The sequence below is a fragment of the Chiloscyllium plagiosum genome, unplaced genomic scaffold (assembly GCF_037043375.1).
Source record: "Chiloscyllium plagiosum isolate Xiang-an unplaced genomic scaffold, Cpla_swu_hap1 HiC_scaffold_5, whole genome shotgun sequence".
NCBI lineage: Eukaryota > Metazoa > Chordata > Chondrichthyes > Orectolobiformes > Hemiscylliidae > Chiloscyllium > Chiloscyllium plagiosum.
The window spans coordinates 51,153,913-51,226,001 of NW_028270143.1; the positions used below are offsets into that span (position 1 = coordinate 51,153,913).

Below are 72,089 nucleotides of genomic sequence, written 5' to 3' on the forward strand. Positions count from 1 at the left end.
TTTATTATCTCCTGTAGCCACATATTTGGCATCAATATAAAATATTTGCACAGAAGCTTCAAATGGTGTTATAACTGATCTTGGAATATTTTTTATGATGTTGTCTGCTGTTAATATTGCTAATGCTCACTCCTTATCAATAAATCAAATCAGAATTTTTTTTCTGAACTATGACAGTGACCTTTCTCCCCATGTGGCTCTAACATTGAATTTAGATTTCAAATACATTCAGGAAGATTTGAGAAACCGAGACTTGTCTAACTTCTCTCACTTTCCCAAGATCCTATTTCCTCTTGCTCCTGTTTTCTATGCATCCCTATTTTACCCATTCTCTTTATAGAATCACAGAATCACTACAGTGTGGAAGAAGACCATTCAGCCCATCGTGCCCACAATGACACTCCGAACCAGACCCACTCCCCTACATCATCCCTGTAACTCTGCATTTCCCATGGCTAATTATCAAATCCCTACAGTACTTTCTCTACCCCTGCTCTCTCCATTCTCCACTTTAAATATACTTCACCTTTCACCATAGTGCATTCCTCCCATTCCTATTATTGTACAAGTTAATGCTACTGAAGGTGTTAACATTGAAACTGCCTTAAGCTCCACCCAATCTGATAACGTCACATAGATAAGAAGTAGTATATTCACAAGTAATTTTGATCATTGGAATTTATATTGAAGACGGCTGTCTTTGTGAAGCACCAGTAATCCCAGATAACCTTAAAAGGGGCACTCACTGGCCACAAAGCGCAAAGCTAATGCAAGATCATAGAGGTAGCATGGGGCACTGATCTACCCAGAGACCCGGGTTCAATTCCCGCCTCAGGCGACTGACTGTGTAGAGTTTGCATGTTCTCCCCGTGTCTGCGTGGGTTTCCTCCGGGTGCTCCGGTTTCCTCCCACAATCCAAAAAATGTGCAGGTTAGGCAAATTGGCCATGCTAAATTGCCCGTAGTGTTAGGTGAAGGGGTAAATGTAGGGGAATGGGTCTGGGTGGGTTACGCTTCGGCGGGTCGGTGTGGACTTGTTGGGCCGAAGGGCCTGTTTCCACACTGTAAGTAATCTGATCTAATCTAATCTAATTCCTTCTCTACGTGAACTGCAAAATGCAATATGCGTTTATCAGTAGTTATACCTGTGAGTGATGTGGGGCTGAGGGGGGAAGGGTTCTGTGCTCATACTCAGAAATGTACAATATGGAAATGGATGTTATGAAACCTGAAAGGATTCAGAAAAGATTTACAGGAATATCACCAGGATTAGAGAATTTGAGCTATAGGGAGAGGCTGAATAGGCTGGGGCTGTTTTCCCTGGAGTGTTGGAGGCTGAGGGATGACCTTACAGAGGCTTATGAAAGAAAGATCGGCACAATATCGTGGGCCAAAGGGCCTGTTCTGTGCTGTACTTTTCTATGCTCTATAAAATCATGAAGGACATGAATAGAGTAAACAGACAAGGTTTAAATGTGAGGTGCTGCATTTTGGAAAGACAAATCAGGGCAGGACTTATACACTTAATGGTAAGGTCCTAGGGAGTATTGCTGAACAAAGAGACCTTGGAGTGCAGGCTCATAGCTCCTTGAAAGTGGAGTCGCGGGTAGATAGGATAGTGAAGAAGGGATTTGGTATGCTTTCCTTTATTGGTCAGAGCATTGAGTATAGAGGTTGGAAGGTCATGTTGCAGCTGGACAGGAAACCACTTCCAATCTTTTACTGTACCTTTACAACATGACGGATCATACCTTCATTTGAGAAGATTTAGATTTATCTTTAGATTTTATTGTCATGTGTACTCGGGTCCGCGGATACAGGAGTACAGTGAAAAGTGTACAAAGTCGCCATTCTCCAACACCATCTTAGTATAAAAGACAGGATTAAAAACAGAAGCAGAAATAACAGAAACAGCCAAGTGAAAAGGACAGGTCCAGATCACTCCCCCACTTCCACCAGGAGTTCTTGCCGCGAGAAAAACGCAGGCACAAAGTCTAACCCTGAGTTAGCCCAGAGTCCCTGCTCACCGCTGCAGCCTGAACACTAGCACCCTCGCCGTCAAATACCTGAGGCTCCATGCCCAGTCAGGGCCCACCGCCACCACTGGAGCCACACCGTTACTCTTTGTCGCCATCTTGCCTCCACAGACGTTGTCACCATGAGTCCATGCCGAGCAAATCTGGGCAATGCAGCCACAGCTGAAACAGCCAGGAGCCAAACTGGGTTCACAACCGATGCTGGGGCCAATCAGGCTGAAGCAGTCAGTGCTCCCTCTGGCTTACATCGCAGCCTCTGCCCCTCACCTGGGACCACCAGTTCAGCAAAGGAACCTGCCACTGCCGGCCCCACAGGAGGCTACTGCTCCCGTCATTGCCGGGATCCCGGGAATGTGACCACTCCAGTTCCTGCTAACCCTCCAGGAATGGGAACACGACCGCTCATATCTCTGTGGCCCTCCGGCAACGTGACCGCTCCCGTCTCTGTGACCCTCCAGGAATGTGACTGCTCCCGTCTCTCCGACCTTCTGGGAATGGGACCATTCCCATCCCTGCTGACCCTCCAGGAATGGGACCGCCCCCAATCCTGTGACCCTCCAGCATGGGACTGCTCCTATCCCTGCAGACCGTCCAGGAATTGGACTGCTCACGTCCCTGCTAACATTCTGAGAATGGGATTGCTCCCATCCATGTTGACACTCCAGGAATGGGACTGCTCCCATCTTTGCAAACAGTCCAGGAATGTTTGCAAACTGATCCTGCCAAGAAAGAAATGTGGGTCATTTATCAAAATCCCCTGTTAACTTTTTCCATGACCCTCTGTCAGAGGGCTCCATGTTAAAACATATAGAATATTGGGCTTTGTAACTGAAGGAACTGCTCACAATACTCAGTGCCATTTCTGCTGAATGAGTGAAGTATAGTTTTAGTGCAGGATGAGGATGTCCTGGGACACTGCCACAAACTATGCCGGCAGCTGGAGCGGCACCTGTGGCATGAAGGAGAGGCCACGCTATCCCAATGGATGTCAAAATGACAGCTGCACTGAACCTCTATCTGATGGGTTCCATCCAAGGACCCACTGGGGGCCTTTGTGGAATCTCTCAATCATGCACCCATAAATGTATCAAGGCTGCTTGTGCCAGATCACACAGCTTCTCCTCAGGATTAGGCCATTCAGCTCCTTAAGCCTGCTTGGCCATTCAATAGCACCATGACATTCCTACATCCACTTCCCTTTTCCCATAGCTATTGGTTCCCCTACTGATCAAGAATCTATCCATCTCAGCCTTACATGTACACAAGGACCCTACACTTACAGCTCTCTGTGGCAAAGCTTTCCAAAGACTCACAATCCTCTGAGAGAAGAAATTCTTCCTCATTTCAGTTTGTTTTGGTGTCCCTTTATTCTGAAACTATGCCTCTGGTCTTACACTCCCCATGAGGGAAACATCTTTTCAGCGTTTACCCAGTCAAACCCCTTTAAGAATCCAATACATTTCATTGAGATCAGCTCACATACTTCTAAACTCTTGTGAATCAAATCCCAACCTGTTTAGCCTTTGCTCAAAAGGCAACCCCTCCAACCTGGGATCATTCTAGTAAACCTTCTCCAATGAAATTATGTCTTTCGTTAAATCAGGAGATTGTGCATAACACCAGATCTAGTCTCATCAGCAGCGTGTACAGTTACAGTAAGACTTCCCTACTCTTATACTCCAACCCCATTGAAATAAGGGCCAACATTCTATGAGCCTTCCTGATTACTTGCTGCACTTGTGTGTTAGCTTTCTGGGTTTCAAGCACTCCTGAAGGGCTTTTGCCTGAAACATCGATTTTCCTGCTCCTTGGATGCTGCCTAACTTGCTATGCTTTTCCAGCACCACACTCTCACCCCTAAGTTCCTTTGAATTGCAGCTTTCTGCAACTTTCTCCCCATTTAAATAATAATGTTCTTTTCATCCCTCTTCCAAAACTTTTCATTTTCCCATAATATACTCTATTTGATTTAACTAACCGATTTACAGAGCGACATCGATAGATTAATTAAGTTGTTTGTATCCATCTCACAACCAATTATTTTGGTGTCATTTGCAAATTTGGTGACAGTACCTTCACTTCCTTCCTCCAAGACCTTACAATATATTGTAAGCAGTTGTGGTCCCAGCATTGATCCCTATGGAACCCCACCGGTCACATTGCTGGTCTGATAAAGAACACCTTACCCTAATCATCGCCTGTGAGCCACTTCTCTATCCATGACAATATATTACCTTGGGCTCATTTTATGAGATACCTTCTCAAATGCTATCTGGAAGTTCAAATACAACAACTTTGAGTGCAAGCAGCAGCTAAGGTAAGACAGTTTGTTTTAAAATTACTTATCGGTAGCGGGCAGCGGTGTTTTTTTCTCTCTTTACAGAAAGAGCGGGAGCAGCAGGGGGAAGTGACGAAGACCAGAGGGGCAGCCGGGTAGGTTTTTTTTCCCTTTAAAAGCGCGCAGGAGAAGAACCCGAGGCACTACAGAGGTAGTGTCTCCCACCCGCCCTCCTCCTCTAACCTAAATAATAAGACCCGTTGTGGTAAGTAGGTAAGTGCTGCATTTTGCTTGTTGTATTCTTTAGACTCAGTTTTTTTTATAAAAGGTTACTTTCAGAGGGATAGCAGTGAAGGCAGTGCAATGTTCCTCTTGCAACATGTTTGAGGTGAGGGATGCCATGGACGTCCCTGCTGATTACACTTGCAGGAAGTGCACCCATCTCCAGCTCCTCCAAGACCGTGTTAGGGAACTGGAGCTGGAGTTGGATGAACTTAGGATCATTCGGGAGGCAGAGGGGGTCATAGATCGGAGCTTTAGGGAAGTAGTAACTCCAAAGATGGCAGATAGATGGGTGACAGTGAGGGGGACTAGGAGGAAGCAGCCAGTGCAGGGACCCCCTGCGGCCGTTCCCCTCAAGAACAAGTATACCGTTTTGGATACTTGTGGGGGGGGGGGACTTACCAGGGGTAAGTAACGGGGCTCAGGCCTCTGGCACGGAGCCTGTCCCCGTTACTCAGAAGGGAAGGGTGGAGAAGAGCAGAGCAATAGTAATTGGGGACTCGCTAGTTCGGGGCACAGATAGGCGGTTTTGTGGGAACGAGAGAGACTCACGTTTGGTATGTTGCCTCCCAGTTGCAAGGGTACGTGATGTCTCTGATTGTGTTTTCCGGGTCCTTAAGGGGGAGGGGGAGCAGCCCGAAGTCGTGGTCCACATTGGCACCAATGACATAGGTAGGAGGAGCACTGAGGATGTTAGGCAGGCTTTCAGGGAGCTAGGTTGGAAGCTCAAAGTTAGAACGAACAGAGTTGTTGTCTCTGGTTTGTTACCCGTGCCACGTGATAGAGAGTCGAGGAATAGGGAGAGAGAACAGTTAAATGCGTGGCTGCAGGGATGGTGCAGGAGGGAGGGATTCCGGTATTTGGATAACTGGGGTTCTTTCTGGGGAAGGTGGGACCTCTATAAACAGGATGGTCTGCACCTCAACCTGAGGGGCACCAGTATCCTTGGTGGGAGGTTTGCTAGTGCTCTTGGGGGGGGTTTAAACTAACTCTGCAGGGGCATGGGAACCCAGACTGTAGCTTTAGGGTGCAGGACCTGGAGTGTAGGGAGGTTAGGAACATGGCATCAATTTCAAAGGAGGGTGCCTGTAAACAGGAAAGTGGCTTGAAGTGTGTATACTTCAATGCAAGAAGTATACGAAATAAGGTGAACTTGCAGCGTGGGTTGGTACCTGGGACTTCGATGTTGTGGCTATTACGGAGACATGGGTAGAACAGGGACAGGATTGGCTGTTGCAGGTTCCAGGGTTTAAATGTTTTAGTAGGGTCAGAGGTGGGGGTAAAAGAGGGGGAGGTGTGGCATTGCTTGTCAAAGATAGTATTACAGCTGTGGAAAGGACGATGGATGAAGACTCGCCATCTGAGGTAGTTTGGGCTGAGGTTAGGAATAGGAAAGGTGAGCTCACCCTGTTAGGAGTTTTTTACAGGCCTCCTAATAGTCCTAGAAACGTAGAAGAAAGGATTGCGAGGATGATTCAAGAGAAGAGTGAAAGTAATAGGGTGGTTGTTATGGGGGACTTTAACTTTCCTGATATTGATTGGGAAAGCTATAGCTCAAGTTCGTTAGATGGGTCAGTGTTTGTCCAATGTGTGCAGGAGGGTTTCCTGACACAATATGTAGATAGGCCAACAAGAGGTGAGGCCATACTGGATTTGGTTCTGGGTAACGAACCAGGCCAGGTGTTAGGATTAGAGGTAGGTGAGCACTTTGGGGACAGTGACCACAATTCGGTGACTTTTACTCTAGTGATGGAGAGGGATAAGTGTGCACTACAGGGCAAGAGTTATAGCTGGGGGCAGGGAAATTATGATGCGGTGAGGCATGACCTAGGATGTGTGGCTTGGAAAAGTAAGCTTCAAGGCAAGGGCGTAGTTAATATGTGGAGCTTGTTCAAGGAGCAACTATTGAGTGTCCTTGATAAGTATGTACCCGTCAGGCAGGGAGGAAAGGGTCGTGTGAGGGAGCCGTGGTTTAATAAGGAATTGGAATCCCTTGTTAAATGGAAGAGGGCGGCCTATGTAAAGATGAGGTGTGAAGGTTCAATTGGGGCGATTGAGAGTTATAAGGTAGCCAGGAAGGACCTGAAGAGAGAGCGAAGAGCAGCAAGGAGGGGACATGAAAGGTCCTTAGTTGGTAGGATTAGGGAAAACCCTAAGGCTTTCTATAGATATGTCAAGAATAAAAGAATGACTAGGGTAGGAATAGGTCCAGTCAAGGATAGTAGTGGGAAGTTGCGTGTGGAGGCTGAAGAGATTGGGGAGACATTGAATGAATACTTTTCGACAGTATTCAATCAGGAACAGGACATTGTTGTCAATGTGAGTACTGAGTCACAATTAAGTAGAATGGATGGCTTTGAGGTATGTAGAGAAGAGGTGTTGGAAATTCTGGAAAGGTGAAAATAGATAAGTCCCCTGGGCCTGATGGCATTTATCCTAGGATTCTCTGGGAAGCAAGGGAGGAGATTGCAGAGCCATTAGCCTGGATTTTTATGTCCTCTTTGTCTACAGGAGTAGTGCCAGAAGATTGGAGGTGAGGAAATGTGGTTCCCTTGTTCAAGAAGGGGAGTAGGGATAACCCTAGTAACTATAGGCCAGTGAGTCTCACTTCTGTTGTGGGCAAAATCTTAGAGAGAATTGTAAGGGATAGGATTTATGAACATCTGGATAGGAATAATGTGATCAAGGATAGTCAGCATGGTTTTGTGAAGGGCAGGTCGTGCCTCACAAACGTTATTGAATTCTTTGAGAAGGTGACTAAGGAGGTGGACGAGGGGAAAGCGGTAGATGTGGTGTATATGGATTTTAGTAAGGCGTTTGATAAGGTTCCCCATGGTAGACTACTGCAAAAAATACGGAGGTATGGCATTGAGGGTGAGTTGGAGGTTTGGATTAGGAGTTGGCTGGCTGGAAGAAGACAGAGGGTAGTAGTTGATGGCAAAGGTTCATCTTGGAGTGCCGTCACTAGCGGTGTTGTGCAAGGATCTGTTTTGGGACCATTGCTGTTTGTCATTTTTATAAATGACCTGGAGGAGGGGTTAGAAGGTTGGGTGAGCAAGTTTGCGGATGATACGAAAGTCGGAGGAGTTGTAGACAGTGAGGAAGGATGTGGCAGGTTACAGCGGGACATAGATAAGCTGCAGAACTGGGCAGAAAGGTGGCAAATCGAGTTCAATGTAGCTAAGTGTGAGGTGATTCACTTTGGTAAGAGTAATAAAAAGATGGGGTACTGGGCTAATGGACAGATACTTGGTAGTGTGGATGAGCAGAGGGATCTTGGTGTCCATGTACACAGATCTTTGAAAGTTGCCACCCAGGTAAATAGTGCGGTGAAGAAGGCATATGGCGTACTGGCTTTTATTGGTAGAGGAATTGAGTTCCAGAGTACTGACGTCATGTTGCAGTTGTATAAGACTCTGGTGCGGCCGCATCTGGAGTATTGTGTGCAGTTTTGGTCGCCATACTATAGGAAGGATGTGGAGGCACTGGAACGGGTGCAGAGGAGGTTTACCAGGATGTTGCCTGGTATGGTAGAAAGATCGCATGAGGAAAGGCTGAGGCACTTGGGGTTGTTTTCATTGGAGAAAAGAAGGTTTAGGGGTGACTTGATAGAGGTGTACAAGATGATTAGGGGTTTAGATAGGGTCGACAGTGAGAATCTTTTTCCACGTATGGAGTCAGCTATTACAAGGGGGCATAGCTTTAAATTAAGGGGGGGTAGGTATAGGACAGATGTTAGGGGTAGGTTCTTTACTCAGCGAGTCGTGAGTTCATGGAATGCCCTGCCAGTAGCAGTGGTGGACTCTCCCTCTTTATTGGCATTTAAACAGGCATTGGATAGGCATATGGAGGATAGTGGGCTAATGTAGGTTAGGTGGGCTTGGATCGGCGCAACATCGAGGGCCGAAGGGCCTGTACTGCGCTGTATTCTTCTATGTTCTATGTTCTATGTTCTAACCTCTTTCTGTGGGAGGGACTGGGTATTTATCCAACTGTAAAAAGCAATTTACCATTTGGTTAAAATTCCCACAAAGACAAACTGACTCATTGGGCTTCACAATCAGTATGACTGGTGCCACTTATTCCACAGACTGGACTGGTTTGATGATTCCTTCACCTTCCAGCCTTCTAATTCTTGCCTCTACCTTTGCCTGTAAGAGGTTAGGGTTAGGTAAGAGTAAGGGCTAAGGTTAGGGTAAGGCAAATGGTACTGGGTGGGCTTTACGGAATCCTGGAATTGCTTCCTGGTCAACAAGGCTCCTTTGACAGTCCCTAGACTTTCCTGAAAACTTCCAAGTATTTAATTAGGCAGCCATTTTCAATTGAAAAATGTTGAACCAAACTCGGTGAATCTTTCTGAACTAATTTCACCTCATCAAGCCTAGGCCCGAGCCTTTTACTACAATCTCTAGTAACTGAAAGAGCTACTTCTCATTGAGTAAAGACATTGGGAGGTCATTTTGTGGCTGTTCAGGACATTGGTTAGGCCACTTTTGGAATATTGCTTGCAATGTTGGTCTCCTTCCTATTGGAAGGATGTTGTGAAAGTTGAAAGGGTTCAGAAAAGATTTACAAGGATGTCGCCAGGATTGGAGGATTTGAGCTATAGGGAGAGGTTGAATTGGCTGGAGCTGCTTTCCCTGGAGCGTCAAAGGCTGAGGGGTGACCTTATAGAGGTTTATAAAATCATAGGGGCATGGATAGGATAAATAGACAATGTCTTTTCCCTGGGGTGGGGTAGTCCAGAACTAGACGGCATTGGTTCTGGGTGAGAGGGGCAAGATATAAAAGGGACCCAAGGGGCAACTTTTTCATGCAGAGGGTGGTGTATGTATGGAATGAACTGCCAGAGGAAGTGGTGGAGGTTAGTACAATTGCAATATTTAAAATACATCTGGATGGGTTTATGAAAAGGAAGGGTTTGGAGGCATATGGACTGGGTGCTGCAGGTGAGACTAGATTGGATTGGGATATCTGGTTGGCATGGATGAGTTGGACCGTGCTGTACATCTCTATGACTCTAAGGGACCAGAACCGAAATTGTACCCGTTATTAAGTCTCATCAGCAGCGTGTACAGTTACAGTAAGACTTCCCTACTCTTATACTCCAACCCCATTGAAATAAGGGCCAACATTCTATGAGCCTTCCTGATTACTTGCTGCACTTGTGTGTTAGCTTTCTGGGCTTCAAGCACTCCTGAAGGGCTTTTGCCTGAAACATCAATTCTCCTGCTCCTTGGATGCTACCTAACCTACTGTGCTTTTCCACCACCACACTCTCCCCCCTAAGTTGTATACATGATTCGGAGATGCCGGTGTTGAATGGGGTGTACAAAGTTAAAAATCACACAACACCAGGTTATAGTCCAACAGGTTTAATTGGAAGCACACTAGCTTTCGGAGCGTCTCTCCTTCATAAGGTGATTGTGGAGGGCTTGATCGTAACACAGAATTTGTAGCAAAAATTTGCAGTGTGATGTAACTGAAAGTATACATTGAAGAATTGATTGTCTGTTAAGCCTTTCATCTGTTAGAATTCAGTGATAGTTTCACTTCTTTCATGTGTAAATCACAAAACCCTTTTTTTTAAGTTGCATTCTCGGGTTAGCTGTGTGTGTGTGTTTGTAGTGAGTCCTAAGTCTGTGAGGGGATGCATGTGTGGGAGTCTGTGTGTCTATAAGGGTGTGCACCCCCTCACAGACTTAAGACACTCTGCACTCACTACACACACACACTTTCTCACACTCACAACCCCCACCCCAGACAGACACATACACACAGACAGACAAAGACCCACATGCACACATATATTTTGTGTGGTGAATTTTTTTGGTACTTTCAGAGTTACATTGCACTTTGCTCAAAAACCACATACATTCATGTAGAACTCTGAGCTCAAAAACTGCATGAATTTATATAAAACTCTGTCATCTCACTTTTTAGATTGTAATCAATCTAAACATCTGGTCATAGACAGAGAACACAGGGGGCTAACACCTTCAACATATTGTCTAGCTATCACCATTGTTAACAGCTAACCCGAGAATGCAACTTAAAAAAAAGGGGTTTTCAATGTATAATTTCAGTTACATCACACTGCAAATTTTTGCTATAAATTCTGTGTTACGATCAAGCCCTCCACAATCACCTGATGAAGGAGCGTCGCTCCGAAAGCTAGTGTGCTTCCAATTAAACCTGTTGGACTATAACCTGGTGTTGTGTGATTTTTAACTAAGTTGTATAGGTTCTCAGCCTAGCCAAGGTCTTACGTCAACCTAAGGTTTGAAGTCCAGGGTGAATTTTATTAAAGACTGGTTCTGCGATCACTGAAACGGCTACACCAGTATTGACCTCTCTTAGAACCAAATGGTCACTTAACCAGGCATTTATTTTAATTGGTTCGGATTTGGATTTTGCTAAGCAATTAAACTGTTTCAAACCAGATGTAGGTGGGCTTTCCAAGGTGCACACTCTCCGAGACACCATTCTATGAGTTGTCTTACTCCAATTAGGTAATCTCTTACTTCAAATGGTATTCCCCTAGCTCAACCAGACTAGGTGAGGTGTCCATTCCCATTGGAATAACTGTAACTCAATAGTCCACTTGCCACACTTTCCAATGATAAAGCCAGTGGTAGTGCCTGTTTGAAGTTCAGTCAGGCTTCAACTAATAGGTGTTTTTGCATAGTTACATCACTAATCCCACATGCCAAACTATCTCTCAGCATCTCATCAAGGGTTAAACCAAAGTCACATGCCTCTGCCAGACATCTTAACCTCATCAAAAATCCCAATACAGATCCCCCATAACATCCCAGAGGTAGAGAGGCTTGGGATCATAACATTCTTTAATGAAATCTGTCAAGTTTTGAAAGGTCTTAGTGTCTGATACCTCAAGGAATGTTAGGCTCCAAATAATCAAAAAAGCAGCAGGTCCATAAGCTGTCAGGAGAATCACTCAGTGCTTTTCATCTGCCCTAATGTCATTTACACAGAAAAAAATATCACATTCTTTCCACAGACTGGACCCAGTCTTCGACAGCAGGATTAAACAAGTCAAGCTTCCCAAATAATGGCATGATGCCAGAAATGCTTACCTCAATGGCAGCTGCAAGCCAATATCTTCCGGAGCATGCTTTTCCCTTGTTGCACTGAAGTAACTCCAGATAGATCAGTATCTCACCACCAAGTCACCCTTTAATTACATGAGTATTGTACTTGACATTGATCCAGCTCCCTCAGAGCCAACTCTCAGAATGAATAGAACCTCTGACACTCCTGTTTACTTATTTTTTCTCTTTTTTCTTTTTTTCTTTTTTTCCTTTAACCCCCACACTACCGCCTAACTGCGGTAGTACTTATTTTTTCCCCAGCACCCATGGCGTGTGTGTGTAGGTGTGAGACACAGTAAGCGACACAAGGTGTACGAATCTTTATTTAATTTCCACCACCAGGAAGATAGAAAAACACCCGAGTGGCCAGTGACAAGCAGTGCCCTTCACATCAAAGGGCAATGCTGTGTGATCAAAACAGTGAAGGGGAGGGTAGGGATTAAATCAAAGTAGAGTTGGAGGGGGAAATAATGCACTCCACTCCCTGCGGCGCCCACCTCTCCCTGAACAACTCCAGGGTGTTGGTGGTCACTGCGTGCTCCTTCTCCAAGGACACCTGGGCCCTAACGTAACCGACACTCCATCTGTCAGACAGGGCTCCCTGATTGGATCAGATTAACAGCCCAATCAGGGAACTTGTATTCCATGAGGGCCACCTGGCTGACCTTGTTACAATCACTACAATCTCATCAACTTATTCTTCAAAAAGTTTGGATTTCAATGTTTTCAAGGCCTCTTGAAGCCTTTCTCTCAAAGCTTTATTTTGAAACTCATGCCAAAATGACAAGAGAGTTTCTTTAATTCAAGAACGTAATCTTCAACAGTCTTGCTTAACAGTTGTTGACTTTCTTCGAATGCAACTAACAGTGCAATTGCACACCTTGACATAGCCTAATGTACATCCAGAACTTCCTTAATTTCAGAATAGTCCTTCGCACTGAAATTTCAGAGGCCACATTGATTAGATAGCAACTGAAAAGCACTTGGCCCCATTATGGTGAGGAAGGCATGTTCTTTATCATCAGCTCCTATTTTTTCTTTTTCAGCCAAATATTTAAGCATTGTTCATAACTGCACAAGCCTCCTTGTTATGGTTGAATTTCCTCACTGTCCTCGAATATGTCTTTCATGCCATTAAGTACTGCACAAACTCACTGTGTACCTGACTACCAGGTGCACACAAATAGCAATGTTTGAATTCCTTCAAATCTTCTCAAAATAAACTTAGAAGTTCGAAAAAGTGTATCACAATGTTCCTGTGCCTGAAGTGTTTCAGTTGAAGTGTGAAAAAACTTCCATCCTATCATTGTCATTGTTCTACCGTATATTACACAGGGTAAGACTAACACATGCTGAACAGTGTTACAGCATGTGTTAGTCTCTGACAAACAAGGCAGCAGAAATGCCTGTATAATATACTACAATAAACTTGTTAAGTGATCCAGTCAACTTTATTAGCACCTGCCTCACTTGCATGTGTTATCAAAACCCAAAGAACTTGCATCTCTTGAGTGTGAAAATAATCCAGGTCTCCAGCTAAAGGGCCAAGCAATGTTATAGGGTACTTGTAATCACTTAAATATAAGTAGAAAAGCTCCAACTAACTCTTTAAACCATGGTGTAAAACTGAAATGTATCACATTGAAAATTGAAGATCACTTCAGCAAACTTTTCAACAAACAGGACAACCAGGTTGTATAACATCAATGAAATAACTGCATAGAGGGCAGTATCCAGTCACCAAGTCCCCCTTTACTTACATGTGGAGAGGCCTTGACACTGATTTAGCTCCCTCAGAGCCAGAAACTCTGACATTCCTGTTCCTATCTGTCAGCCAGAGCTCCCTGGTTGGGCCAGATTATCAGTCCCAATCAGGAAACTCATACTTTATGAGGTCCACTTGGTTGACCTCATTACAATCACTACAGTCAGCACAAACATTAGAATTGCAGTGCTCCCTGGAGAATGGCTAAAGAAATTAAATTGACGCACAGCAATTATCAAAGTAAGACCTCCTCGGAAAGATCATTCTATGCTGAAAATATTATTCAAATAACAACTGATCAAGTCAAGGCAATTAACAGATTAGACACATCTCCATGAACATCACATAAGTAATGTGATTTGCACAGCTAAGTGATTAAACAGTTAAATTGACTCAAACCATGGCAATATGCACTACAACAAAAACAATTTATTTTAAATTTGTCCACTTTATCATTTGCTGAACAGTCTGCATTGACAGCAATTCCCAAAGCAGTTTAAGTTAACCATTCATAGTGGTGAGCAGGTTTCTATTCCTGTCTGTTTGTCTGTGGTACTGCCATCAAAGTAGCTGACAGGCAAAAGTGACTGAGAAATGGGGAGATACCAATCTGAAGTATGTGGCATTCATCCTTTTAAAAAGGAGATTGTGTGGTCTCACATGTGAATGGGGAATATGCCCCAACAGCAGACATGCAATAGAAAATAGGTGCATGAATGCATTTTTCAAAAGATTTCCAGTTGAGAAAAACAATTTCTTGTTTATGTTAGAATTCAATATAGGAGCACCATTACTGTTAAGTTTTTATTCATACATAGGACTTATTGAATTTATTGATGTTTCATATTATTTCCTTTCTAAAGAATGGTTTATTCTCAGTGTCTCGTCTTCGGTGATATTGAGGGGATGGTATGGTGATCAAGGAAGGAGGTGTAATGAGGAGTAATGGTATGAGGCCGTATAATATTGTTGATCTGCTTAAGTAATACCAAAAGCACTTAAACTTTCATTTGCATGGCTTTCTGGTATATAGAATATTTCACATTATTAGAGTAAGATCTGCGACCCAGGACATCTAATTTGGTAGTTATGACCTATGAGCAGTGCAAAAAGTAATTTATTGTTCAACAGACAATGCTTTCAGGTTCAAGTTGTCTCAATTCACATTTTGGCAAGATTTTGCTGAAGGTCCACTCCAAACACAGCAAGAGTCCAAATGGCATTTGTTTTGCAGCTACCAGCTTCCTGCACATGGATGATGGTATTTGTCAGAGCTGCTGGGGATAGTAAACATAGATGTGCTTCCAACATTGGCATGAGTATTGAGCAGAGATGACTATGGACTCATTGTCTTCAAGTTCTAATTAATAGTGCACATGGAAACTCAAAGAGCAATAAAAGGGTTTTATTTCTGCTTTACTGTTTACAAATGAAATAAACTTTTGAATATCCCATCACTGTTGGATGCAGAACACCACTACTGCATTGTGGTGACATTGTTAGAACTCCTGAATTATTCAAAAATGATGCACACCTGCAGAGTTTAGCATTTTGCAAAATAATACTTTGGAAAGCTTCATTAGTTTCTATAATATCTACACAATATAGTAGCAAGTTGTAACATCCATATAGCACACTTAACAAAGAAAAATGTACAATAGCACTCCACAGATAAGTAACCAATAAAAATTGAATGCTAAGCCAAAGAAGGACCATAGAACATAGAACATAGAAAAGTACAGCACAGAACAGGCCCTTTGGCCCACGATGTTGTGCCGAGATTTAATCCTAATGTAAAATATAGTAACTTAGCCTACACACCCCTCAACCCATTGCTATCCATGTGCATGTCCAGCAGACACTTACATGTCCCCAATGACTCTGCTTCCACCATCACAGCTGGCAACGCATTCCATGTATTCACAACTCTCTGCGTAAAGAACCTATCTCTGACGTCTCCTTTATACCTTCTTCCTAATGTCTTCAAACTATGACTCCTCGTACCAGTCAATCCTGCCCTGGGGAAAAATCTCTGGCTATTGACTCTATCTATTCCTCTCATTATTTTGTGCACCTCGATCAGGTCTCCTCTCTTCCTCCTTCTGTCCAGAGAGAAAAGTCCGAATTTATTCAACCTTTCTTCATAAGGCAAGCCCTCCAGTCCAGGCAGCATCCTAGTACACCTTCTTTGCACCCTCTCCAAAGGGTGCACGCCTCTCCTTTGGTAGGGCGACCAGAACTGGACACAATATTCCAAGTGTGGTCTCACCAAGGACTTGTATAACCGCAGCAAAACTTCACGGCTCTTAAACTCAATCCCCCTGTTAATGAAAGCCAAAATACCATATGATTTCTTAACAACTTGGGTGGCAACTTTGAGGGATCTATGTACTAAAAGTTAAGAAACATATAAAGTTAAAAAAGAAAAAGTATAACATAGCAAAGATAAGTGGGAAAACGGAGGACTGGGAAGCTTTTAAAGAACAACAGAGGATTACTAAGAAGGACATACGCAGAGAAAAAATGAGGTACGAAGGTAAACTGGCCAATAATATAAAGGAGGATAGTAAAAGCTTTTTTAGGTATGTGAAAAGCAAAAAAATGGTTAAGACTAAAATTGGGCCCTTGAAGACAGAAACAGGGGAATATATTACGGGGAACAAAGAAATGGCAGAAGAATTGAATTGGTACTTCAGGTCTGTGTTCACTGAGGAAGACACAAGCAATCTCCCTGAGGTAACAGTGGCTGAAGGACCTGAACTTAAGGGAATTTATATTTGCCAGGAATTGGTGTTGGAGAGACTGTTAGGTCTGAAGGTTGATAAGTCCCCGGGGCCTGGTGTTCTACATCCCAGGGTACTGAAGGAGGTGGCTCGAGAAATCGTGGATGCGTTGGTGATTATTTTCCAGAGTTCGATATATTCGGGATCAGTTCCTGTGGATTGGAGGGTGGCTAATGTTGTAACACTTTTTAAGAAAGGTAGGAGAGAGAAAGCAGGAAATTATAGACCAGTTAGTCTGACCTGGTGAGAAAGATGCTGGAGTCTATTATAAAGGATGAAAGTATGACACATCTGGATAGTAGTAACAGGACAGGTCAGAATTTATGAAAGGGAAATCATGCTTGACTAATCTTCTGGAATTTTTTGAGGATGTAACTCTGAAGATGGACGAGGGAGATCCCGTAGATGTAGTGTACCTGGACTTTCAGAAAGCTTTTGATCAAGTCCCACATAGGAGGTTAGTGAGCAAAATTAGGGCGCATGGTATTGGGGGCAAAGTACTAACTTGGATTGAAAGTTGGTTGGCTGACAGGAAACAAAGAGTAGTGAAAAACGGCTCCATTTAGGAATGGCAGGCAGTGACCAGTGGGGTACCGCAGGGATCAGTACTGGGACCGCAGCTTTTTACAATATATGTTAATGATATAGAAGATGGTATTAGTAATAACATTAGCAAATTTGCTGATGATACAAAGCTGGGTGGTAGGGTGAAATGTGAAGAGGATGTTAGGAGATTACAGGTTGACCTGGACAGGTTAGGTGAGTGGTCAGATGCATGGCAGATACAGTTTAATGTGGATAAATGTATGGTTATCCACTTTGGTGGCAAGAACAGGAAGGCAGATTAATACCTAAATGGAATCAATTTAGGTAAAGGGGCAGTACAAAGAGATCTGAGTGTTCTTGTACACCAGTCAATGAAGGTAAGCATGCAGGTACAGAAGGTAGCGAAGAAGGCTAATAGCATGCTGGCCTTCATAACAAGAGGGATTGAGTATAGAAACAAAGAGGTTCTGCAGCTGTACAGGGCCCTGGTGAGACCACAGCTGGAGTATTGTGTGCAGTTCTGGTCTCCAAATTTGAGGAAAGATATTCTGGCTATTGAGGGAGTGCAGCGTAGGTTCACGAGGTCAATTCCTGGAATGGAGGGACTACCGTATGCTGAAAGACTGGAGTGACTGGGCTTGTATACCTTTGAGTTTAGAAGACTGAGAGGGGATCTGATTGAGACATATAAGATTATTAAAGGATTGGACACTCTGGAGGCAGAAAACATGTTTCCGCTGATGGGAGAGTGCCAAACCAGAGGACACAGTTTAAAAATCCAGGGTAGACCATTTAGGACAGAGATGAGGAGAAACCTCTTCACCCAGAGAGTGGTGGCTGTGTGGAATGCTCTGCCCCAGAGGGCAGTGGAGGCCCAGTCTCTGGATTCATTTAAGAAAGAGTTGGATAGAGCTCTCAAGGATAGTGGAATCAAGGGTTATGGAGATAAGGCAGGAACAGGATACTGATTAAGGATGATCAGCCATGGTCATATTGAATGGTGTGCAGGCTCAAAGAGCAGAATGACCTACTCCTGCACCTACTGTTTATTGTCTATTGTCTATTGTCTACTTGCACACCCAGATCCCTCTGTTTCTCCACACTGCCAAGAATCCTGTCTTTAATTCTATATTTAGCTTTCAAGTTCAACCTTCCAAAATGCATCACTTTGTATTTATCCAGGTTGAACTGCATCTGCCATTTCTCAGCCCAGCTCTGCATCCTGTCTATGTCGCGCTGCAGCCTGCAATAGCCCTCGATACTATCAATGGCACCTCCAACCTTCGTGTCATCTGCAAATTTACTAACCCACCCCTCAACCTCCTCATCCAAGTCATTTATAAAAACTACAAAAGAGCAGAGGCCAAAGAATAGAGCCCTGCGGGACCCCACTCAACACTGACTTCCAGGCAGAATACTTCCCATCTACAACCACTCTCTGCCTTCTGTCAGCCAGCCAATCCTGAATCCAGATAGCCAAATCTCTCTGTATCCCATACTTCCTGACTTTATGAATGAGCCTAGCATGGGGAACCCTATCAAATGCCTTGCTGAAGTCCATATACACCACATCCACTGCTCGACCTGTCTTGACACCTCCTCAAAGAACTCAATAAGATTTGTGAGGCATGACCTGCCCCTCACAAAGCCATACTGACTGCCTTTCATCACAGTATGCTTTGCCAAATAGTCATAAATCCTATCCCTCAGAATTCTTTCCAAAACTTTGCTGACCACAAACGTAAGACTGACTGGTCTGTAATTGCCAAGGATTTCCCTATTACTCTTCTTGAAAAGAGGAACAACATTCGCCTCCTGCCAATCATCCAGTACGATTCCTGTAGAGAGGGAGGAGGCAATTATCCTCACCAGTGGCTTAGCAACCTCCTTTCTCGCTTCCCAGATAAATCTAGTCTGGCCCTGGAGACTTATCAATCTTAATGTTTTCCAAAATTACTAGCACATCAAATTCATCAATCTTGATCTGGTCAAGACTGTATCCCAGCTCCTCTAAGTTTTCATTTACAATAAGTCCCTTTCCTTGGTGAAAACCAAAGCAAAAAACTCATTTAGGGCTTCCCCTATCTGCTCAGACTCCATGCACAAGTTCCCCACTCCATCACTGATCGGCCCAACCTTCCCCCTGATCATTCTCTTATTCCTCACGTATGAGTAAAATGCCTTTGGGAGTAAAATGACATGTTAAAGGATGGGGCTAATCAAAACTTTTATAAAGGAGGCAGATAAACAGAAGAGTCTGTAAAGAAAAGATAGGTATGATGCACTAGAAGGGTTGAGGGATGAGTTTTGCCGAAATAAATCAATATTATGGCTTGCAAGATTCAGGCCAAGGGACAGACGATTACATTAGGGACCTAAGTCCAAAGCCCAGACCATACAGGATGTAAGGGCTATGAGATTTTGTACAAGTTACAGAGATGGAAGGCAGGAGGCACTGAATGCATTTTAACGCAATTGTGAACCGTCACAAGTTGGTGGCTAATTGGTGCTGCTCTACCAACAGCATTACAGTTAATGCATCTCACAAATAATAATGCTCAGGTTATCTTATTTGCTGGTCATTACATGTGGCACTGTCAGTTCAGACAAGAACTAACATGAAGATGAAAACTCATGATATATTTTTACTGCTGGAGAACTTAGGTTCTAAAGTGGAGAAATGATATTGAACTTTACATTTGATGTATGTCTATATTTTACATTAAGAGGTAAGACATAGACTTGGATTAGATTAGACTCCCTACAGTGTGGAAACAGGCCCTTCAGCCCAACAAGTCCACACCGACCCTCCAAAGAGCAACCCATCCAGACCCATTCTACTACATTCACTCCTGACTAATGCACCTAACATCATGGCTATTTATCATGGCCAATTCACCTAACCTGCGCATCTTTGGACTGTGGGAGGAAACCGGAGCACCCAGAGGAAACCCACGCAGACACACAGAAAATGTGCAAACTCCACACAAACAGTTGCCCGAGGTGGGAATTGAACGTGGGTCCCTGATATTGTGAGGCAGCAGTGCTAACCACTGAGCCACCGTGCTACTCCAAATATCTTATTAGTTTAATATCTTATTAGTCCTGAGTGGTTCAGAAATTTGTTTGCATGAATATAAATTAGATTTAAAGACACAATCCATTTCGCACCAGACAAGAATTATTTGAAATTATCTTAGTATAAATGTTGGAAATAAACATTCAGTCGTTTTACCACCAACAACCTCACAAATATTTAGCGCCCAGGGTAAAGGGTCAACCTGTTTCCATTATCAACTTCCTTCCTCAGTAGGAATGGCTGTCCTTGTTCTTATTTAAAATCAACAAACTTCATGAGTAATCATTGTTATTTTCTTTAATTAACGTCTCTTCATGAAATTCTTCAACTAATTGTTAATATGGTTTATTTACTCATGAAAATATATTATTTAAACTCATACTTTGAACAGCTTTGTAGAATGTCTTCATCTGACACCATAAAGCCTTTGGTTTGTGCAACTTTTCTCGTCGTAATTTCTACAGCATTCAGGACCTTTTTCTTTCATGAGGAAGGGTCACTGCACCAAAAATATTAATTCTGATTACGCTCCATAGATCCTGCCAGACCTGCTAAGCTTTTCCAGCAATTTTTGTTTTGGTTTATGATCATGAGATGAAAGCTCATGATATATTATTGCTGTTGGAGAACTTTGGTTCTAAAGTGGAGAAATGATGTCGAGCTTTATATTTGATTGATGTCTTGCCTCATTACTGTCTCATTTATAGCATTTGCAATTCTTTCGGTTTCTTTTCTTGTGCTCTGACAGTTTTGGAGACTGCGAGAAAAGGAAAAGGGTGTGGGAGCTTTAGTGCAAGGGTGGCCATTGCCGTGGGAATGAAACTCAGCAAGTTGGTCTTCAGAATTGGGGGCTGCATGCTGGAGGGAGGCAGTGAGCGGGGTGGGGCTGTGGGGGATTGTTGGATGACTATTATGAAGAGAGCAGACAACACTATCTGAAAGAGAGGGGATATGGTAAAGCAAGACTGAGAGGGAGTGTGGATAATGCAAGTGTGGGGAAGGTGGCCATCCATGGTCAAGAACACCCTAGCTTCAACTGGCAGAATCAATGAGTGACCACCCCTAGCACGGTCATCTCAAATGCCAGGGGAAAGGTGGGGATGCACAAGGCAATGTAGACGGGTTGGGTGGGGAGCTGGGGAAGTGTGAAGCCTCTGAGGTTTGCAGGTAGGACTGCCATGAAGGGAATTTGGATGTTCACGAGAATGATCAGTGGAGACTGCAAACTCCTGGCTGAGAAGCTCTGACTGTCACTTTCCATCAGGCTGGAGATAAATGGCTGGACGAGAGTACCTTGAGCTGGTAGGGAAGATCCACCTATTTTATGCTTTTGAAGGGTAAACAACATTCCACTCAGCCGCTGGTCTGTACATGGTACAGATCTGTAGGCTCCCTATTCTGTGGTCATCTGATTACATTATTCCCTTCATTGTACCTTCCTGCCACAAACCTTGTTGTACAACTCATTCACAGCTCAATCTTTGGACCGAAAGGCCATGAAAGGAAGGGAGATGGTTTCCTGGAGGGTCAAAGTAACCAGCAGGACCCGGTGCCACACCCTTGCTTTGTTCTCGCAGCAGGCTCTCTGTGTGGCCATTCATCCGTGGAACTTCACCTGGGGCGATGATCCTGTCACCAAGCCATTTAGCTTAACATTGAGACCCTAACAACCAGGTGGAAGGTCAAACACTAAACTCTACACAAACGGGTAAAAATATTCATAATCCGTTGTCATCCAAGGTGCCTTTAATCTTTTTCCTTCCCATTACATCTCACTATACTCCCAGGTCCACAGCTAGTGGGGTGGTAGGGGAGTCTGTTTGTCAGTGGAGCCCCTTTGGCCCTGGAGGATTGGATGGGCAACTCCAGGGATGTTTATGTCTGGAAGGGCTGGACATGCCGAGGTGTCTGCCTCTGGGCTGGTGGCAGGAGACATCCATTATGCTGCTTCATGTGAGTCCTATCTTCCTCAGAATTCCACATCTGACTGCTTCTCCAAAGACAGCATGGAACCTGTAAAGTAGAAATGCATCACAGCCAGTGATTGGAAATGGTGTACAATGATTGAATGCGACAACCAGGTTAATGGGACAGTAGCAATGACATACAGAGTGATAGCTACTCATTTGGTGGGATGTGGATATCTCAGCATCCCTTAAGAGAAGTTCCGGTCTTCTTCTGTCAACACCAGGCCTCTCTCCTCACATTGGGTGGGCACACAGATGTCAGGCACCTTTCCACCACCTCTATGGCTTCTTTCTGCCTTGTTATGGATGGTCTGGCCCTAGAATGAGAAAAAGGGGAAAGGGGAAAGGGGAATGAGTGACATGGCAATGAGTGACATGGCTATAGTGTTGGTGCATCTGGGACAAAGGTAATGGTATATTTCAAGGGATTTAGGAGGCAGTGCAGAGACCAGTGGTGTGTTAAGCTGAAGGGAAGGAGTGAAGGTAGTGGGGCATGAGCCTTGGTGGGACATGTGTGTGCTGTAGCAGAGTGTGGAACTTACCTTGGAGGAGAGAAAGTCATTGACTTTGTTTGTTGGCCATTTCTCCACAACCTGTAAATGACACGGATCCAGTTGGCGACCTCAGACTAGGCTGGCAGAGCCTGATGGCACAATGTCCCCTGGCAGTCCTCCTGAAAGAGGATACCTCTTCATTGCCACACCACATCCACTGGGACCTCCATCTGCTTTCGGTGCCACTGTCCCCTTCTCCAACATATTCTGATTCCAATCGTCAATAAACAGGGCAGCTTCAGAATGCTAGTGCTTGGCTGGGTACCGCAGCTTTTTAAAGTTAGTGTGAATGTCAGGGATGCTGGTCTTCAGCAGCTATCTGCTAATTGGTGAGACATTCTGGGAACAGGGCATGGTAAGGTGGGGTGGACATAAGACGTGAGAGACACCACAGTTGTATGGTCGGTAATTTATGAGGTGAGATTTGTAAGCTGGGGTGAGAACACTAGTTAGACCTTGTAGAGAAAAAACCCTCCCAAAAAACTGGATGCAACTCGGACCTAGCCAAAAAAACATGCAAGATTCAGACTTTATTTCTGATATTTGTAATAAAAGCATTTCAAATAATTCTTGGGAAATAAAGCATAGATTGAGCTTATTTCTTTTGCGTAATAAACATTTGTGTAAATAAACAGCTTGTTTGTTAGAAGTTGTCTCTTGTGAGCATTTTCAGTGACTGACTGTCATGGTCAAGAAATAGCAAAATAAAACATGCACCTTATGAAGGAGCAGTGCTCCGAAAGCTAGTACTTCCAATTAAACCTGTTGGACTATAACCTGGTGTTGTGTGATTTTTAACAAAATAAAGCATATTGTTTATCTAGCCAGGTCGCACTCTGGGTTTTGATTTGACCAGTATTACCATCAGCAGGGTTAATAACAATATTTTTGATATAACTCTACTAGCTAAATGTCTAACACACACACACACACCACTCGTTTTGGCTTGACAGGATGTGATGTTCCTTCCATAACTTCCTTTTCCTGTCACTTGCTTATAGGAAGTATTGGCACACACTTACAACATCACAGACTTACTGATCAAAAGCCACAGCAACTCAGATGGGGAAATAAACTGGCTTTCTTCAGGCTTAAAGTATTTTTCTTACTGCATAGAAAAAAGACAGGTCCTTCCTTTCTCGAAGTCTGGTCCAAAGGTTGAATTAAATTGAATTGAATTTGCTCTATAGTCACCTGTACTCAAATGAGTACAGCGAAAAGTTTACAGTCACTAAATTACAGTGCCATTGTAGACACAAAAGGTATAGATACTTAAGTTCAAATTCTTAGGAAACAAATAAAATTAGAAAAATAAAGAAATAAATACTCCAGCATTGTAGGTCATAGGAATAATATAGAAAAATAAAGAAATAAGATGTTCAAAAATATCAAAATATTTCCGAACCAGTCCAATCTGGTACTTAGCTCCACCATGTCACTACCCCCTGCACCGGACTCTGCAATGTCGGAGCCATCCCATTTTAGGCACCATCCCTTTCGGCTGTCATTGCTGAACCCACACTCACCCTGTAACCAAGAGCTCCTGACTTCACTGCCAGGCCAGGCTGCTGCCAGGCCACGAGTCCAGCTTCAGCTGCAGATGTCACCTTGCCAGAGCCACCATCTTGAGGAGTCCACTCCCCTGATTGCTGGAGGAGCTTTGCTGCCCCTGCCACCAGCCCAGAATGGCAGGAAAATACCTCACTGCTGCTGCCTCCAATCGCCAAGGGAAGCCACATCTGCCACTCCACATGTGGTCGGCTCTCATTGCCATGCTGGTGCTGCCAACCCAACCAGCCACAGAAAAGAAGATAGAAAACGCCAAAAGAGAAGGAAAATGAAGTGAAAGGAAAGAGCAAAGGCAAAAGGAAAATAAAGAAGGAAAGCTGATGGGAGCAGATTTGCTCTGAGTAAGTGCCCACACACAGCCATGTTACTTAGCTGCCATCTGACACCAATTCACACCCACAAGCTGTTCAGCTGCAGAAGACCTCTTGTCAACTATAACTGGTCACAATTCCACAGACCAGGACCAATCAGCTATTTCTTAGCAGCTGTTTTCTATCACATACAATTCTTAACTCCAGCTTATCTGTACTAACCTCCTTCACTGGAGTAGTTTACACTACTAACATCAGTGTAAACTTCACTTATAATGAATTTTGGTAACATGACTTTTAAAAGTGCTGCAATCCTTTCCACAATCTTTGTTTCTTTTTTAAACAGTCCTTTTTGCAATTCAATCCACAATCAAAAATACAGAAATACAGAAAAATAACTGTGTATGGTCTTTATATAGCAAATGAACAATAAAAGTTCAAGCCTCTGTCTTTCAGGTTCTGAATTGTTGAAAATTAACACTCGTTTTTTTTAATGCTTGTGTTTTTAATCTTTCTCTAACCCAATGTTTCTGTCCAATTTTCGTTCTCTTTTGTAACCTTATTTAGTATTGATGGGCAAAATGGCCTAATTTTGTTCATAAGTCTTATGGTCTTAAACCAGTATAACAAATCAGATATTTTACAGGATGCTGTGAACCTGCACAACATGGTTCATAATCTTTTGATTAGAATCAGTTTCTTTGACATTCAAAATTTTACTGAGAACAGCAGGAGACCATTAAGACACAGAGTAAACTAAAGATTTTAAGAACTAGAGTGGTTTTTATGCTCAAAACCAAAACAAAAGGAAAACATAATTCTAACTTAAAAGCCACAGGAGCAAAAGCAAGTAACTTACTGTCTAACTCTCTAGAGGCTGCCTATCATCCACATGTCACAAGTCAGGTTTGTATTGGAATGCTATCCACTTGCTTGGATAGGTATGGCTCCAATACACTCAAGAACCTGATAGCTTGCAGGGCAAAGCAGCAGGAACATGGCACTGCCACCATCTGTAAATTTCCCACCATGCCATATGCCATCCTAACTTGGAGCGGGAGTCAAGAGAGTGCAAGCCAGGGGGCAGCTGGGAAGGTAAATTTGAATATTAAATACTTACCTCGTGAATCAGCAGAGCGAAGGCTGAACAGGAGCAGAAGCAGACATGGGGACTGCTGGGTAAGTGAACTAATATATTCTGGCAGTGGCTAAACCCGCAACACTACATGTGTAGTGTCTCCCACCCGCTCTCCTCCTCTAACCAATAAAACGACTGTGTGGATGGTTGGTAAGTTAGAGCTTCTTTTAAATCTCTCTTGGCAATTTAGAGCAGAGAGGATGGATGCTTCTCTTGCAGGATGTGGGAGGTAAGGATCACCACTAGTGGCCCTGCTGACTTCACCGGCGAGAAGTGCACACAACTCCAGCTCCCCACAGGCTGTGTTAGGAAACTGGAGTTGGAGCTGGAGCTGGATGAACTTCAGATCAGTCAGGAGGCTGAGGGGGTGGTAGAGACGGGCTGGAGGGAGGTAGTCACACCTGACATACAGAATAAAGGTAGCCGGATGACTGCAGGGAGAGGGAAAGGAAATAGGCAGACAGTTCAGGGATCCCCTGTGGCTGTTCCCTTCAATAATAAGTGTACCATTTTGGATACTGTTGGAGAGGGGGTACCTACTGGGGAAAGCCACAGCTGCCAGGTATCTGGCACCCCACATGGCTCCGTGGCTCAGGAAGGAATGGAGGAGAATAAGAGAGTGATAGTGATAGGAGATTCAATGGTGAGAGGAACAGGCAGGAGATTCTGTTGTGAATAAGACTCCCGGATGGTTTGTGGCCACCGGATACCAGGGTCAGGGATGTCTCAGATCGAGTCTACAGGATTCTTAAGGGGTAAGGGGGGCAGCAAGAAAATGTGGTCCACATCAGTACAATGACACACGTAGGGAAAGGAAGAAGGACCTGAAAAGTGAATATAGGGAATTGGGTTGGTGGCTGAAAGGCAGGACGAGCAGAGCAGTAATCTCAGGATTGTTACCGATGCCACGGGCTAGTGAGGCTAGGAACAGACGAGTGCAGATGAACACATGCTAGTGTAAGAGAGAGGGCTTCAGAAATGTGGATCATTGGGTTACATTCTGGGGAAGGTAGGACCTGTATAAGGAGGACAGGTTGCACCTGAACTGGAGGAGCACCAATACCCTGGGTGAGAGGTTTGCTAGAACTCTTCAGGAGGGTTTTAACTAGTTTGGCAGGGGGATGGGAACTGGAGCTACAGATCATAGGATGAAATAGCTGACGACCAGACAGATACAGCATGTAGAGAGTCTGTGACGAAGGATAGACAGTTGATAGGGAAAAATTGCAGTCAGTGTAATGGGTTGAAGTGTGTCTATTTTAACACAAGAAGTATCAGGAATAAGGATGCTGAACTTAGAGCATGGAACAGTACTTGGAACTATGATGTAGCGGCCATTACAGAGACTTGGATATCACAGGGGCAGGAATGGTTATTGGACATTCCAGGGTTTAGATGTTTCAAAAGGCACAAGATGTGGGGGAGTGACATTGCTAATCGGGGATAGTCTCACAGCTACAGAAAGGGAGGCATCGAGGAGGATTTGTCTACAGAGTCAGTATGGTGCAGGTCATAAACAGGAAAGGTGCAGTCACTTTATTGGGAGTTTTCTATAGACCCCCTAATAACAACAGAGACATGGGGGAGCATATTTTGGAAAGGTGGAGAAATGACAGGGTTGTTCTCATGGATGATTTTAACTTCCCTAATATTGATTGGAATGTCCTTAGTGCAAATAATTTGGATGGAGCTGATTTTGTCAGGTATGTCTTGGAAGGATTCCTGACTCAGAATGTAGATAGGCCAACTAGAAAGGAGGCCATATTGATTTGATGCTTAGCAACAAACCAGGTCAGGTGTCAGATCTCTCGGTAGGAAATCATTCAGTGATAGTGATCACAACTCCCTTATCTTTACTATAGTCATGGAGAGGGATAGGAGCAGAGGGAATGGGAAAGTTTTTAATCGGGGAAGGGGGAATTACAATGCTATTAGGCAGGAACTGTGGAGCATAACTTTGGAGCAGATATTCACAAGGAAATGCACGACAGAAATGTGAAGGTTGTTTTGGGAGCATTTGCTGTGAGTGCCAAATAGGTTTATCCCACTGAGGCAAGGAAGGAACGGTAGGGTGAGGGAAACTTGGATGACAAGAGATGTGGAACATCTACTCAAGAGGAAGAAGGAAACTTACTTAAGGTCGAGGAAACAAGCATCAGACGGGCTCTAGAGATTACAAGGTAACCAGGAAGGAACCGAAAAATGGACTTAGGAGAGCTAGAATGGGGCATGAAAAAGCCTTGATGGGTAGGATTAAGGAAAACCCCAAGGTGTTCTATACTTGTGAGGAACAAGAGGATGGCCAGAGTGAGGGTAGGGCTGATCAGGGATAGTGGAGGAACTTGTACCTGGAGTCAGAAGAGGTGGAAAGGTTCTTAATGAATACTTTGCTTCATGATAGGCTCATTCAGGAAAGTTTGGCTTTCTGGATACAGAATTGGCTGGCCCATAGAAGACAGAGGGTGGTAGGAGATGCAAAGTGTTCAGCCTGGAGCTCGGTTACCCGTGGTGTTATGCAGGGATCTGTCTGGGACCTCTGTTTTTTGCGATTTTTATAACTGACTTTGATGAGGAAGTGGAAACCTGGGTTGGTAAGTTTGTTGATGATACGAAGGTTGTTGGAGATATAGATGGTGTGAAGGGCTGTTGTAGGTTGCAACAGGACATTGACAGGATGCAGAGCTGGACTGAGAAGTGGCAGATGGAGTTCAACCTGGAAAAGTATGAAATCATTCATTTTGAAAGGTCAAATGTGAATGCAGATTACAGGGTTAAAGACAGGATTCTTGGCAGTGTGGAGGAACAGGGGACCTTGAAGTCCATGTCCATAGATCCCTCAATGTTGCCACCCAAGTTGATTGGGTTGTTAAGAAGGCATATGTTGTGTTGGTTTTCATTAGTGGAGGACTGAGTTTAAGAGTTACAAGGTTATGCTGCAGCTCTATAAAGCCCTGGTTAGACCACACTTGAAATATTGTGTTCAGTTCTGATTGCCTCATTATAGGAAGGATGTGGAAGCTTTAGAGAGGGTGCAGAGGAGTTTTATTGAGATGCTGCCTGTACTGGAGGACATGTCTTATGAAGAAATATTGAGGGAGCATGGCCTTTCTCATTGGAGCGAAGAAGGATGAGAGGTGACTTGATAGAGGTGTGCAAGATGATGAGAGGCATAGTTAGAGTGGATAGTCAGAGACTTCTTCCCAGGGCAGAAATGGCTATCATGAGGGGGCATAATTTTAAGATGATTGGAGAAAGGTTTAGGGAAGATGTCAGAGGTTGGTTCTTTACGCGGAGAGTGGTGGGTGTGTGGTATGCACTGCCAGCGGTGGTCATAGAGTCAGATACATTTGAGCAACTCTTGAATAGGCATATCGATTATAGTAAAATGAAAGGTGTGTCGGTTAGTTTGATCTTAGAATAGGATAAAAGGTCAAGGGCCGAAGGGCGTGTACTGTGCTGTACTGTTCTACATCAATGTTCCATGTTCTGTGGATCACTGTTCCTTCACCACGGTAGGCTCAATATTTTGCAACTCCTTTCCTAACACCACCTTAGATCTACATCACATGAACAGCAGCAGTTCAAGAAGGAGGCTCACCTCCACCTTTTTCATTGACAATTAGAGATGGGTAGTGAATTCTGGCCCGACCAGCAGTGCCCACACATTCCATGAAAACTAAAAAACAAAGGCGGGCATTGATTCAATTAATCATCTTCTTATTGCTATTTATTGCAACTGTGAAACAAAACAAAAGAGCATAATCAGGCTGGATGATGACACAGGGCGAATATGAATGTTCCCTCACATTTTATGAAGATGATTTTATCTGAACGATTAAATCCTGTAATTGTTTAAGTAATGAATAATAAACTGTGATTGCAATAAGCAATATTTATTGCCAAATTAGTAGATAATGGGATTTCTCTAATATCCTACATCAAAATTCATACTGCATTTCATATGTGATACTATTTTAATCACTTCATTTTCTCATTTTAGAACCCTGAGATATATTTGAAAGTGACTATATCTGTGTTTAAAAGTTCTGCTGCAGCAAATAACATTAACTAGCCCCAGTCCAGTTGTTGGCCTTTTCAAATTACATTTTCTTCTTATACCAGTTAACTTTATGATCTCCCTGAGTATAATTAACTAAAAATTCATGAACTGCATATGAACATTTTGCACTTTCTTGTAGTGTCTCTCTGTGATGTCAGTAACTGACCCTCCAGAAAAACTTCAATCTCCTCACCATTGAGTCCATTTCTCTCTCCCTCAGCTCATTGCCTGAGGCTGAACCAATGCTTTTGCAAGGGTGTAGGTTTGCTCGCTGAGTTGTAGGTTTGATATCCAGACGTTTCATTACCTAGCTAGGTAACATCATCAGTGGCAACCTCCAAGTGAAGCGAAGCTGTTGTCTCCTGCTTTCTATTTATATGTTTGTTCTGGATGGGGTTCCTGGGGTTTGTGGTGATGTCATTTCCTGTTCATTTTCTGAGGGGTTGATAGATGGTATCTAGATCTATGTGTTTGTTTATGGCATTGTGGTTGGAGTGCCAGGCCTCTAGGAATTCTCTGGCATGTCTTTGCTTAGCCTGTCCCGGGATAGATGTGTTGTCCCAGTCAAAATGGTGTTTTTGTTTCCTCCGTGTGTAGGGCTATGAGGGGGAGAGGGTCATGTCTTTTTGTGGCTAGCTGGTGTTTGTGTATCCTGGTGGCTAACTTTCTTCCTGTTTGTCCTACGTAGTGTTTGTGGAATTCCTTGGAATTTTGTAGATAACGTTGGTTTTGTCCATGAGTTGTACTGGGTCTTTTAAGTTTGTTAGTTTTTGTTTGAGAGTGTTGGTGGGTTTGTGTGCTACTAGGATTCCGAGGGGTCTTAGTAGTCTGGCTGTCATTTCTGAAACTTCTTTAATGTATGGTAAGGTGGTTAGGGTTTCTGGCTGTGTTTGGTCTGCTTGTCGTGGTTTGTTCTTGAGGAATCTGCGGACTATACTTTTTGAGTATCTGTTCTTCTTGAATACGTTGTATAGGTAGTTCTCCTCTGTTTTCCGAAGGTCGTCTGTGCTGCAGTGTGAGGTGGCTCGTTGGAATAGTGTTCTGATACAGTTTTGTTTGTGTGTGTTTGGATGGTTGCTGGTGTAGTTAAGTATTTGTTCAGTGTTTGTCAGTTTTCTGTATATGCAGGTTTGTAGTTCTCCATTGTCCGTTCTTTCAACTGTGACTTCCAGGAATGCGAGTTTGTTGTCGGTTTCTTCCTCCTTAGTGAACTTTATGCCTGTGAGGGTTTTGTTGATGATGTTAAATTTCTCTTCTATCTTGTTTCGTTTTGTGATGACAAAGGTGTCATCTACGTAGCAGACCCAGATTTTGGTTTGATGGTTGGTAGGGCTGTTTGTTCTAGTCTTTGCATTACCGCTTCTGCTATGAATCCTGATAGCAGAGATCCCATGGGTGTGCAGTTGGTTTGTTTGTAGATTATGTTGTTGAGGGTGAAGTGGGTGGTGAGGCACAGGTCCACTAGCTTCATGATGTTTTCGTTGGTAATGTGATTGATGGTGGTTGGGGTGTGTGTGATGGTCTCTTCTAAAAATGTGGTAAATGTTTCTTTTGCCAGGTCGATGTTGATGGAGGAGAACAGTGCTGTTACGTCGAATGAGATCATTGTTTCATCTTCCACTATTTCGGTGTTTTTGATGATTTTTAGGAATTCCTGGGTGGAGTGGATGGAGTGCTGTGACTCTTCTACTAGGTATTTCAGGATCAGTGGTGCTGGAAGAGCACAGCAATTCAGGCAGCATCCGAGGACAGGCAAAATCGACGTTTCGGGCAAAAGCATTGTTTTTACTAGGTATTTCAATCTTGCGTGTAGTTCTTTGGCCAGTCTGTAAGTTGCTGTTCTGGGTAGTGAGACTATAGGTCTGAGGGGGGCTCCTGGTTTATAGATGTTTGGTAGTCCGTAGAATCGTGGGGTGTTGGTCCCGTCTGATTTCATGTTTTGGAATTCTGCCTTGTTTAATTGTCCGGATTTGTGTAATTTTCTTAGGAGATATGCAATTTTGTTTCCTGGTTGTGGGGTCAGGTCTAGCGCTACTTGTTGGTAGGTGTTGGTGTCTGCGAGTAGTGCATTGGCTTTCTCTATGTAGTTCCTTCTGTTCAGGATGACAGTGAGCCGACCTTTGTCTGCAGGTAATATAACGAGGTTTTTGTCTTTTTTGAGGTTTTCTAGGGCTTTCTTTTCTTGTGTGTTCAGTTTGTTTCCTTCCCTCTTTTGGCTCAGAGTCGGTGCAACTGTTTGTCTGATCGTTTGTTGTGTTTCTTCCGTGAGTTTGTTGTCCTTCAATGTGGTTTCTAATGCTGCTAGGAAATCCTTCTTGTCAGTGTCTCAGTATTTGAAATTTAGTCCTTTTACTGGTACCGCTCTTTCTGTGTCTGATAGGGTTCGGTCTGATAAGTTCTTTATCCATGCCCCTGTGTTATCGGTTTTGTCTTTGTTTGTGAGTTTGTCAAGTTTTTTCTTCAGGTCCTGATTTTTCTTTTTCTGTGTTTGTCGTTGTTTGGTGTTTATGGCTCATTCTACCTGCATTTGCAACCTAAGTGTCCTATTTTTTCTCCTGACCCAAAATGCTATTACCAGACCAGCTACTTCTATTCCATATTCATCCATCTCCAGCCCCAGCTCTAGCCCAATTCATTCACTGGAACTCTAATCCCAGCCCAACTATTTCAATGCTCTAATGCTTTTCTGAAGAAAAGCCACTGGACTCAAAATGCTGAGTTTCACCAGCAATTTCTGTTTTTATTTCAATACTCTCTGGCTGGCCTTCCACACCTCATCCTCAGTGAATGGACACTACTCCAAACCTGGATCTCCTCAGGACCTGCAATCCTTTGGGATCTCAGCACACTTTCAATTCTGACCTCTTTCACATTCATGACCTCCATCAGTCCACATTGGTCATCTGGAACTAATGGAATTCCCTCAGTAAACCTTTCTATCTCCTTACTGCTTTCTTCTCATTTAAGATATGCCCAATTGGGTGCATTGTCTAATTTTGTTTAAATTTGGCTCCATGGTGAATGTCATGTCACAATTTCTGGTCAAGAGCCAATGATTCAATCCCTTTCCATGACAATTTTCTCAGGCTCAGCCAGGCTTTTCATGACCGTGGTGTTGTTTTTGACCCCAAGGTAAACTTCCAGTCACAGAACCACACGATCACAAAGGTTATCTTCTTCAACCGCTGCAACATTGCCTGACTCTAACACTGCAGTGCTGTTTTCATCAATCCACGTTTGTGACATTCAGAATGCAATATGTGACATTACATTTTACAACCCACACCTACTAGCACAGGCAAGCCTCCACACACTTGGAACTTTGTAAAATTAATTGATAAAGGTCTGATGGATAAATTATTGCTTTTAAGATTATAAAGAGTTTTCAAAATACTCTTAGTATCAGCTGTAGCTAACTGGATTACTGGTTTAATAAATTGAGAAAATGATCAGTCTATTATGATCATAGAATTTCTACAGAGCAGATAGAGGTCATTTGGCCCATCAAGTCTGCACCGACTCTTCAAAGAGCCACCTTGCCTGCGTTTATATGGCTAATTCACCAAGCCTGCAAGTTGGGCAGCACGGTGGCACAGTGGTTAGCACTGCTGACTCACAGCACCAGTAGACCTGGGTTCAATTCCCACGTCAGGTAACTGTCTGTGTGGAGTTTACACATTCTCTGTGTGGGTTTCCTCCCACAATCTGAAAAATGTGCATGTTAGGTGAATTGGCCATGCTAAATTGCCTGTAGTGTTAGGTGTAGGGGAATGGGTTGTTCTTTGGACGGTTGGTGTAGACTTGTTGGGCTGAAGGGCCTGTTTCCACACTATAAGTAATCTAATCAATCCCTAAACACTACAGGGCAAGTTTTTTTTAGCGTGGCCAATCCACGTGACCAGTGCCTCTTTGGACTGTAGGAGGAAACTGGAGCACCTTGGCAGACACAGAGAGAATGTGCAAACTCCACAGAGACAGTCATCCATGGGTGGAATCAAGCCCCAGACAGCAGTGTTAATCTTGCAGCTGCTGTCTGCCCACAGTGATATTTTCCATGAAATTATATTTTATTATATATTCATTCTCAAGATTGGGATTTTGCTGTTTGGACCAACATTTTTATTGCCCATTCTCGATTGCCCTTGAGAAGGTGATATTAAGCCACTTCTTGACTACTGCAGTTTTTTTGATGTAGGGACATCCAAAGTGCTGTCAGGAAGGGGGTTCCAGAATTTTGACCCAGCAACCTGAAGGAACAATTAAATATTTCAAAGTCAGGAAGGTGAGTGGATTGAAGGGGAACTTGTAGGTGGTGGTGCTCCCATGTATAAAATTGCCGTTCGGCTTCTTGACAGCAGTGGTCATAAGTTTAGAAAGTGCTGCCAAAGGAAGGTGGTGGGCTACAGCAGTGTCTCTTTAGGTAGTATACATGGTGGCCACTATGCATTGGTGATGAAGGCAATGATTCTTTGAGGTGGTGGATTGACCACTAATCACAGAAGCTACCTTGTCCTGGATGCTGTCAAGCCTCTTGAGTAACATTGGAATTGCACGCATCCAGGCAATTGTGGAGTCTTCCGTTATACTCCTGACTTGTGCCTTGCAGATGGTGGACAGGTATTGGGGACTCAGAAGAAAGATTACTCATCATAGAAATGCCAAGTTCATACTGATTGTTATGGATCAGGCCAGACCCCTCAAAACATTTCAAGAAAGTAGCCCTGACCCTAACTGTGCTTATTGTTTTAATCAGGTGTAACATGGACATTCGAGGAGTGATGCAGCTGGTCAAACCACATGGTTTTAAACAAAACATAATTTGTTCACAAGATTACTGAATGAAACTCAAACAAAAGAGAACAGAACACGGAACAACTTAACTTATCTAAAAACCCAACATAGAATCATAGAGATGTACAGCCATGGAAACAGACCCTTTGGTCCAACCCGTCCATGCTGACCAGATATCCCAACCCAATTTATCCCACCTGCCAGCACCCGGCCCATATCCCTCCAAACCCTTCCTATTCATATACCCATCCAAACGCCTCTTAAATGATGCAATTGTACCAGCCTCCACCACTTCCTCTGGCAGCTCATTCCATACACGTACCAACCTCTAAGTGAAAAGGTTGCCCTTTAGGTCTCTTTTATATCTTACCCCTCTCACCCTAAACCTATGTCCTCTTGTTCTGGACTCCCCCACCCAAAGGCAAAGACTTTGTCTATTTATCCTATCCATGCGCCTCATAATTTTGTAAACCTCTATAAGGTCACCACTCAACCTCCAATGCTCCAGGGAAAACAGCCCCAGCCTGTTCAGCCTCTCCCTATAGCTCAAATCCTCCAACCCTGGCAACATCCTTGTAAATCTTTTCTGAACCCATTCAAGTTTCACAACATCTTTCCGATAGGAAGGAGACCAGAATTGCACGCAATAGTCCAACAGTGGCCTAACCAATGTACTGTACAGCCGCAACATGACCTCCCAACTCCTGTACTCAATACTCTGACCAATAAAGGAAAGCATACCAAACGCCTTCTTCACTATCCTGTCTACCACTTTCAAGGAGCTATGAACCTGCACTCCAAGGTCTCTTTGTTCAGCAACACTCCCTAGCACCTGACCATGAAGTGTATAAGTCCTGCTAAGATTTGCTTTCCCAAAATGCAGCACCGCGCATTTATCTGAATTAAACTCCATCTGCCACTTCTCAGCCCATTGGCCCATCTGATCAAGATCCCACTGTAATCTGAGGTAACCCTCTTCACTGTCCCCTACATCTCCAATTTTGGTGTCATCTGCAAACTTACTAACTGGACCTCATATGCTCTCGTCCAAATCATTTATGTAAATGACAAAAAGTAGTGGACCCAGCACTGATCCTTGTGGCACTCCACTGGTCACAGGCCTCTAGTCTGAAAAACAACTCTCCACTACCACCCTCTGTCTTCTACCTTTGAGCCAATTCTGTATCCAAATGGCTAGTTCTCCCTGTATTCCATGAGATCTAACCTTGCTAATCAGTCTCCCATGGGGAACCATGTTGAATGCCTTACTGAAATCCATATAGATCACATCTACTACTCTGCCCTCATCAATCTCTTTGTTACTTCTTCAAAAAAACACAATCAAGTTTGTGAGACATGATTTCCCATGCACAAAGCCATGTTGACTATCTCTAATCAGCCCTCACATTTCCAAATACATGTACATCCTGTCCCTCAGGATTCCTTCCAACAACTTGCCCACCACCAACGTCAGGCTCACTGGTCTATAGTTCCTTGGCTTGTCCTTACCACCCTTCTTAAACAGTGGCACCACGTTAGGCAATCTCCAGTCTTCCCGCACCTCACCTGTGACTATCGATGATACAAATGTCTCAGCAAGAGGCCAAGCAATCACTTCTCTAGCTTCCCACAGAGTTCTCGGGTACACCTGATCAGGTCCTGGGGATTTATCCACTTTTAACCATTTCAAGACATCCAGCACTTCCTCCTCTGTAATCTGGACATTTTGCAAGATGTCACCATCTATTTCCCTACAGTCTATATCTTCCATATCCTTTTCCACAGTAAATACCGATGCAAAATACTCATTTAGTATCTGCCCCATTTTCTGCGGCTCCACTCAAAGGCCGCCTTGCTGATCTTTGAAGGGCCCTCTTTTCTCCCCAGTTACCCTGTTGTCCTTAATGTATTCGTAAAATCTCTTTGGATTCTCCTTAATTCTATTTGCCAAAGCTATCTCATGTCCCCTTTTTGCCCTCCTGATTTCCCTCTTAAGTATACTTCTACTGCCTTTATACTCTTCTAAGGATTCACTCGATATATCCTGTCTATACCTTACATATGCTTCCTTCTTTTTCTTAACCAAACCCTCAATTTCTTTAGTCATCCAGAATTCCCTATAACTACCAGCCTTTCCTTTCACCCTAACAGGAATATACTTTCTCTGGATTCTCATTATCTCATTTCTGAAGGCTTCCCATTTTCCAGCTGTCCCTTTATCTGCGAACATCTGCCTCCAATCAGCTATCGAAAGTTCTTGCCTAATACTGTCAAAATTGGCCTATTGAGAGGTAAGTTATGCTTGGTAATACTGACGATTATTCAGTCCATTCTTCACTGATTATGGAAAATGTGGAACTTGAATGGGTTAGATCTTTTTGAATAGGACATACGTAGACAATTTTCTACATTGTTAGGTAGATACCACTATTGTCATGGCACTGAAACAACTTGGCTAGGGCACAGGTTTTCAGTATTTTGCTTAAATGTTATTAAATTAGATTCCTGACAGTATGGAAACACGTCATTTAGCCCCACAAGTCCACACCAGCCTCCGAAGAGCTACCCACCCAGACCCATTCCCCGACCTTGACTAATGCACCTAACACGAAGGGCAATTTATCATGGCCAATTCAACTGACCTGCACATCTTTGGGTTGTGGGAGGAAACCAGAGCACCCGGAGGAAACCCATGCAGACACGGGGAGAATGTGCAAACTCCACACAGATGGTCGCCCGAGACAGGAATCAAACCCAAGTCCCTGGCACTATAAGGTAACAGTGCTAACCACTGAGCCACTGTGCTGCCCCTTTGTCAGGGCCTATATTCTTCGCAGCATCCAATGCCTTCAACTATTTTTTTTATATACTGTTGCTCAGTTACTGCCCTCGCAACAGTTGTTCACTCAGCACAAGGTGGAATAGAGTCAAATCTATATCAATTAACCAGTAATTTTATCAGTTTAGTTAAAACAGATTTACAATTTACACCATTGAGTTAAGGAAGAGTTAAAAACAGATATCATGCAAGACTAAAATCTATGTGCACACCCACTCGGGTTCTCTGGCGTTCCCTGAACAGTAAAGAATTTAAAGGCTAATACTGAGAATAGGAGCTCCTGCTGGCCTGGCGATTCCCCAAGTATTCGGTGTAATCCCCAAGAGTCGGGTCGTTAACTTTGGCAAAGTTTGATCTCCGGATTTTTTGCTGCTGGCACACCCAAAATCCTTTATTCTTTTCCTTACCTTCCCAAACTGTGATTTCTTTCTTCTCGTTGGCTCTGGTTCATCTGGCATTACCTCATTACACTTCCACCAACGAAGGATTTACCACTCCTGTCATTCCTCTGAGCTGACTCGGTTCAAACTGGTTCCAGCCAGCACCAGATAGTAGTTGATTCTCGGATAAATTGAGTTCACAAGCTGCTGTTTTTAATGTGTGAGCAGCCCCTGGCCAACAACACTATGTGGAGTGAATCAAATTGCCTGAAGACTGGCATCAGTGGTGCAAGGCACATTAGGAGTGGGCCAAGATTGATCATCAATTGAACACTTCTTGCCAAGGATGGTTACAAATACTTCAGCATTTTCACTTACACAGTGTGCTAGGTTCTCCCATTATTGTAACTAAAGATACTTGGGGAGCCTCCTGCTCCTGTTAGTTGTTTAATTCTCAACCACAACAGGATGTGGCAGAGCTTGCAGACGGGAGATCAGATCCATTGAGTGTGGGGCCACATAGCTCTGTCGATTTGCCTGCTGCTTCTGTTGTTTGATATGCAAATATTCTGCACTGTAGCTTCACCAGGCTGACACCTCATTTTGGGTATACTTGTACAGTTCCTGGCATACTGTCCTGTAATCTCCATTGAACCAAGGTTGATCTCCTGGTTTGATGGGAATGTCAGAGTGGTGGATACGCCAGGTCATGAGGTTCCAGATTATGACTGAGGACAACTCTGACCCGACTGATGGCACAAAGCATCTCCTAGATGTCCACTTTTGAGCTTCTAGTTGTATTTGAAATCTAAATCAATTAGCACATTGGTAGTGCCATACAAAATAAATGGAGATAAATTGTCTAGTTCTTCGTTCACACTTTTAAGCAAACAAAATTTAGCAATAAAAAATAAAAATGCTGAAGAAAATCAGCAGGTCTGGCAGCATCTGTGTAGAGAGTTAGTGTCTTGTGTTAGAATGGTTTAATGGATTTGAAACATTAAGTCCGTTGCCCTTTCCACAGATGCTGTCAGATCTGCTGAACTTCTCCAGAACTTTCTATTTTTATTTCAGATTTCCAGCATCCATAGTTCTTTGTTTTTGTTGAGGAGTTCTGTCATATATTTTTATTGACAGTTTATGAATAAGCTCATCAACAGTAATTACAACCTTCGCACTATTTTATGTATCCCTCTATTTTTACAAAATTTAGGAGCTATCAGAAATGTTAGACTTGTTTTTAAAAGTTATTAAGCTAAGTTCTCTCTCTTAGATGGGTATAAAAGAGCCTATAATATGACTTAAAAGGTGATTATCTCAACATTCCTAGTAAGTATTTAAGACTCACACAATGTCAAAAAAGCAGATTAGTGATTATTATGGGGCAGGTTAGCTCAGTTGGCTGAATGACTACCATTCACTTCAGAATAATAGCAACTGTGTGGTTTTGATTTCCACTCTGACTAAGGTAGATTTGGAATCTGCCTTTTCACTCTTGCCCACCAAGTGAAAAGCAATGGCAAATCACCGTTGACAAAAGCTGCTAAAAAATGTCTCCGAATGAAGGATCGGCAAGTGATGAACCAAAGACTTGTGGCAACTTCAGCTTGCCACTTGTTCCAAATAATTTCCTGTTGGACACCAAGCACCAATATCTTTTGGTTTTTGATTTATTTTTGTCACTGGCTTTGTTTCGCTTTGCATATTGTATTGGAAGACATCTCAGGTCACTGTCTGTGGGCAGCAGCCAAACAAACGCCAGGTCCACGGACTCTGGTATTTCACATGTACCAGCCTCCAAGACCCCTAAGGAAACATCTCAAAACCACTTACAGGATGCTCTGCACTTCACTGCTGCACTTTGGGCTGCACTAGCAGCTGCCATGCAGTTCAGCATAGACTCAAGGCCAGTGAGCCTGGTATGATTGTCAGCATCCTCGGTCAAATAAAAAAGAAAGCTTTCACTCAGGGATCCTGTCACAGTGGATCAAGGGCAGCTTCTGAGACCAGCCCAGGTGCTTGGATACAGTCAGTCAGCTGTCTGGAATTGTGAGAGTCAGGATGCTCTCCTCATAAAGGGTGAGGAGCCAAATGGAGAGAAGCCCACCTTGATGTTTTCTGCCCCAATGTGGAAAGAGACTGGCAGAAAGGGAGATAGAAATGAGTGGGAGAGCTGTTACTTTTGGTGCAGATGGGTAGGTGTGCTTTGTGTGTGAGTGAGTGAGTGAATGAGTAGGCAGTGCCAAGGGCATGCAGGGTTAGTGATGCTGAGGGTTGGGTGGGTGACAGTGAGTGAGGGAAGATGTTGCAGGCAATAGAGAGTAGGAGACTATGGTGGGAGGTGGGTATAGTAGCAGATATAGAGTGTAATGTAAGAGAGGGAAGGCTTACACTGGCAGCTGTCGAGAAGGAAAGTGGCCTTCATCCTACAGTACTGTCCATTCCTCCAGATGGCTGAGACTGCACTGCACTGACTAAGGTGTCATGGCTTTTGCTGCTAGTCCTAGTGGAGGACGATGTCCCACTTGTGTAATACCCCATCCAGTAAGACCCCTAGTCCCTTCCCAAAATGGTAGGGCTCTAAATTTCCATTATCTGCCACATCTTGAGTAAATGTCATAAACACTGCATGGCAGTGCTGGACTAACTCTGTTTGTCTGGGTGTACAATGGGCCATTAAAGATGGTGGCAGCACCAGGAATACTAGTCAATTCCAGTATATTATCAGCAAGTTTCTCCAGGAATGGCCCATTGTAAGATGGGGCTGGAATCGGACCTGAAAGATGCCATAGTAGTCATGTAGGTAGTTAATAAAGCGAGTTTGGTAAGATGCAAACAAGCAAATGGGTAACAAGCAAATCCATTAGACCTCAGGGTGAAAAACCCTCCCAAAGCCTTGACATAACTGGCACTGAGCCCAAAAGATCTTAAGCTCCAGTCCATCAGTACAGGTCAGGATAGTGTGTGATACAGGGGAAATCTTACAGGACGTACTGTCTCTTTGAGCAGGTGGATGTCTATCTTTCTTGCATGAATTATTTCTTTGAAACTTTCTGGAGTTTTCAATCTTTTTCTCCATGGAAGAGAGAAAGCGAGAGAGAGAGAGAGAGAGAGAGACAGCCTGCAGGCTCTGGATGTGTAAATACACTTTCTGCTACATTTGGCACTTACAGCTTTTGTTACACTCTGCAGATCAACCAATCAAAAAGCTGCTGCTGGGTCGAATTTCTTCAACACATAAGATTCTTGTTTCCATTTAGGCTTGACTTATCCCTTTATCACTTGCAAAACAGTGTACTACACTGTTTAACTTCGGTAAGGCCACATTTGGAGTACTGCGTACAGTTCTGGTCACCCTGCTCGAGGAAGGATATTCTTAAACTGAAAAGAGTACAATGAAGCTTTACAAGGATGTTACCAAGATTGGAGGCTTTGAGTTATAAGGAGAGGCTGGATAGGCTGAGACCTTTTTCACTGGAGTGTAGGAGACTGACAGGTGACCTTACAGAAATTTATAGAATCATAGCTAGGGTGAACAGCCAAGATCTTTTCCCCAGGGTAAGGGAGTCCAAAGCCAGAGGGCTTGGGATTAAGATGCAAGAAGAAAGACTTAAAAGAGACCCAAAGGTCAATTTTTTCAAGCAGAGCTTGATGCATTTACAGAACAAGCTGCCAAAGAAAGTTGTAGAGGTGTGTAAAATTTAAAAATTTAAAATACTTTTGGACACACAGCTAGGGTGGCTCAGTGGTTAGCACTGCTGCCTCACAGCACCAGGGGCCCAGGCTCAATTCCACTCTTAGGTGAGTGTCTGTGTGGAGTTTGCACATTCTCCCTGTGTCTGCGTGTGCTTCCTCCCAAATGAGTGCAGGTTAGGTGGATTTGCGTACTAAATAACCCATAGTGCTCAGGGATGTGTGGGTTAGTCATGGGGATGCAGGGTAAGGGGGCAGGTCTGGCTGTGATGCTCTTTGGAGGGTTGGTATGGGCTGAATGGCCTGCTTCCAGAGGGTAGGGATTCCATGATTATGCACGATCCTTATGGAAATTGAGGCATATGAAATGAAACAGATAAGTGGAATGGTTATGTGCAGAAACTGGGGAGGATGGATAAATAGAATGCTTTTTAGGATGATGGAGAGTGCCTCAGGATCTGCTTTGAGGCCTCTTTACTTTAATATCATTTATATAAATAATTTAGACAAATTATTCTGCTGCTGTGCATGTGATTTGACTAGGAAATGTTTAACTCATTCAAAACTCATATTTACACAAGTCAGAAGAACACCCTTTGCCTTTTCTGGAAGATTTAAGACTATTGTATCAGAGTAATGCTTAGAGATGTTGGCACAAGGAGCACCTATCAAGAATTGTGTATCAGCTTTCATAGTTTCTGCCTTTTCACATTTTAATAAGTAGATAATAATTATTCTGGTTTATGTGTGTGTAGTTGGACCTGTACCCATCCTGGCAATTAGGGAATGTTCCACCACACTCCTGACTTTTGCCTTGTCGATGATGAGCTGGCTTTAGAGTGTCAGTAGGTGAGTTACTCACTGAAAGATTCTGAGGCTCTGACCTGCTCTTGTTGCCACTGTATTTACATGGTGAGTCCAGTTCAGGTTCTGGTCCCAGGATGTTGACATTAGAGGATTGAGTGTCACAGGATGATGGTTAGACCTTACTGTCAGATGTGAATACTACTTATCACTTGTCAGCCCAAGTCCAGATCTTGCTGTATCTGGACATAGACTTCTTCTGTTTGTGAGAACTCACGAACAATGCTGAACATTGTGCAATCTTTGGTGAACGTCCCCAATTCTGACCTTATGATGGAGGCAAGGTCATTGATGAAGCAACTGACGATTGATGGGCCAAGAACCCTACACTGAGGAACACCTGCATAGACGTCCTGGAGCTGAGATTTCTGACTTCCAATACCACGACTATCTTCTTTTGTCCCAGTATATGACTCCAACCAGTCGGAAGATAATCCCCCAATTCCCATTGACTCGGGTTTTGTTGGGTTCCTCAATGCCACACTCTGTTAAATGGAGCTTTTCACTTCACTTCTAGAATTCAGCTTTTTGTCCATGTTTGAACCAAGGCTGTAGTGAGGTCATGAGCTGAGTGGGCCTGGAGGAACCCAAACTGAGTGCCAGTAAACATGTTCTTGAGAAGCAAGTGCTGCTTGACAGCACTGTTGATGACACCTTCCATCTCTTTACTGATGATCAAGAGCAGACTGATGGATGGCAATTGGCTGAGTTTAGTCCAACTCCTAACTCAAGGGCTATGGATACCTCATGAGATTATGCCATACCTGTGAACAAGAACTGTTATGGTGACAATTTTCTACTAGAGACAGACTATTTCTTTAGGTTTCTGAACACTCGACAACTACCTGATACATCAACTGATATTATCGATGGTATTCTGCGGCGTCACAAGAAATTCTCTAAGTCACTTTTCCTCAGTACCTGGGCAAGGAATTTCAAGACATAGGTCCAAAGTGAGGCATTAATTATTTTACATCATTACATTATCTTTAATCAAATGGTCTTATGGAGCAAATTGTTCATATTGTCAAGTCTTTGATTATAATTTGCCCAGGAAATGAAGCAGGATTTCCTGGTCGCATTGCTACAACGGTAAGAATGACATCATCATGTATAAGTCTCCAGAGCTCTCAACTGTCTCCACTGAGCCACAACTCTCCTCGGCCGAGCCTATACTTAATTCTTCCAGACCATTTCCTAGTCAAGTTTTCAAATACATGAGATGAGTCATCGGTAATGAATTGCCAAGAACAACCATAGGATAAGAGGTTTGGGTGTACACCCAATAGAGTGATTGTAGGCTCCAGCTGAAATAGCTAAGGGTTTTTGAGATCCATGAACGTATGAAGTGGTGACACTGAATGAAACAATATTAAACAGAAAACAACATCACATCAGCAAGATGGCCACGTGTGCAACACCCAGTAATCCTATCACAAGTAGAGAATATTCAAAGTTTAGATCAAAATATGGCTTTCAGTAGATCATGGTGGAGACAGTCAGTATGATAGCATTGTACATATGGGCACCACAGCTTTGAGACAAAGCCATTGTGATTAAATCAGAAATTTCCAAGAAACTTCACCATGACCAGATTGGGTTGTATAATCAAACTACTTGTCTGTTTCAGAAACTCATAAACATGGAAATTCCCTGAAGATATTTTCTAATCACTCTGTTTAGAAGCAAGTGGAATTTGAAGCTGGGCCTTTTGGCTCAAAGATAGAGACACTATCATGGCACCATAAGAGCTCCTGATGCTGCAGTGTTGAATTGTTCAGTATTTGATTGCATGTGCCTGGTCTCTGCTTTCTGTGTGTCATAAATTAAGGCTGGGTGTGGTCACTTAGTGAGAGAGATTGAATTGAAAATAGCTGCAGCAACATGGGAGTAAACATTTTAACGTATTCTAAATTAAACTCTGCTGAACACATAAGTAGTATACCAACTCTGCCTATCTCTGAGGCATAAAAACACAACACTCATAATTCATGAAATGTTTGCTGTAATGTACATGCTGCAATGAAATCCTTCCTATTACCTGCCTATTCAGGAAAAATGTAATCTTGACTTTAAAAGAAGGGTGGTATTGTATAACTTTAAATTGGTTTGTCCATAATATGTATGCGTCATCAGACAGGATATGATGTCATTGTCACATGACATCAATACTTGGAATAATGATATTTTCAGTTGCCCGATTTAGTTAAGTATTAAGTCCTCTCCAGAAAAGTGTATGAAAATCTGTAATCTTTGAACCAATACTTCCTAATGCAGTTTGAAGTCTCTGTAGTTCCTAAACACAACTATTAGATTAGGTTACTTACAGTGTGGAAACAGGCCCTGTGGCCCAACAAGTCCACACCGACCCGCCGAAGCGCAACCCACCCAGACCCATTCCCCTACATTTACCCCTTTACCTAACACTACGGGCAATTTAGCATGGTCAATTCACCTAACCTGCACATTTTTGGACTGTGGGAGGAAACCGGAGCACACCCACGCAGACACGGGGAGAATGTGCAAACTTCACACAGTCGCCTGAGGCAGGAATTTAACCTGGGCCTATGGCACTGTGAGGCTACAGTGCTAACCACTGTGCCACCGTGCTGCCCACTCCAATTCTATCTCACTCCAGTCTTCTCTTTTCAATTTCTTTGAAACTTACAATCTTAATCACACTGCTCATTACCTCATTTAATATCGCTTTCAATTCTTGCTTGATGTTCAGTCTCCACTGTAATGATGTCTGGAATATTTTGACATGCAAACAGAGATTGATTATATTGTTTGCAAATACACTGGGCTTGACATTAGCAGTGTTGGCATTAAGGAGTTTGAGAGAGATGAGGAACTCTGTATTGGGCAACATTTTAGGAAGGCTGGAGACATGGACGCCCTGCTGATCTTAAAGGCAGGATCTTCTAAATAAATCTATGCAATATTTCTCTTGACAGCTAACCAGGGCAACTGCCTGGTCAGTTGGTGGGACCTACAGCTCAGAATCCATGGAAATAAAGTAGGCATCCATAATCAGATAATTATCATGGCTGGTGTGCCACACACACTGTACTATTTGGGAATCATGCCTCTTGATTTCTTTTCCACAGACTACTGATTCCCGACATGTATCCTGCTGGGAACAGATCGCAGACTGTGTGCTCTGCTGTACATAATAATAGATAATATGCCCGAGGTCAAAAGTAGAATTCGACATACAGGTACACACCAGGAACCTCATCACATGCTTACTTCATGCTGCCTCTGAAAACATACTTCCAGACAGGAGTTAAGAGAATTAGCCTGCGGTGTTACAAACAAACTTCCAAATATTTCAAGCTTGAAGTGAAGCCAGAACTTCTTGTTAATGAGACAGCAGTGTATGTATTGAAGCACACTGTAATTTGGAAAACCTAAATAAACTGACCAATGGTTTTCAACATTGAAGAACTTTCTGGAAGGGTGATGCCTGGTTTGTGTTTCCTTCAAGACTTCAAAAGCCATCTCATCAAACTGCATTGGGAAGTATTAGCTCAAAGATTTTCATACACTTTTCTGGAGAGGACTTAGTACTTAACTAAATTGGGCAACTGAAAATATCATTATTCCAAGTATTGATGTCATGTGACAATGACATCATATCCTGTTTGATAATGCTTACATATTATGGACAAACCAATTTAAAGTTATACAATACCACCCTTCTTTTAAAGTCAAGATTACATTTTTCCTGAATAGGCAGGTAATAGGAAGGATTTCATTGCAGCATGTACATTACAGCAAACATTTCATGAATTATGAGTGTTGTGTTTTTATGCCTCAGAGATAGGCAGAGTTGGTATACTACTTATGTGTTCAGCAGAGTTTAATTTAGAATACGTTAAAATGTTTACTCCCATGTTGCTGCAGCTATTTTCAATTCAATCTCTCTCACTAAGTGACCACAGGGGTGTGTTGGCTCAGGATTTAGCCTCTGATAAGCTTGAAAAATTGGTAGCTGATGGCTGAATGCAATAGCCGAGGAGAATGTAAAGATACAGTAATTCAAAAAGATGTAGGATTCTGGTGAATAAGGTAAATGATTTTGAAATCAGTGTACTGGGGTGATGGGCTGGGAAAGATGAATGAAGGCAGCATAATAGGTGAGCAGGATTTAGTGTGGGTTGGGGAAAGGATGATAATATTTTGAATGAATAGGAAGAAAATCAAGAGTGGGCTGACTGCCAACTTGAAAGAAAATGTGCTGACAATGTAAGAGACACTTGTTGGGAGTAAGTGAGTCACTTCATGAAACAAAACACAATGCACAAGAAATATTAGAATTGTGGCACAAGCATTTTGCACTAACTATTATGACCTAACAATGAGTAGAAGAATATGATTTGTTTGGACTGTTAGGCTGAGTGGTTTATTTCTGTGCCTTATGTCCTGTGTAATTTTAAACAAGAGAGAGAACAATTAAAGAATCAAGCCTCGAGGAGACGGAGACAACAATGCAGATGTTTGCATCAGTAGATGTGTGATGAGAGTGGAGTGCGGATGAGAAAGGCCGCTTCGGTGGTGAACAATACTCTGGCTTTGTAATCTGAATTAGAGTTCAATGTGATTGAGTTTAAGAGTTCATTAGAGACTGGTTAAAATATGACCAAATAAACTGAAATCTGCAGGTGAGATGAGAGCAACTGGCCTTGACATTGAAAGGCATTAAATAGAGTATGGCATTAAGTAGCCTGAGCAAAATTGGTGTCAGTGGGAATCACGGTGAAAATGCTCCACTGGTTGAAATCACATTGAGTATTAAGGCAAGGAGTTGCCATTGTTTGAAGCCAATTACTCAGACCCAGGTCCCTGAATGAATTCCTCAGAGTAGACCATAGCGTCAACCATCTTTAGTCTTTCATCAATGACATTCCTTCCCTCATAAGGTGGGAAGTGGATGTTCACTGATGATAGTACTGTGTGTAATAGTATTTGCAACTCCTCAAACACTGAAACAATCCTTCTGTAAGACCTGGATGACATTCAGACTCAGGTTGACAAGTGGCAAGTAAGGTCCACGGTACACAAGTATGAGGCAATGACAATTTCCAACAAGAGAAATGTAACCATCTTCCCTCCACATTTAATGGCATTATGATTACCGAAACCCCTGCAATCAACATTATGAGAGTTACAACTGAACTGGCCCATCTCGGTGTATACAGCAGCCACAAAGTCTGTATACTATGTGACAAGAAATTCATCTCCACAAGAAGAGTCATATCAGACTGAAAACATTAACTCTGTTTCTTTCCCCACGGATGAGATGGGACCAGTTAAGTTTCTCCAGCACTTTGTTTTTATTTCAGATTTTCAGCATCTGCAGTATTTAAATTTTATTAAAGGTAGCAGGACAAGTGGAAGGAAAATTTAATGGTTTATTTTATCTTGAGCTTGATTAATATATGCATAGACAACAAAAACAAGGAGACTAGGCTGAACCTGTATAAGGCATATGTTAGACATTGGCTAAGATAATGTCCATACTTCTGGGTGTCACACTTTAAGAAGGATGTGAGTGCTTTGGAGAGACTACAGAAAATTATCCAGGGATGGGAAACTTCATCTGAAGATAATTTGAAGAATTTGGGACTGTTCTTCAAGAAAGAAAAAGACTAAGAGGTTATCTGTTTGAAGCTTTCAAAATCATGAGGAGGCTGGATAGAGTAGATAGGAAAAACTGTTTCTACTCATAAAACAATCAAGGTTTAGAGAGTACAGATTTAAAATGATTTGCAAAAGAAGAAAACATGATACGAGTAAAACATTTTCATGCAAAGATTAGTTTGGATGTGGAATGTACTGCCAGATGTGTGATGGAGGCAGGTTCAATTAATGCATGATTATCTAAGCAGAAACAAAGTGCAGAGTTTCAGGGAAAAGGCAGGAGACTGGCACTAAATTATGATGCTCACTTAGAGAGCTGGTTTAGGTGTTATGGGCTGAATGGCCATTTCTGTACTTAAACAGCTCTGTAATTCTGTGAAAAGCTAATAATGCAACACACACAAACACATTACAAATTAGATGCGAGTCCCAAAACAAAGTTAAAAGATGTACAGATCACTCACTGTGGGTCATTCATGAAGAGTAAATGGTGCAATGCTAATAGATGAATTGTCGATTTTCAGACTCTAGGTTTGGTCAGTTAATTGAAATCCTTTTGGTGGCTGGCTGGCAGCACGCTGAGGAGGAGAAGCCTTCTTTCGTCCTGTTTCCTTTTGACCGGCTTGCTGTCTAGCTGGTTTCTAGTACTCTGAGCAAGAGTCCATGACCTGCATCTTGATTCTTTGACCAATGCCAGAACCCAGGTTAGTACACATGGGTTTCCCAGCTCACTGATGAACACCTCAGCTCAATAGCACAGCTTTTTCAATTAGCATACACAGACCAGGGTTGAATTTGCTTTTAACTCCTGTTCTTGTATATTCTTGAAAGATGAAGGCATAAAATATGTCTCTCACCAAGACTGTTTTCTTTTCTCCAATCATGTTCACAGTCTGAGATAACTTACAAAAGATTACACTTCAGTTTGTACTGAATGTTCTCTATTTTAAGTTGATTCCCTTAGAAACATCGAGGAGAAAGTGAGGTCTGCAGATGCTGGAGATCAGAGCTGAAAATGTGTTACTGGAAAAGCGCAGCAGGTCTGGCAGCATCCAGGGAACAGGAGAATGGACATTTCGGGCATAAGCCCTTCCTGAAGAAGGGCTTATGCCCAAAACGTCGATTCTCCTGTTCCCTGGATGCTGCTTGACCTGCTGCGCTTTTCCAGTAACACATTTTCAGCTCCCTTAGAATCATCACTGAATTTACATTCATATTCATGTTTTGGCTGCATGCCCCTTTATTTAAAAATGCACATGTTGTAACTAAATCATCAATATATCTAAATGTAATCCAGGATTATGATTCATCAGCATTTCAAAAGCAATAGAGGATGGGAAATCCACATGCATTAATTAGGTGTGCAGTTTTAGCTAGAGTGACAGAAATATTTTGCATTTACATAGTACCTTCATGATTTCAGGATATCCTTTAAAGTCAATTAAGGACTTTGAATTGTAGTCATTGTTGTCAAGTTCAAGACAGAGCAGGTAATTTGCAAACAGAAATGTCCCATAATTAGCAAATCAATAATCACAGGATGAATAGTTTAAGGATACATCTTTAGGAATAAAATATTGGACAGGACCGCTGCTCTTCTTTCAATATTTAATTTATACACTAAATGTCTTTGGTTAAATGTCTCTGAAATGTGGTCCCTCGAATAGTGCAGCACTCCTTCACTGTTACACTGAAATTACAGAAACTATTTTGAGTTCAAATACACAACCTTCTAAGAATGCTATTGAACAACTGCTCCTTCACAGCATCACATTCTTGTTAGTGGCAGAGATTATCCTTCTCGACAATTCTACATGCCAGATAACCTGGAAGCTAGAAAAACAATGGCCCAGATCTTCTGAGATTGGTTAGTCCTATCTGCAGCACAGAAAGTTGTGCATGAGGACCCTACAGAACTCTGACATAGCAGACTCGAAGGGAATTGCCTGGGAAATTGAAGATTCTGTTGAGCAATTCCCCTACACCTGGAGCTGTCCAAGATTGTCCACTTTAAATCAATAATTCTGTAGCTTCTTCTGCAGTTAAGTAAATAGGTATCAAGTATAGTTTATTACATAACTATTGTTGTTCGTTCTTTAAGTAAAATTAAGTTATTAGTTGAAATGCAAATAGAAATATTTAAAGTAACGAAGGATAAATGTTCTGTATGAATGTGAAAAATAATAAATTCACTTTTTGAAGTGAAAGGATTGAAAACTCAAAGGCAGATTCTACACGTGGATATCTGGTCTTTGCTCCCACAGCTTGACAGAGCACACACAGGTCCTGAAAGTGTGCAGAGGTTCCTCTGTTTAACTTTTACCACAGTGCAGATTATGTAACCTGGTTCAGAACAGCAGTCCTTTTTCTTCCTGTCGAGAAGCAGTTTCTATTTCAAGAAGCCTCGCCAATAGTTCTTAGATGATTTGTCTCAGAAAAGCTGCATCCGGCCAGCTCTACCAAAATAAAACAACATAACTGCAAATGTAATCTTTGATGAATCATTGGTCCCAAAACTATGTCAGTAATGTGGAATTCCTAGTCATGTTCCTCCCATCTCTTTTTCAACATGATAGCTGCTTTTAAGTCACCCTTTGAGGGGGTTCAATGGACACTCCTGGAAACCCTGAATTAATCAATGCGATTGACCCTGTTAAGATAACACAGTTTACATGTCTATTGTTAAATCCATGGAGAAGTCATGTGGATTTTGGGAGCCATTTTCTTAGACTAATTTTAAAGATAGCTTAGCTTTCTTTTCAAATATGTAATTTTATAAATATCAGTCATTTGGTGGGACAGACCTTGGTGTTGCTGAAAACAATTATACATTTCATCAAAGTTTTTTTCAAATTTATATGCTTCTTGACAATTCATGAGAATATCTATTCAAAGCGCAGAGAGTGCTGATTGGCTGGAGAATAAACTCTGATTGGTAGAGGAATTACCATGGAGAGTGCACCAACTAATAATGATTGTACAAAAGAAAACCCATAAAACTGTGGATACTGGAAATCAGAAACAAAAACAAAATTTAATAGAAAAGCTTAGCCCATCTGGCAGCATCTGTGGAGAGAAAGCATAGTTAATGTTATGGGTTGAGTGGCCTTTCCTCAGAAATGAACTTCTAGTTCTGAAGAAAGGTCATTGGACCTGTACTGTTAATACTATTTTCTCACCAATGATAATTATAAGTTACCTGTCAGTCTTTGTTTAAATTTTAAAGTGGGCAGTTTAACTTCATTATTACAATGATAAATTTGTGACAGTTTTCAAGCTTTCTGTTGTTTGTTGACTCCATTTTAAATTACAAGGAATATAGAAATCTCAAAAGTGCCGTTCAGTGTGTCCATTGTTAATCCATCACTGCAGCACCAGAGTGCAGCTCTTCCCTAATAGCACTACTCAGACTGAAAACCTGCTGTGTGGGAATAACAGGTACATACCGACAACTGCTTTGTTAAAATCACAATGTACCAAATCAAGGAATGTTCCTACCTTTCTCCCCAGCACATGTACAGAGTGAAAGTTTGAGAGATTCACACTTCTACACCATTTTTGTTCTTCATCACACAGTTAGCTAGACTGTGTAGCATCAATATCACAGACATGCATTTATCAAGTTTTGGTTACAGTGTAATGATGAAGGTGCATGTCTGCTGTAATATTCTCCACAATTATTTTCACAATAGCAATGAAAACATATGGCAACTAAAGTTCTGGCATTGTGCCAAATCTAGTGAGCATTTGGGGAAATACTAAAAAAATTAAAATCTTCAAGCATTAAACTGTTGTTCATTACTGTTTCTCATGAATTGATCTGCTAAATGTCCTTTAATGTTCTTCCAATAAAAAAAAAGAACTGGAGTAGAATAGAGAAAACTGTAAAGAGGACTTTGCATCACTGATTGGATGGCCTTCACAGTGCACCATACTCCAGCTGAACTGCCTTCATGGCAGAATCGTTCAGCACAATAGGTCATTGTGGCAAAATCCTGAAATAGTAAAGGCAACATTTGAAAACAGCAGGCTCTCAGAATATTTCAATCTTTGAAATGGATTTAGATATAATTTCATTTAACAAAAATTGCATTATTATGGAAAGAACATGGTAAAGCCTTTCAGATTACTTATTTAAACACAATGAAAATGAGGGATAATTTTTTGTCTGTTGTCTGTAAGTTCTGTGGGCTCAGCTCCAACAGATTCCAGTTTCATCAAATTTCAAACCAATATTCTTCATACAGCAGCTTTTGCAACTGGATTGGGTTACTATGCTATATGTAAATATCAGCTTCAATGTTTATTCTTCAAAGTACACCTTGGTCTTCTAACATGAGTAACTGGCATATTGCTGTTTCACTATGATCATTGCTATGGTTGTTTTGATATTTTTGGACACATTTTTTCCTTTTAGGAGCAGAAACAGTGGACTGGTTGTTGACTTGTTGCGCCACATCATGAATGCTCCTTTCACAGCCAACAAATTCTGGAGTACAATATGTTCTTTAGGTTTTACTATTACGTTATCTCTCATAACAGGAGCCCTGAGACTGCGTTCTTACTGAAAGCAAATACCAAAATATTTAAGTATGAAGTAACTAAATAACAAACATATCAGGCACATTGCAATAGTCTGAACTCAGGCTAGTTGATGAATTTGACTTTCCGGGTGGATTAGTTTGGATGGAGATGAAGGGTGTTACTGGGGATGAGGGTGACGTAAGTACTGGGAGTAGTCTACAGCCCTCCAAATAGTAATTACAATATTCACCGCAAACATATCAGAAGAAATATTGGATGCTTGTGATCAAGGAACAGCAATAATCAAAGGTGGCTTTAACCTATGCACAAAAGGTGAAAGTCAAATTGGATGAGCAATATATGGTATTCTTTTCAAGTAGTTTCTTAGAGAAACATGTTTTAGAACCAACCAGGGAGCAGGTAATATTAGACTTAGAAATGTGCAATGAGACAGGATTAAATGATGACCTCAGAGTTAGGGTACCCACATGTAGCAGTGACCACAATATGATTGCATTTTACACAGAGTTTGAAAGGGAGAAGATCAAAAATAAGACTAGTATTTTAAACTAAACTAGGTGGAACTATGTAGCCATGAAAGCTGAGTTAACTAGGCTAGTGGAAAAGTCAATAAAGTAAAAGGGCTGACTCTTATCAGAAATTAGCTGCACAGTGGCTCAGTGGTTAGCACTGCTGCCTCACAGCACCAGGGTCCCAGGTTCGATTCCAGCCTCAGGGAACTGTATGTGTGGAGTTTGCACGTTCTCTGCGTGGGTTTCCTCTGGGTGCTCCGGTTTCCTTCCACAGTCCAAAGATGTGCAGGTCAGGTGAATTGGCCATGCGAAATTGCCCATAGTACATTAGTCAGAGAGAAATGGGTCTGGGTGGGTTAATCTTTGGAGGGTCTGCATGGACTTGTTGGGCCGAAGGGCCTGTTTCCATACTGTAGGGAATCTAATCTAATATATGTTTTATCCCTATGATGCCCCACTGAATATATTCTCCCACTCACCATAGACAGAGATACCACTGCCAGAAGCTCCCAGGATTCATGATGCAGCACCATGTTTGAAGTCCATCTGCGCACCTGGTCAAGCTTTGGTAATGTGGAGTTGCCCTTAATTGTGTACATTGTGGGAAATGACCAGAAACCATCACCCCACAGGGCACAAATGTGACACAGCCAGTGACACTTCAACGTGTGAATGAGCAGTCGCACATTTCTTTCTGTTTAGAAACCAAGCCACATCCCATATTCACCTTCCTCCTCAGAAAGCTGCTCCTGCTTTCCCAGCTCTTCAGATTCCATCACATTCCCCCTCTGCCTGCTCTAGTTGTGCAGAGCACAACATGTCATTGATCTGCTGCATCAGATCAATTGCATGTACAGCTTGGATAGTATCGCGAAGCTGTTTTTTTTACAGATATTTCCTGAAATTGATCCACATCCTTGCACTATCACAGTGTCATTTGGGAACATTCTTTGTATTGGATTTTAATTGAAGCACTTTTCAAGTCTTATGGTTGAAAGTATTCTGCTGCATCTTGGGCATTGTTTGATTATTACACTTTCTGCACATTTTCATCATTTGGCATAGAACTTTAATGTGTTGTAGAATGCCAGACATTGCTTTGGTAAATGGGATAAACCACACTACAAGCATTAACTGGCGTAGTTTATTCACTTTATTTACTAATATTATTGTTGCTTTAGAGTCAAGAGCTTAAAAATGTTCATATCCTTATGCAATAGCTTCAAACTATCAACTATCTTTCAATAGTGCATCAATGTTGTGCCCTTTGAAACATTGAAATTTAGAAAATAGGAACAGGAATAGGCCATTCATCCCTTGAGCCTTCACAGCTGATCATCTAATTCAGTGCCTTGTTCCCACTTTCCCCCAAATGTCTTGATCCTTTTAGCCCTAAGAACTATGTGTAACTACTGCTTAAAAACATTCAATGTTTTGGCCTTAATTACTTTCTGTGACAGAGAAGGCCACAGGCTCACCGCTCTCTGAGTGAAGAAATTTCTTCTCATCTTAGTCCTAAATGACCTACCCCATATATTTAGACTGTGACCCCTGGTTCTCGATTCCTCGGTCATTGGGAATATCTGTTCTGTGTTTACTCTGTCTAGCCCTGTTAGAATTTGATCAGTTTCTATGAGATCCCCTCTTATTTTTCAAAACTCCAGTAAATATAGTCCTAACCAATCCAAACTCTCTCCATACATCAGTCCTGCTATCCCAGGAATCAGTCTGGTAAATCTTCATTCCACTCTCTCCATATTCAGAACATCCTTCTTCAAATAAGGAGACCAAAACTACACCCAGTACTGTAGATGTGGTCCCACCAAGGCCCTATACAATTACAACAAGATATCCCTGCTCCTGTACTCAAATGCTCTCACCATTTGCCTTCTTCACCCGATGAAGAGTCATACTGGACTCAAAATCTTAATTCCGGTTTTCTCATAGATGCTGCCAGACCTGCTGAGTTTCTCCAATACTTCTGCTTCTGGTGTACAAAGACAGCAGGTCTGTTTGCACCTTACTCTTTAAAAATCTATTGCCATTCAGATAATACTGCCTTCCTGTTTTTATTACCCAAGTCACTAGGACCTGGTGGCCTGCATCGAAGAGTTTTAAAGGAATTGGCTACAGAAATAGGTGATGCAATGGTCGGAATATTCCAGAACTTACTGGATTCTAGAGGGTTCCAATGGATTGAAAAAGCACAAATTTCAAGAAGGGAGAGACAGAAAGCAGGAAATGATAGGCCAGATATCTTAATACCTGCCATTGGGTAAATGTGATTAAGGAAGAGATGGCCGGACATTGAGAAAAACTTAACGCAATCAAACAGAGACAACATGTCTTTGTGAAAGGGAAAATTATGTTTGGCAAATCTGTGAAGGTTGGGATTTTCTGCTTTTTTTTTCAGTTGGAAAGCTGTGACAGGTGGAGAGCCACGAGGAGCAATCTTAGAGCTTCAATTGTTACTATCTATATTAATAACCTGAGGGGGAGGGGCACAGTATTATGTATCCAATGTTGCCGATGATAGGAAAATATATTGGAGGCATGTTGTGATGAGGACATAAAGAAACTGCAAGGGGATAGAGATAGGTTGACTGAATGGGCAAAAGGATGTCCTGAGTTGCCTGGTAGGCTTAAAAGCAGATAAATCTCCAGGGTAAGATGAAATCTACCCCAGGCTATTGCGTGAGGCAAGGGAGGAAATAGCTGAGACACTGACAATAATTTGAAATTCCTCTCTGGCCACAGTAGAGGTTCAGAGGACTGCAGGATAGCCAAATGGGACAATTATACAAGAAGGGAGAAAGGGATAATCCAGGAAATTTCTGGCTAGTCAGTCTAACCTCAGTGGTGAGGAAATTATTGTAAGTAATTCTGAGGGACAGAATTAATCTTCACTTTGAGAGGTGAGGATTAACCAAGATCAACCAAAATAATTTTGTTAATGGGTGTCATGTAAGTTTGCAGATGACACCAAAATTGGAGGTGCAGTGGACAGTGAAGAAGGGTACCTCAGAATACAAAGGGATTTTGATCAGATGGGCCAGTGGGCTGAGAAGAGGCAGATGGGGTTTAATTTAGATAAATGTGAGTGCTGCATTTTGGGAAAGCAAATCAGAGCAGGACTTATACACTCCTGGGGATTGTTGCTGAACAAAGAGACCTTGAAGTGCAGGTTCATAACTCCTTGAAAGTCGAATCACAGGTAGATAGGATAATGAAGAAGGTGCTTGGTATACTTTTCTTTACAGGTCAGAGTATTGAGTACAGGAGTTGGGGGGTCATGTTGTGGCTGTACAAGACATTTATTAGCCCACTGTTGGAATATTACGTGCAATTCTGGTCTCCTCCCTATCGGAAGGATGTTGTGAAACTTGAAAAGGTTCAGAAAAGATGTAGAAGGATATTGCCAGGGTTGGAGGATTTGAGCTATAGGGAGAGGTTGAATAGGTTGGGGCTGTTTTCCATGGAGCATCGGAGGCTGAGGGGTGATCTTATAGAGGCTTATAAAATCATGAGGGGCATGGATAGGATAAATAGACTAAGTTTTTTCCTTGGAGTGGGGGAGTCCAAAACTAGAGGGCATAAGTTTAGGATGAGAGAGGAAAGATATAAAAGACACTTGAGGGGCAAATTTTTCACGCAGAGGATAGTACGTGAATGGAATGAGCTGCCAGAGGAAGTGGTGGAAACTAGTACGATTACAACATTTAAAGGCATCTGGATGGGTATATGAATAGGAAGGGTTTAGGGGGATATGGGCTAGGTGCTGGCAGGTGAGACTAGATTGTCCGCATGGATAAGTTGGGCGAAAGGGTCTGTTTCCACACTGTAGGCATTCTATGATTCGAAATAAAGATGAGCTGGTCAGATAAGCTGATCAATAGTAAATGGAATTCAGTCTAGATAAATGCAAGCTGATGCACTGGGCAAGACAAACAAGGCAAGGGAATACATGATGAAAGGTAGGACCCTGGAAGCACCAAGGATCAGAGGGACTTTGGTGTGCATGTCCACTGTTTCCTTATAGTAGTTGGATTGGTAGATAAAGTGGTTAAGGAGATACATGGGATACTTGCTTTTATTAGCCAAGGCAAAAAGCTTAAGAGTAGAGAAAGTTAAGCTGAAAGTGTATAAAATATTGGTTAGGCCTCAGCTACAGTGTGCAGTTCTGGAATCCACATTATAGTACGAATAGGATTGCACAAGAGAAGATGCAAAGGAGATTTACCAAGATGTTAACTGGGCTGGAGAATTTTAATTATGAAGAGAGATTGGATAGACCAACGTTGTTTTCCTTGGAGCAGAGGAGACAAATTAGGGGCAGCATACACAGCGTAGATGGAAATAAATATTTCCCCTTTGTTGTGGGATCAATGATCAAGGGCTTAGATTTAAGGTAAGGGAAGGAGTAGAGAGAATGATTTTGAATGATGGGAATCTGGAACTCTCTGCCGGAAAGGGTGGTAGAGACCTTCATAACATTTTAGAATTGCTTAGATGTGCACTTGTGATGCCAAGGCTTACAAGGCCATGGGCCAAGTACTGGAGAATGGGATCAGAATATTTAGCTGCTTGTTTTTGACTGATGCAGACTTGAGCCAAAGGGCCTTTATCTATACTGTAGAACTCAAAGCCTCTATGACTGCATAGCTCATCAAAACTTAAAAGAAGGCATAGATACTTTTGATGAAAGCTTCTACAAAGTTTTGACAATTACTTTACTCTGAGAACTTTGTTTCTTCTTTCCCCACTCTCTAGAATTCGTAGCTGTTCAGGGAGTGCAATACAGTTTTCCAAAGGGTGTAAATGTTCATCCTTGACACAACTGATTGAATTTTTTGAAGAGGTAACTAAAGAACCGGACATGGGAATGTCTAATGGACATTATTTAGGAGTTACAGAAGGCATTTAATGGAGTCCTCCAAATGACATTGTTAGCTAAAGTACGTAGAATTAAAGAAAAAGAAGCACTTAGTTTTTTTTCATGGCTGCCAGATCGCTGAAAGTACTTTGAAGTTAATGAAGTAAATTTTGAAGTGTAGTCACTGTTGCAAAATAGGAAGCTGAGCAGACAGTATATGAAAAGCAAACTTCTACAACCAGCAATGTAGTAATGACCAGATAATTTGTTTCTTATGACAATTTTGAGGAATCAGTAGTGGCACTGAAGATAACTGCTCTGCTCCTCTTCAAAATAATACCACGTAATCTTTTACATCCATTAAGAAGGCAAATGAGTCCTTCAATATGAAAGGCAGCACCTCTGACACTGCAGCACTCCCATAATGTACTGGAGTGTCCACCTTAATTTTTGTACTCAGATTTTGAGATGGGGCTTGATCTCAGAAGGCAAATTATTTGTTTTAATTAGGGAATTGGCAGAGCAGAAGGAAACATGGATAATGGGCAGGTATTCTCACTAGCAGAGTATGACGAATGATGTATTGCAAGATTCTGTGGTTCTGGCCTTTGTGCAATTACTCGTGGTATCCATTAGTGACTAAGGCAATGCAATAGGAAGCTACACATTCAAATTTGCCAATGACACTAAGATGCAGGTAAGCACTGTATATGGAAGAATAGCATTACTTGGAGATCTTGATACATTAAGGATCTGAGAGAGTCCTGGCAAACAGGCTTCAATGTAAGTAAATGTGAAGTCATCCACTTTGGACCTAAAGAAATAAAACAGGATACTTTCTAAATATTGCTTCTAGAAACAAGAGAGACTCAACACAACTTGGGGTTCAGGGACACAGATAAGTAAATATTCTGTACAGGTACAATTTGAGAAAGAAAATGGAATGCTGGTGTTTACATTTAGAGGATTAGAGTACAATAGTGTACAGTTGTACAAAACCTTAATTAGACCAGACCTGGAACAGCTTAAACACTATAAAAGAACATATTGACCTTGGAGGTGCTGCAGCAGTCTGATACCCTGGACTCTAAACATTAAACAACAAAGAGAGTTTAATAGCTATGGTTATGTACCCTGGAATTTAGAAGGTTAATGGTTAGTTGATCAAAACTTTCAAAATATTAAGGAAAACATAAAGATTGAGAGCTTGGGAAACATTGGGAGCAACTGTTCTTGATGATTTGGGAGTCTAAGACTTGGGAGGTAATTTTAAAAATTAGACCAGACCTTTCAGTAGTGGAATTACAAAGCACAGCTCTACATAAAGAATTGTAGAGGTCTGGTATTCTTTCGTGCGCGAGTTAATTGATTCTAGATTAATTGCTATTTTTCAAACTGAGGTTACTCAAAATTACTTAAGGATAATGGGTCCAAGCTGGGGAATACGGTGTTAGTTCATAGATCTGTCATGTTCACATTGAATGACAGAACTGTTTCTGGGATTATGAAAGATGTGGTCCTGGAGAGTGTAGGTGATGCCACAGAGGTGGGTTATGAGCTGTCCTGGGGATGTGAAGGTGAGGTCTTGAGGATGGGAGGAATGAAATCCTAGTAATGAGGGAAGCATAGTAAATTCCCTGTGGATCTCATGCACGATAATTATGTGTGACTTGGTGGTATCCATTCGTAGAAATCTGTTTATTCTGTCTTTAATGCCACCTGAAAAATGAAGTTGTGAACTTTTCACTGCTGCAAAGTGTTACTCCCTGCTGTCTTTTGCCCACAGGCAGCATTTGAATATTTATAATTCTGTCCTAAGTGAAATTAAATACTGGCAATATTGGTGCGGTAATTTCAGTAAAATGAGAAAGATCTTTTTGTGTTTTTTTTTCCCCTGCTGTGTTTTGTAGCAGAGTACAGGATGAACAAAGAGTGCATTTAAAAGAGTTTGAAAAAGTATACTGGAGGCTTATCAACTCATATTTACTTTAGTTTTAAACAAAACTTTACTTTAAAAGAAATGCATGTGCTTCCAATGGAAACTTCTGTGTTTCTTCTCCTTCACATTAGTGGCAAACCTAGTGTTTTGTGTTTAAAAGATACAGTGGAAATCAATTTCAGGAAATTCAGGACAGTAAATTTTAATAGAAAAAAAAATTCTGACTGTACTATAGGCACTTGGTCCACCCCAGCCAATTTAATGGAACTCACTGTTGTTGGCACTACACATCTATATTTATGAAGTATGTGGAAATAAAATGAGAAGATATTGGGGATACTTTATGGGTTAAAGCTTTTGTTTAACCAAGCAATGAGATGAACAGATTACTATGGGCTATGATCTACCTGTGAAGTGACTTTGGAAAAACAGCCAAGCAAAGCTTTTATGAAGATAAGGGTTGGGGTCTATTGTCTTTAATTTCTGGAACACCCAGTGGTGAAAGGTACTATTGGGCCCTGTGCTGATAGTAACCTGGCTATACTTTCTGGTCTTAGTTTCTACTCAAAAAATATAGGGAGTGAAAAAGAAGAAGATGGCCAATAAAAGTTGCAAGTCTTTCACTTCCTGTATTATTTGAAGTAATTGGGAACCTGATAAAGTTTTCACTTCTCAGTAATTTGATTGCCTTGAAAACCCAAGAACTGTAATCACTTTCCAAAGGCTTAGAACTAACTACATTTCCAGTTGGGCCAAAACTGTTTTGGAAAACCTCCCAACAGTCTACAACTGACAGTAATTCAGTTTCATCAACAAGAAATATTGTGAATTGTGAGAATTCATCAAATTCCACCTTTTATTTTCCAAACTGTTGGTGAGTATAGGTGTTTTTCATTTTGCCCTTTCAGTGCATCATCTCTGCAGAGTTTTTTATGCTGTGTGAGTGTGTTTGCGTTGGGATTAAAAACAGATATATTTTGAATTCTGGACTATATCCTAGTTGTTAACCAGTTTTGTCACTAATTTTTAGAAATTTGGTTTGTTCTATAGTAATGGATTATTTTTGAATTCATCAGTAAACCTGTTGCAAGTTTCTTATTCTGCATAGCAGTGCCAAAATAGAAACAATTGGCCATTTTGGCAAATGAATCAGAATACGTATCTAACGGTGTGCCTTTTGTAGTAGTGGACCTTGGTTACCCACACATTTCGCCAACCCTAATCATGACACTGTCATCAGTCCATCCACTGTAGGAACGTAGGAACAGGAGTAGGCCATTCAGCGCCTTGAGCCTGTTCCACCATTCAATGAGATCATTGCTGATCTGCGGGTCACGAATCTGCCTTTAGTCCATACTTTTGCTTTACAAAGGTTTAGCTATCTCAAACTAAAAGTAACAAATGATCCATCATCCACTGTAATTTGTGGAAGAGAGTTCCAAATATCGACCACCCTTTGTGAATAAAAGTGATTCCTATATCTCAGAGCATACTGTCTAGAATCTGCAAACAATGGAAATTGTTTATCTTAATCAACCTTTTTTTTTCCTAGTAATATCTTTAAGACTTCAATCAAAGCACCCTTAGTCTTCAAAATGCTAGAGAAAACATGCCTAGTTTGTATAATATCTATTCATAACTTAACCCCTGATGTCTAAGAATCATTCTTTTAATCTACATTGTACTTTCTTTAAGGCTAATATATCCTTCCTTTGGTTTGGTGCCCAGATCTACTTATAGCTCTCCAAGCAGGGTCAAATCATGGTTTTGTATAACAGTAGCATAACTTCTGTCTCCTTGTATTCCAGTTCTCTAGATAAAAAGGCCAGCATTACATTAGCTTTCTTGATTATTTTCTATGCCTGTCAAGACATTTTAACAATCTGTACACCTGAACCCCCACTCTCTTTGGATAGCCACTGCATTTGACTTCTTACCAACTAAAACTTTACCCTGCTCTATCCTTTTCCAATCCAAATTGGATAACCTCACATTTGCTTATATTGAACTCTGTCTGCCACAGTTTTGCCCATTCACTTTATCTCTCAAGATCCCTTTGTAATTTTATGCTATAGCCTACACCATCTACAATGTCACTTAACCTTGAATCATCAGCAAGTTTGGATTTGAATAATTGAGGTCTGAACACAGATCCTTGTGGGATACTGAGGACACATCCTGCCAATTGGAGTACCTACCTATTATCCTTATTTTCTGTCTTCTGCCAATCAACCAATTTCCCAGATTTGTTGGTAATTTGCCATCAATTCCATGTGCTTCTAGCTTAATTAACAGTCTCTTCTGAGGGATTTTATTAATTGGCCTCTGCAAGTCCATATAAACAACATCCATAGACTTTCCCCTATCACCTTAGTCACTTCTTTATAAAATTCATTGAGCTTTATCAGGCCTGACCTACCTGTCATAAATCCACGCTGGCTCTCCCTGATTAATTGAACATTTTCAAGGTATTCAGTTCCCTCATCCTTGATTATAGACACCAACAATTTCCCCACCACAGATGTTAGGCTAACTGGTCTGTAATTCCATGGTTTCTCTCTTCCACCCTTCTTAAAAATGGGAGGGACGTGCAATTTTCCAATCCAGAAGGACAACTCATGTATCTCAAGAAGTCTGAATGATTATAGTTTGGGTGTCTACAATGTGCTCCCTTAATTCCTTTAATACCCTTGATGGAAACTGCCAGGTCTCGGGGAGTTGTCAGTGTTTAATTCCATTAATTTACACATTACCAATGTTTTACTTATATTAATTTTATTTAGTCCCCATTGTCAATCCATTATTAATTTCCTCAGGAATCTAATGACAGATGATCCTGTAATCTCAGTTGATGCTATCAATCCAATGGCTCCAATCAGACCAGTCTAAGTACAGACTTATGAAAATATCTCCACTTTCTGTAAACAAATCTTGCACCTCACATCATTATATGCGAAATGTCAAAGTTTGCTGTTTATTTCACACCTCCAGCACTGTTCATATGTCTGATTTACCTCAGTCGAGTGACCAAAAGCCAAGAGGCATAGATTTAAAGTAATTGGTCAAAAGCTTAAAAGGAAAACAGGGAAATGTGCTTTCACCAACGGAGTGGACTGGAACTCAATCCCTGAAAAGTGAGGAAGAATCTCTGACCAGTTTTAAAACGTATGTGGATGTCTACTTGAACAACTGTTATGTGGGGTCCAGATCCAATGTAGTAAGTTAGGATAGGGCTGAGTATTTCCATAGGGACTATAATGGACACAATAGACCAAATTAACTCCTTCTGCATCATGACTCTATGAACATATGCACAGGAAATTATCTTGTGTTCTTTACTAACATAATCATTTTCCCATAAAGTAAGTAAATTAAAACCCAAAAATTAAAAAAAAGGATGAATAAATGACCATTGAAAAGTTAATGATTTTCTTTGCTTTAAACATGGTGTGGATGTGGAGATTCCACCCAAAAAGCTATTGGTTAAATCTTCTTTGATCCCAAATTATAAAAGCATTAAGTATTATATACCTAAATATTCATTTGGTTGAGGAGGTTAGAGAAACAAAAGTTGATAAGTGCTGTGAATTTTTTTCTCCTATTGCCTAGTTGTTTAGCTGTCTGCATAATATTTTACTTTAACTGGATCATCTCTGAAAAGATCAACAAACGCAATGAGTGAGCAGTGAGTGCAATTTCTAAGAACTTCAATGTGTAAATTTAAGATGATTTTATCAAAAGTATAATACAGTCACTGTGTAGAGTAAGATCATAAATAGGTCCATTTTGAATACATGACAAATCTGGAGCACACAGCCGCTGAAATAACTCTTCACCACAAGACTCATCACATGAGAAAGTAAAATATCTGCCTGTCATTAAACTAAAAACATTTGCTATTACTTTGGCAAACATAATTGTTTCTACAACATATTCATTGGAGTTGAATACTTCAGAATCTGTTGATATAATTTATAAATAGTTGAATGCATTCCTGAAGGATGGCCTCTAATCAGTAATGGTATAAAGTATTCAGGAAGAGGTATAGATTAGATGAAATGCTGAATAAAGTCCCTTTGAAGGAACTTTTTGGCAAGTCAATAATTGATGAAAATGAAATCTGAAGCTAATCAAACATTTAATTTACTTTGATGCAGAGTAATTTGATGCAAGTACTGGATTAGCTTTATAGTGTTTAACAATGAGACATTTTTCCCCGCATTTGCAGTCTTCTTAACACAGCTCTATGTTAAAATGTACAACCAAATCTGTGTCAGTAGTGAAGAGAGGGACAAAATTCATACACAGCTGACAAAGCAAACATATTGAAACAAATAGCCTAAGGGTATGGCACAGACACATCCGCCATACCATTATGTTGTGCCTCAAGTGATTGTTTCCTTCAAAAAGATGGACAGTTTTGACATTTTGTCATCTCCATTCAAATGCTATTAATTCTTCCAGCAATACTAGGCAGTAAATGAAGTCAGGGTAAAGGTGTGATTCCTCAGGCTTTTAGCATTGACTTCTTTACCCATTCATTTCATCTGAATTTCCATTATAACCTAAACTGTAAAGGTCTTTTTAAGATGTGTAGGGAAAAAGTCTTTTTGCAAATTAATATGGGCAATTGGGTCATAATGTAGTTAGCCTGGACTCATTGCTTCTGACACAGGCAGCAGGTAATCTTGCCTGCTTACATATATAATTACTGCATGTGGTCAGCGCTAAACCCACTCTTTTCTGGCTGTCTACTTCAGTAAGAGCCAAAATTTAAGTAAGCATTGTGTTTTTTATGTTGGCTATGGTGTCAGTTGTACAGAAATGGGACACAGTTTTAAAACATTTTAGTCCATGTATATTCCCCATGCATTTACCTGTTCAAGTCTATTGCCAATTCTGTCTTCAAATGTTAGAAGATTGGATTAGAATCTCTACAGTATGGAAACATGCCTTTCAGCCCAACAGGTCCACACAGGCTCTCTGAAGAGTAACCTACCCAGACCAATTCCCCTACTCTATATTTACCCCTGACTAATGAACCTAACACTATGGACAATTTAGCATGGCCAATTCTCCTGTCATGCACATCTTTGGACTGTGGGAGGAAATCGGAGAACCTAGAGGAACCCCACACAGACACAGGGAGAATGTGCAAGTACCACACAGACAGTTGCCCGAGGCTGGAATCTAACTCAGGTCCCTGGTGTTGTGAGGCAGCAGTCTACCCCAAAAAAATCACAAAAAGCTAACTCATCCCTTTTGAAGGGGAGATGCATTTTGGCTAAACCTCATGATGGAATCTTTAATGGAAGAGTAAGGACAAGAAGAAGAGTGAATTATGGTGCAACAACAGACAAAGCAGTTCCAAAATTCTCTAATGCTGTACTGGGCTCCTTAATGGCAGAGCATAGAGGAGGACAGATATTCTCTATCCACAGCAGATCAGGAGGAGCTCCAGCAAGCATTACAAAGGCCACAGGAATAGATCATGCTCGGAGTCAAGGTCATCAAACCTGAATGCAATGTCACAAAATGTTTACTGACCTTACACAAGAGGTCAATGTCAGTCAATGGATATTCTCACTGGTTACATCTCACTAACTGCAGCACTGCATCTAATCCTAAGCAACAATCCCTGGCAATGGCCAGTATCACCCATTCATAGCTTCATCTCATTAGACCAAACTAAGGCTTACATCTCCTTCTCACACCCTTCCAGGCTACTTAACCGTTACAGCCATATCACCAAGACAAGTTGATATCTGACAGAGGAGACAAACATTAACCAGAAGGGGACAGCATAGCTCCATGTCCTTACCCACAAGGTGAAGGTTGTAGTCAGCTTTATTGGAGCAGTCATGGCCAGGGGAAGGTTTGAAAACAATAAAATGATCATCTCTTTGTATCTAGTCCTCCTTCTCACTTCCAACATCTCCCTCATCTCTCCAGCTGTCTGTGTTTTAACCTTCTAATATGATTCCCAACTCCATCCATTTAGTGAACACATGCCCTCCCAGCTTTCAGCTATCTAATAACTAAACCTGGCCAGCTAGCAGTGAGCTAGCAGGAGGTAGAAGATAATGAATAAAAAATATTTTCACTTGATCATGCACTCTAAGCCACCAGCACCAATCCTAGCACTCCATGTAATTTGGAGAACAGCTTAGAACCAGGATGTGCAAGTAGTGAAGCACCAGGCAGATGTGACCTGCAGCCAGGGATGGGGGACAAGGGGAGAACAGGGTGTCACTCCCTTATGGCTCAGATTGTCATTTCAATGGAGCATCCTACAGAAGAGGTCTGATGGATTTTCTTAATGAAGAGCTTGGTACATCGAGAGACCTACAAGAAAGCCTGCCATCAATCTCAATGTGTGTGAAAGTGTCCAGAATCAATTTGGCACTAGTGTCATGGACCAGGCCAGACACCCTCTAAACATTTCAAGAATGTAGCCCAGACCCCAACTTTGCTAATTGTTTTAAGAACGTGTAAGTGGATATTCCAGGAGAGATGCAGAATTTATTTACAAGATTACTAAATGAAACACAAACAAAAGAGAACAAAATACCAAATAAGTTAACCTATCCGAAAATCTAACAGATCACCCCAATTTAATGATGCTGTTCCAAATACTTGCAAGAATCCCTATAATCACCCCTTGGCACAAAAGGTAAAATCTTACATAAGAGATATCAGAGAGAGGGAGGATCAGCATAGACATGCTTCTTTGGTTCCAGCAACTTTTACAACTGCCTGACTGCTTTCAATGAATAACCAGACCAAACCAAACCAGAGAAAAGCTGAGCTGGGAGAACTGGTCACTCCCCCTTCAATGTACAATTTTGTTAAACTTGAAAGTCTTTTGCCTGAGGCAGTATCTGTTATCTATAATCAAACTGGTCCTAAAACCCACCCAACTTCGACTTTTCAGAGCCTGTGTCTTTTATGACCTCTCTGAAAATAAAACCAAGGCCACCATAACCTTGTTAAAGAAGCAGCATCAAAATGTTAGGCTCAAAGCCCAAAACTTCCAGTATGGCTAGGATGAGCACATTTGCAGATTTGACCATGGTGCATCCTCTCGTACTAATGTCTCAGCACACATCATTTGAACATAGAAACAGGAGGAGGAACAGCAGGAACAGCCCTGTGAGCCTGCACTATCATTCAATGAGATCATGGCTATTGTGTGGCCTAACTCTATATGCCTACCGTTGGCTTGTTTTCCTTAATATATTTGCTTTACAAGCATTTGTAAAGTGTGGGGTGGCACGGTGGCTCAGTGGTTAACACTGCTGCCTCACAGCGCTTGGGACCTGGGCTTGATTCCAGCCTCGGGCGACTGTCTGTGTGGAGTTTGAACATTCTTCCTGTGTCTGCATGGGTTTCCTCCCACAATCCAAAGATGTGCATATTAAGTGAATTGGCTGTGCTAAATTGCCCATAATTCTCAGGGATGTATAGGTGAGGTGCATTAGTCAGGGGTAAATTTAGGATAATTGGGTAAGGGAATGGGTATGGATGGGTTATTCTTCGGAGGGTTGGTGTGGACTTGTTGGGCCAAAGGGCCTGTTTCCACACTGTAGGGATTCTATGATTTATGTAGTTCAGATTTATAACTACCGACTAATCCAGCATCAACTCATTTGTGGAGACCAGCAGAAATCACTCCTAGTCTGAGTGTGCAGTAAATATTCGATATTCATTACTGTAAGGACAGGTTCCTTCCATGCAAATACAGACTGTTGCCACCATGGTATGATTTGGAGATGCTTGTGTTGGCCTGGAATGTACAAAGTTAAAAATCACACAACATCAGGTTATAGTCCAACAGGTTTAGTTTGAAGCACTAGCTTTCGGAGTGCCTCTTCTTCATCAGGTGGCTGTGCACAACTACCTGATGAAGGAGCGGCGCTCCGAAAGCTAGTGCTTCCAAATAAACCTGTTGCCACCATGGTAGTAACACAGGCATAAACAAAGACTTAAAGGGTGTCACAACAGTCCAATATTTATCCTTCAACAGTTTACTCAACTTGCTGAGGCACTGGCAGTGGCACTGGAGATTTCCAGTGTCTCCATACAGCACAAATTTGTTGTCCTCAAATGGGTGAGAACAACCACGTTCTCAGTAAGGCTGGTCCACCTCACTGTTACCTTTCAATCAGCTCGCACACTGCTGAGTCCAGGCATTATCAGGCCACTTCTGTATGAGGGTATCATAGAAGACCATCTCCAACCTCACCGTCTGAAAATCAGCAGTATTCCAGCAGCCATTGAGATGGCACTATAGAGGAGGACCAGGTCAGGTCAACAAAAAGCAGGACAATTCTAACCCAGCCAATTATCACGCCATCAGACTACTGTCCATCATCTGTAACATGATGGAAGGACTTGTCAACAGAGCTACCAAGTGGCACCTTTCCACATTCATTAATGCTGAGTTTGGGTTCCTCCGGGGCAAATAGGCTCTTGATATCATTGCAATCTGAGCCCAAACATGGATAAAAGAGCTGAATTCCAGAGATAAGTTATTTACAAGACAGAAAGAACTGAGCATCACCTCAAGGAGCCCTTGCAAAACTGGAGTCAATGAAAACCTTCAGTTGGAGTCATACCAAGTGCAAAGGAAATGGATGTGGTTGGTGGAGGTCAATCATCTCAGACCCAGGTCACCATGGCAGGGGTTCCTTAGGGTTATGCCCTACATATTATTTTTAGATTAGATTCCCTACAGTATGAAAACAGGCCCTTCAGCCCAAAGAGTCCACACCGACCCTCCAAAGAGTAACCCACCCAGTTCCATTCCCCGACTCTATATTTACCCCTGAGTAATGCACCTAACACAATGGGCAATTTAGCATGACCAATTCACCTGACCTGCACATCATTTGGATTGTGGGAGGAAACCAGAGCACCCGGAGGAAACCCACGCAGACAGGGGGATAATGTGCAAACTCCACACAGACAGTTGCCCGAGTCATCATCATTATGTCAGTAATGGTATTGTTTGCTGATGATTGCACTATGTTCCACACCATTGACAAATCCTTAGATACTGAAGCAGCCCATGTCCACATCCAGCAGGATCTGGACAACATTCAAGCTTGGGCTCATAAGTGGCCTTCCTCTTATCCTTCTTGCTGGCTGTGCCAGGTCTTCCATCTCCTTCCCACATTTCCTCCTTCGCTCCATAACAGACGATCACGCCATTTTAAACACTTCTCAACTACTTCCTTCAATTGACCACAGTCTTCACTGACCCACTGATGTGTGCATTTCTCTTTTGCCCTTTGTTTTCTGTCCCCTCTCCATCATGGTACATGTATCTTATTAGCATCCAGTTATTGTTGCAATCTTCTTTATGGTGTCTCAGTTTCTGCTCTGTATGGCAGACTAGTAAAAAGTGAGGGCTGCAGATGCTGGAGATCAGAGTCGAGATTGTGGTGCTGGAAAAGCACAGCAGGACAGGCAGCATCCGAGGAGCAGGAGAATCGATGTTTTGGGTATAAGCCCTGCATCAGGACTTCCTGATGAAGTGCTTATGCCAGAAGCATCGATTCTCCTGCTCCTCAGATGCTGTCTGTCCTGCTGTGCTTTTCCAACACCACACTGTATCACAACTCTCTTGAAGATTCAAAACTGAATTAATATAATCAAAATGAAATCACATTTTCATGCTGAAAAGGGAACAATTAGTTTTTAATTGAGGATATTTTCCTACCCCGACTTGCATGGTTTCCTGAATCAAGGAATCACGGTCTGTTGCTCATCCTCATTCTTACCCAAACAACCTGAAATTACCTTAGATCTGTTGGACAAGTGCACAGACTCATGCTCATGCACTGCTGCCCTGTGGGTCCCTTAAATGTTTCAACTGCAGTCACACCCTCTCTCCTCTGACCAGTGATTAAATCAGAAGACCCAGTCATAAGGGGTGTGACTATCTCCTGGAATAAGGTATCCCACTAATTTCCTCAAATGTGTCTCTGTGACTGCAGTTCAGACTCCAGCTCAGATATTCTGCACTCAAGCTGCAAATTCTTAAAACAGACTGGATGAGCAGAACTTAGTGCGGGATTGGATGCGGGCAGCATAATTTTAAGTGACTGGATGTTTATAAAAGTTGAAGGATGCAAAGTTGATCAGGAAAGTATTGGGATTATTTAATCTTGTAGTGATAAACGACGAGTTATGATGGTTCACCTGGCTTTTATTGATGTCAAGCAGCTAGCACAGTTCAGGCTGGACATCTCACATATCTCTCCCAAATTTCTCACATGGCCCACATAGCTAAGAAGATGCCTCTCAACAATCCAGTTTGGAAAGTCCACATTTGTAGATATCACATTAGAAGTATGACTAAAGGAAAATTTCAATTTATATAATATCTTATTTCAACCCTGAGGAACACCTTAAAATACTTGACACATAGTTTTTGAAGTACAGTTATTGTTGTACTACATACAACAGGAGCAAAATCTCAGAATCAGCAGTGATTTGAAAAACCAGTTAATCTGCTGCAGTGGTATTGCTTGACTGCAGGCCATGACATTGTGTTTACATTTTTTCCATTACAACAATCACTTCTGTAACATTGATTGCCACTCAATTTACCTCAAACTATGTACTGCTGAAACCCTCATAACTCGTCGTTTATCACTACAAGATTAAATAAGCCCAATACTTTCCTGATCAACTTTGCATCCTCCAACTTTTATAAACATCCAGTCACTTAAAATTATGCTGCCCGCATCCAATCCCTCACTGAGTTCTGCTCATCCAGTCACCGTAGCATGTCTTTGCTGACCCACATTGGCTTGAAAGGCTGTTTTCAGCTTTGTGTTTAGAATGTTTCATACCTTGCTCTCCTCATCCAGGCCAGCAACCATACAGAACTGCCCATTGTTCTGATTTGACATCTTTTATGTCCAACACAATTTTTAACCTCAGGCTGTAACTTCAGCTACCTAAGTCCCAATGTCTGAAATTGTTTCCCTTGATGTTCCCTACTTTCCTGTTTTCCTCAGGACTCTCCTCAACTCACATGCGCCTTCCTATGTTCTTTTGCCATCTTTCCTGGTCAGTCTTTCTTCACCTCAGTGACTATTTTCCTTATTCCTATGTGAAGTACTTTGGGATGTTTTTTTCCATTTGATTGTAAGAATACCCACTTGAGCAGAGTTTCTGCTGTTGCTTAGCAATGATGAAATCCTACAGGCGCTAGCTTTCCCTTGGAGAGGGAAGAACACATGCAAGTATGATTTGGAAAAAATCTGTGCTTTGGATGCAAGTGACTCATGGGGAGAACTTACTGTCATTCTTCTTTCTGCTGAGCAGGAATACATAATGTACTCTTTGAATCTACTCATTTATAGCAATGCATTACTTCTCTTGCTGGCCCCTGTTTTATTGCTGTGTTCATACTAATCAGATTATCTTTAACATTCACATTTTATTCCTTTTGTCTCATTATACACTTCACCTCATTTTGGAAAAAAACAGGTTGCAGTAAATTCATTATTCAATATAACATAATACTCATTATTTCTCCAACATTATAATTATGAAGCTAAATGTAATGTAAGTGTTGTACTGAGACAAAATTCTAAACAAGAAAGGCAGCATAATTGGCAGACGTGCAATCCAAGGATGAGTTCATAATTTCAAACCACTTCATCTAATCAATTGAATTTAAAACCTGTAAGAGAAGGTTAAATTGTAATGGGCACTTAACAGTATAAATCTGCTACAAAGTTGACCAGCTATGAAGAGCCAACTGGCATTTTCAATTAGTCAGGAGACTAGACTGATGCACTTAAAACTTGAGCATCAGACTGCACAATTCATTCCAAATAAAGAAATTTCATTTCGCAGAAATGTTCATGTGTACCTGGAAGCACCAGAGTAAAGATTGCAGTGGAGAATGCTCACTGTAGACAGTGCTCTGGTATTCACGGGAGTACAAAACTGAATTAACAGGGGATGACCTTGAAATCAAAGCTCAGAGTTCAGCCCTTCCAAACCAGCAACTAAACAACAACAGCTAAAACACTTCTTCTTTTAATTCAAAGCATAAAAACAGAGGTTAAACTGAAGTGGATTATATTTCCTAGGTGTCACTATTAAGGAAAATATTTTCACTTTGCTCATTGTCAGTCAATGGATACATTATTTTGAGGAGGAGAAGTTGTGATATCATGTGCGTATTTTCGGGGTCTAAAATGGGTATGATAAAGTTGAATACAGCAGGGTAAACTTTCCTGGGTATGATAAAGTTGAGTACAGCAGGAGACCTTTCCTAGCTGAACCATTTCACCGCATGTCCCATTACTGAAAATGGGAACACTGCTCCACAGTTGGCTACACAAACGTTCAGATTGCATATGCACAGCCTCACAGCAGCATGTGCTCAGCTGAAACCATCGCATTTTGTTGTGCAGCCACCAAAACAAACTACTTGATGAGACAAGATGGTCACACCTAATGCAATAATCCAGGCTCTCAGCCACCAGATGGCAATAATCT

The 72,089-nt window shown here is 41.9% G+C and overlaps 1 long non-coding RNA gene across 1 annotated transcript; it reads right to left on the bottom strand.

Moving 5' to 3' along the window:
• Window positions 1–14,868: 14,868 nt before the first annotated feature.
• LOC122550287 (uncharacterized) lies at window positions 14,869–37,756 on the bottom strand. Its single transcript, XR_006311791.2, has 3 exons — window positions 37,517–37,756; window positions 21,989–22,164; window positions 14,869–21,893 (listed from the first exon to the last, which is right to left on the bottom strand). It is a non-coding gene; the product is annotated as an uncharacterized LOC122550287 (long non-coding RNA).
• Window positions 37,757–72,089: the final 34,333 nt, after the last annotated feature.